The sequence below is a fragment of the Xenopus laevis genome, chromosome 4S (genome assembly GCF_017654675.1).
Source record: "Xenopus laevis strain J_2021 chromosome 4S, Xenopus_laevis_v10.1, whole genome shotgun sequence".
Classification (NCBI taxonomy): Eukaryota; Metazoa; Chordata; class Amphibia; order Anura; family Pipidae; genus Xenopus; species Xenopus laevis.
In genome coordinates, this window is record NC_054378.1 from 101,546,791 (window position 1) to 101,605,812 (window position 59,022).

Sequence of the window (59,022 nt, forward strand, 5' to 3'; positions counted from 1 at the left end):
GATATTGCCCACCTCAAGGTGGGCATATCGGGGAGAGATCCGCTCCTTTGGCGACATCGCCAAACGAGCGGATCTCTCCGTGTATGGCCACCTTTAACTGTTGTCCAAAAAGTCCTTTTAGCCATGAACAGCACAAATCGCTCTGTTACCTGCTCAAGACCCAAGGGTGGAAGGACAACACATATTTTCTGTTACTTCTAAACAGAGTGGTTATGTATTAAGAAGGAAATCGAGAGTGGTTTGAGAGCACTCATAGTATTTTCTGAAAGCAACGCACACAGTTCCTAGTGACCATGCAAGGCACATGGGTTTAGAGCAATGTTTGCTGAATCCTGCAATAAGCAATTCTTAGGGCTATGTATTGTATAAGCAAGTTATGCACAATACTATAATATTCCCTGAGAACAAAACGGGAAGCAAACATACTAAAGCAGTTGGTATTTGTATTATACTTATGTATACACACTCTCAAGTGCAACCATTAGTTTGATAGCAGAGGCCAAGCCATGACCAGTGTGAGAGGCTCTGAAACACAAACCTCAAATAACTCGGGTCATTATTTCAAACTTAGTGTGGAAAAAAAACCAGCAGGATAGCAGAATTTAATGTCAAAGAATTCAGACAATGCCACTGAGACAGTGATCTTCAACATGTACCTCCTCCATTTTCAGCATTGTTGGAAAGTGCAGTGCAGCAGTAGATGGGGTACAATAGACGGTTGATCATTCCCTTAAAGGAAAAGAAAGCCTATAAAAGGTAGTATTTCCTGAGAGCCCGTCCTCTCCTCACCCATTGGCCACTCCAACTCTACCCAGTTGTATTTACCTGTTGAGTAGTGCAGTTGGGTTGGAGGGTACCTTATCATGCTACATGTGTTGGACCTGTTATCCAGAATGCTCAGGACCTTGGGGTTTCCAGATAAAGGATCTTTCTGTGATTTCGATCTTCATACCTTAAGTCTACTAGAAAATCGTGTAAACATTAAATAAACCCAATAAGATGATTTCGCAACCAATAAGGATTAATTAAATCTTAGTTGGGATCAAGTACACGGTACGGTTTTATTATTACAAAGAAAAAGGAAATAATTTTTGACAATATGGGTTATAATGGAGTCTATGGAAGGTGGCCTTTCTGTAATTCTGAGCTTTCCGGATAACTGTTTTCCAGATCCAGATCCCATACCTCTAAGGAATTTTCACTTGCAATGTGCCCCTCAAACCTGTTGCGTTACTTTTACTTTTAGCAGCAGGTAAGAAAAATGATGCAGATTTGTAGAAGACTCCACCCTGCAAATACTACCTTTTATGTGCGGTTCTCCTTTAAACCTATCATGGTTTTCTGTTGCAGCTGACATGCTTTGATGTGTACTAAAGAACAAGCAATGACTGCAGAAACTGTCCTAAGAAGGCTGCACAGATCAGTAATGGAGGATACCAGACTAAAAGCTATACTGGTATTATTTCCCATGATCCCTTGCACTGTAAGAGGGAGATGTAACAACTAATCCCTGGCAAGAAATGGTTCTGAACCACAAAACAACATGACCTTGCAGCATCTGTGGGGCATCTCCTCATAACTGTAGCACACAACACAGAACACATTACCCAGCATACAGTATATAGCTCATAAAGCAAAACAATCTAACTGTTGTGGTTGTACCTTGTAAGTTTGGTTTTTAGGATCATATTAATTTTTAGTCTGTGTTCAGACTATTAACATAGTTATGACATAGTCACAATATCTACATAGAGTATTCAAGGCTCTATTCTAATATTAGCCCACGTTCCTTTTGGCCTGTTTTAATACAAGTCCATATTCGTGTTGGCCTGACAACATAGCAGAGATGTTTAGCCTTTTTACACAAACATCAACCTGTTATCTGGCATATCCTACTGGACTGAATAAATTCCGGGTTTTTGGGGCACAGATTTGAAGGTAGAAAGATTAAAAGAACACAAATAATAAGATTCGCCACTGCTGGGAACAGAACAGAACAGAAACTCTCTGCAACCAACCTAAATAGCCAAAGATTCATAGAACTTCTGTTATTAACAGTTACTGGAAGTCCATCCAGGAAGGATAAAGGAAAAGGGACAACAATTCCTTGCAGAGCTACAGATTGTTGGTTGGCTGTTCTTTCTTTCTCTTTCAGTCGGGAGTCAGTCTGTTTCATCTTCCCCATCAGAACTCATCGTCAGAACTCAGAAGCAAAGTCTTCTCTGTGTCCCGAGCTCCTGATACACTCTGTGATCTAGAAATTATCTGTCCATTGCGCCAGCTCGTGCCTTGTTCTAGAGTAGATTGCTGGGTGTACTGCTGGTATGCTGGAGAGAAGTTGTGGATGGCATCTTGGACAATGTCATGGGGATTCATGGTCTCTTTCAAGCTGCTCGAGATGCTCTTCATTGGGGCACAGCGGCCTGTGTGAGAATACAGGAGTTACATACAAGTTAATGTATATTGTTGTCTACTACAAATACTACTAATACTACTTCTATAAAAGGCCCATCTAATTATATTCTAGCCTCTGAACAGAACATATATGTACTTGGATATAGAGCCTTTTCATTTCCTGGCATTACTGCTACTTTAAATCCAAACAACACATCATTAAAAATTTTAAATTAATTTATAGTATGCTCTAGAATATTCAAAGCAACTTTTCAATAGGTCTATGGTTTTCATTATTTATTTTTTAGGGTTAAAAGTAAACAAAAAGTCTTAGACTATGAATGTCTACATCATACTAAACGTTAATTTAACTAAAACAGGGCTTGGCTTTACCAGTGTCTGTAAGCATTGCCCAGGTAGGACATGTTACATACAGTTGGGTCCATAATATTTGGACAGACAATTTTTTTTTCTAATTTTGGTTCTGTACATTACCACAATGAATTTTAAATGAAACAAATCAGATGCAGTTGAACTGCAGACTTTCAGCTTTAATTCAGTGGGTTGAACAAAGAGATTGCATAAAAATGTGAGGAACTAAAGCCTTTTTTTTTTTTAACACAATCACTTCATTTCAGGGGCTCAATAGTAATTGGACAAATTAATAAACTGAAAATAAAATACATTTCTAATACTTTACTGGCAATGACAGCATGAGGTCTTGAACTCATAGACATCACCAGATTCTGGGTTTCCTCCTTTTTAATGCTCTGCCAGGCCTTTACTGCAGCGGCTTTCAGTTGCCGTTTGTTTGTGGGCCTTTCTGTCCACAGTTCAGCCTTCAACAAGTGAAATGCAGCTCAATTGGGTTCAGAGCAGGTGACTGATTGACTTTTTTTAAGATATTTTTTTTTTTACCAAAGTCCAATCTAGCCTTTCTATTCTTGATGCTTATGAGTGGCTTGCACCTTGCAGTGCACCCTCTGTATTTACTTTCATGCAGTCTTCTCTTTATGGTAGACTTGAATATCGATACGGTTACCTCCTGGAGAGTGTTGTTCACTTGTTTGGCTGTTGTGATGATTCTGTGATCATCTACTACTGTTGTCTCCGTGGAAGTCTAGGTCTTTTTGCATTGTTGTGTTCACCAGTGCTTTTTTCTTTCTCCAGATGTACCAAACTGTAGATTTTGCCACTCATAATATTGTAGCAAATTCTTGGATAGGTTTTTTCTGTTTTTCTGTTTTTGCAGCATAAGGATGGCTTGTTTCACCTGCATGGAGAGCTCCTTTGACCCCCCCCCCCCAGGGCTTTTATCTGCTTCATTGATGACATAACGAAGGAATTGCCCACACCTGCCCATGAAATAGCCTTTGAGTCAATTGTCCAATTACTTTTGAGCCCCTGAAATGAAGTGATTGTGTGAAAAAAAGTCTTTAGTTCCTCACATTTTTATGCAATCTTTTCGTTCAACCCACTGAATTAAAGCTGAAAGTCTGCAGTTCAACTGCATCTGAGTTGTTTCATTTAAAATTCATTGTGGTAATGTACAGAACCAAAATTAGAAAATAAAAAGTTGTCTGTCCAAATATTTATGGACCTGTATACACACACACACACACACACACACACACACATTTGTTTGAAAAGCGAATACCTGGTCATTGTAATGTCCCACTAAAAATGATAGAAGCACCCTTATATTACTTTATTGATGTACTTTTCATGCCCAAGAAAATTATTTCCAGAGAGTGATTATGGTGTAAGGCTAGTTTTCTATCTGCCAGACGGCCAAGCAGGGATATAGGGGGAAAAAAAAAAAAATCAGAAAACGCATCTGTTGCAAGCACAGATACTGACACTAATAGATTTCACTAGATTTTGTGGTCATGGAAAATTTAGACGTGCCATTTCTATTTTTACCTCTATGTGGGAAAGTTTAAACAATACAAATACTGTCAAGTATGCAGGCCAAACATGCAACAAAAATGCAAACAAAGCCACTCCCTGCCAGAGTCACAGTGTGCAGCCTTCCAGGTAATGTTAAACTCCAGAAACGGAACTAGAGGGGGCGGGCCCTGGCGCAGGACGCGCAGCCGGGCCCCCGCCCCCTCCGTACACCCAGAACTGGCCCGGGAATATGCGCCGCAAAGTGGCACGCGGACTGCCGGGGGGCCCTGAGGGGGTGCGGGCCCTGGCCCGCTCGCACCCCCTGCTCCCCCAGTAGTTCTGCCCCTGTTGAACTCCATCTCCCAGAACCAACACACTCTCAGTCTTTAGTTAGGAGTTGCAATTTCACATGAACTGGAGGCCTGCAGGAAGCCCTTACTTTATATGGGGGAGGGGAATCACGGTGTCGGTTTTAAAGGAACAGTAACACCAAAAACAAAGTGTTTTTGGGTAAGGCCAGACGAGGAGATTTTGTCGCCTGGCGACTTATCGCCACGTCTTTTGCGCGACTATCTCCCCGAACTGCCTCAGCGTCTTTTCCCCATAGGCTACAGCGCAAAATCGCCTGCGCTAATGCACACGCGGCGATGCGTTTTCAATAGTCGCCCAAAGTTACCTCAGTGAGGCAAAACAAGGAAGTAAAAATGTTTTCCCCTTCCCACCCCTAATTTGCATATGCAAATTAGGATTTGGTTCGGTATTCTGCAGAATCTTTCTCCAAGGATTCAGGGGTTCGGCCGAATCCAAAAAAGTGGATTCGGTGCATCCCTATAATATATATATCTCAAGTAAGTGACAGCAGCCCAGAGTATGTGCAGTCAATCAGCAGAATTGGGCATAGATTATTAATGTTAAATGTTTTAAATTGCCTTGGGCCACATAAAAAAAAAAACCAAAACATAATGAGAAGCATTTCTAGCCCCCTTCTTTATTAAGCTTTATGTCTCAGTTAAAGTGTTATTATTAGAACTAATAATAATTAATAATTGTTATTACAGGGCTTTCCATGCTACTACTACACACAAATGCTGCAACACATCAGTTACATTTAAAAACATGTAGATCTTAGGATATTTGAGGGCAGTTTGGCCTTTGAATGAGAGATGCAGTAAGGATGTCCCTAACTGATGTTGGGGTACAATTATCTTCTCCAATTTGCCTGTCCTAACAAGGATTATCCTTTTGCATCATATATGGTTTCAAACATTTCTAAAAAAAAAAAAAAAAAAATGAAGTCAAGTACTCTCACCTATATAAAGGTTTGAATCCCTGCTTGTGTGTTCTTGTGCATAAAATGACTGCACAGTGGCATACCTACCAGCTTTTCACACAGTAAAAGGAAAGCAAAGTAGCTTGTAACATTATCTGAAAAGCATAAGCAGAGACAGAGCCATACCTACCATATGGGCCATAGGTTGGAACAGCTTCCGAGCAGAACCAGGGCAAAAGCAAGAAAAAGGGGGAAAAAAGAAAGAAAGGACAGGTAAAGAAACAGAAAGATTACACAGTGGCATGTAACAGGGATAATCCCTCACTCATCATCTGAGGATCGCAAGCTCATGCATGGAAATAAGATCCACATGATCCCTCAATTCCTTGTCATGAGCCAGCACAGAGTCATCCCTATCAACACATTGTCAGACTGCAAACAGGAAAATACCCATAAATAGCCTGAGTCAAACTCAGATCTCCACTGCACTTCCACCACATGCCTGCTGAGCAGGAATGGCTGAGAGCAGCCATTGCCAAATTACATTTTGTAGCTTCTTCCTTTGTGTGTATTGGGGGGGGGGGTGTGTGTGCGTGTGTGTGTGTGCGTGTGTGTGCATGTGTGTGTGTAGGTAGGTATGTATGTATTGTTAAGCTGGCAGTGAGGTCATTAATACTTATGTGTTTGTAGTATTGCTTGCTTCCTCCCCATAGCTGCTAGCCATATAAGGAATCAAAGCATATTCAGTATCCTTTTCTGCAGAACAGTTGAACTACAGCTGAAGGAATGATGGACTTGTGTAGTTCACAAACGTAAATGATTACACATCATGGAGCAGATTCCTCAATATCTTTTTGTAATTGATCATGATAATTATACATCAATTAGGCAAACTTTGCATTTGCTGGAAAGGGTGGCACTGGCATTACTGAAATAGGTTGCACTCTTGTTATGTCACACTTGAGGGCACTCTGGGGCTTGAAACATGTTGTGTGATAAATAATTGCTCCTCTCTGATTTTATATTAGTCACTACATAATAGGTGGAACATGGAGGGGGTTGATGTGCTGAACAACAATGCGACTTGATTACCAAATTGTGGGGTTGGCCCCTTCACGGGGAGCTCAGGGGTTGAATATACTGGATATTCTTGGAACTTTAATAGGAGGACCTAAAGGTGCCCTGCCAGGTGATGGAAGGCAACAAAGTGTGCACCTGACTGTAAACCTTTTACTTAAAGGAGAAGGAAAGTCTTCTTGCACTTGGGGGTGCCGAATGTTAAGACACCCCAAAGTGATTGTATTGACTTACCTGAAACCCCGGGCAGGTGCTCCTATCAGCAGAAAACTGCACCAGCCCAGGATTATTCTAGTGAGCACCACGGAGTGATCCTCTTCCGTCTTCCTCTTCCTTCGTGCGGCTGCACATGCACAGTAGAGCGAAAAGCCGAACTTTAACTAAAAAGTTGTTCTACTGCGCATGCGTCTGCCCCGGGAAATTTGAAGAAAGAAGAAGCCTAACGTTTGGCAACCCCAAGTGCAAGACGACTTTCCTTCTCCTTTAAGTCTTATACAAAGCCAAGTTTTGCCCAAGTCTTATGACCCATGAGAAAGCCTGGTGTTACATTTGACAGAGGGATGAAAAGTTTATTAGCATAAAAAAAAAAACATATTTGCATAAGCTGTCCCCACAGGAGTAGCTGGGAGGGGCATTTTTTTTTTTTTAAAGCAAAGTCAGTTGTTTTCAACTAACTTTCAATTTCTTTTAAATAAGTGGTACATTACATAATGCAAATGTTTTAGGTGGGTTGTAGTTAATATGTACTTAGGGGTAGATTTATCAAAAGTCAGATTAGATGTTTTTCACGATTCAAATTTGTATTGCACCCAAACTCACATATTCGAGATATATTTTTGAAAACTTGAATGACTGGTATTTATTAAGCAAAAAAAAAAAAAATTCAAATGTAAACATTTGCCATCTAAATGCTGGCAAGCCATGTAGCAGTTGAAGTTTTTGGATGATTTGTGTTTTTTTTATCCGAAAACGTTATCAATTTGAGTTTTTAGGACATAAACCCGATCAATTCAATCGATATGAGTTGACATGAACTCGATCATTAGAGATTTTTCCCCTGTCGTTTTTCATTCGAGTTTTTGACACTCAGATTTTTTCATGAATACCAAAACATTCGAAATTCAAGTTTATCCAAGGTAGACAAACCCTCACACAACTCACAAATTTGATTCTTGAAAAATATGCCCCTTAATATACTACATAAATCAAATCTAGCATTATATAACCAATACACCTGCTTCTTTAGTAAGTCTTAAAATCATAGTTAGGGTGTTTGAAGAGGCGATTTCACAACATATTCCCAATATGCCTGAGGGAAGTGTAAGGGCTATATTAAGCAACAGAAATGCAGTTAGTGCGATACCAACTAGTCATATGTCACGTTACTGTGTTTGCATAGATCTGCCATAGTTCAATAACCTGCTGGTAGGATAATGACATTCTGGTGAAATTCCCTAGTGTGCAAGTGCGTAAGAGTGCAAGTCAGAGACTGAGGTGAATGATGAATCATTTCCGGTGTTTCATTTCCCTTGTAAAGCAGAAGGAAACAATGTAACTTTGTAAATTTCCCACTAGGTGTCAGTAATGCAGTAACATTTAGAAATAATCTGGATTGCCTGTACCTGACATAAATCTCTAAAGAGCCATGCACCATGATAGAATCAGGGAGTTTTGACTGTAGGTAATCATGTAGGTAATCATGTATAGATACTTTACTGAACCATGTAAATGCATTGCTATATATATTTGAAGGCACTTTAGAGTTCCATGGCATATATAAAAGCCCTTGCCCTGAGCATTTATATGGTCATGGAAATCTTTTAGATTTCACCATAGGCAGGTAGATTATTCCCTATACTTTTTTAACATCACTTTCTTTTAGTCTAATGGAAGCATCTTGAAATATGGAATAAAGAGCTAACAATTTCCCTCCTCTATAACTACGAAATGCTTTCCACAACCATTCTACAATTATCAGAAGCTAGCAAGTTATTGACATTACTACAAAGGAGTCTTGGAATGGTTTTAATAAGACCATGGCTAGTCAGAAGCAGCAGGAGCAACCGCTTAAGGCTGCACATGCCTGTAACAAGAGATACCATAAAATGTTGATGGCATAAGCATTCCCCCTGTAATGGCCACAATTTAGCAGTAAAGATTTTACAGCAATCCTTTATGGGAACTTACATGGCACGGGGTAGCAGGTTAGGGACTTTTATATGAGCCTAGAGTTCTGAGGCATACTTGCAAGATTTACTAGATGCTACTTGTAAAGCTGTACAGGTGAGAACACTATACTTACCCTGGGCATCCAGACGCTTGTCTAAGTAAACCTTGTAAGTAAAAGCATAGCGTAAAGCAATAGCCGCAAAAAACATTTCCACACAGATGATAAAGTTCTGGTATCCAGCAGCCACTGTTCCCTCTCCCACAGACACCTCTGCAGAGTCAATTTTGGGGATGGCTCCACACTTCTCCATTATGGCTAGTAGCATTCCTAAAGTAGAAGAGAGAGGCAAACACAGCAACATTCATTATCACTTGTCCAAATGATATGTCCACTGTAATAAGCCAGGTTCTGTTCATTGTGATCCTCCCAATCCATCTGACCCCTTTACAACAAATTCTCTGATATTCACATGCATGAAAGTAAGGTTCTCCCTATTATATTTTATGGAATGCCTAGGTCTCATGGTACTAATATGCAATTACCTTCCAAAACCTACACCTATATAGGGAACATACAGTATACATTTTAAAGACTAATTTACAGCACTTTCAGCAACCAACAGATAATATAAGATTGAGTGGCCCAATGTCAATATGAAAGCTTTTATTGATTCTGGAAGGTCTTGTTCGGTTTTTATGTGCACCAGGGTCACTAATGTGAAAAGTGCTCTAAAGAGACACCCAGCCATTTTCCCCGATACAATTCAATATTACAAATGATATATTTGCATAGAGGCATCTCCTAGTGGGTGTTGGGGCTTACAATTAAGTGGCTGCAGGAAAGCTAAAGGGCTCATGTTTTCAGTGACATTTTTCTCAATATTTCAGATAACTGCGTAACATCATATAATGGCAGTATTTCCAGGGTCTTTATGCTGCAGGCTTTCCACGGAACAAAAGTAGTATGTACATTATTTCTGCTAGGCTTTTGCTATTGTTAAACCAATCAAAGCTGCTCTTTTAGTAACTTCTCTGCAATAACTAAAGAACAAAGTGTCAAAACAATATATCCGCTCCCCATTGGTTTACTCCACTCATTATTCTCTTCAGAAAGTAAAATAATTCTTTATTTATTAGAGCCAAATAATTAAGGGAAGATAATATTAGACTGCTTGCATAAGCTCAGGCCAAGAAGCAATAAAGGAAGGCTCTTCACTTTAAAGTAGGCTGTGGGTTTTTGTGCGACTCACCTTGCCAGAAGGACAGAAAGATGACGGATTTCACCATAAAAAACTTGAGAACTGGGCTGTATGGGTTGAGCAGCTCCCTTGTGGCGAAGTAGAAGAGAAAGAGAGCATAGAGTGCCAAACTGACGGAGATGTTGTAGATAATGGTCACATAGAGGTAACCACTTGCCACACTGAAAATATAAAGTTCAGCATAAATCCTCTCTTACAGGAATTATAGGAATGAGTCCTGAAGCATTTGACAGTATATCTGTTGACAGCACAGAAGTAAGGTCTAATGTTTATTGTTGACTGGTATATTCTTCAAAGACAAAGACAGGAACTTTGTTGTGGTATTTGGAGAATGCAACAGAAGAACATGGCTGCTAGAGGCACTGTTATATCTCTACCATGGCTCCCGGGAGAGTGACAATAGGCTGCACACAGTTTCCTGCAAATCACGGTTTAAGCTTATAAGGGTTAATAGTAAAGTAACATACTATATGGTATCTTAAAGGTGAACGAACCTTTTAAACACAAACAGTTGCAACTTTTTACCAGTACGAGTGCTATAGCTTTATGCTGTCTAAATAGCGCAGCAGTTTCTTCTCTGTTATTAGGATATTATCTAGCACTACAAGCAACAGTATACAAACAAGTAACTTACTTAAAATCGCCATCCCTGTACTTCCCAAAGGCCTGCAGAATCACGGTTATAGCTGCCATTAGTGGTTTCACTACACAGAACTGCAGAGTAGCCTGCCAGAGAACAAAAAAAGAATGTGTAAGACCCAGATGGACTGTTTTTCAAATAGCGCAAGACTTCAATTCCGAAACCAATCTACAAGGGAAATCTAGCAAATGCAAAAAGGCTGTGCCGGCATGGAAAAAAACAAGAAAGCTTGTGCACTATCCCTGCTATCGAATATATACTTTATATGACCTCAGAGTAAGGGCATTGTAACACAAAGCATTGAAATTATTTTATATTGAACTCTTTATATTGCTATTAGATAAACACAAAAGAAAAAGGGAAACAAAAGACAATCCAGGGGCCCTTGTTAGAGACTTGATCAATTTACTTACCTGTTTACAGAAACGCAGGAAGCCAATAGAATAAGTCTTTCCCCAGAGGCAGCACGTACCATACATACAGCTGGACCTAAAATTACAAAAACAGGGCATATAATATTACTACATGTGTATAGTAATAAAGGCGTTTGTACCTGAACTATGTGAAATGTTCAGTAATAGGTATTAAAAAAAATGATTTATAGGATTTGTAAAAGAGACTTTTTAAAAGTTATATAAGAGAATATATTTCAGCCACAAGACTCCTTATAGCTGTAAGCACGAGTGGTTTTTATCTAAATGTGAGAACTGCTGTACAGGCCGAGGGTATGATAACCATAAAGTGTTATTAAATCATACACTTTTATTTATTTATCATCTTGACTTTAGGTCAGTGAGAATCGTGTACAATTTGCCAGCATTGGCACATTCAGGGTAGACATGGCAGAAAAAACACCAGAGATTTGCCAAGTGAGTGATAGGCTTGTAATCCTTTATTAAAAAAAAAATTAAATATAAAATTGCTTGAGGTACTTTCCTAAGAGTACAGCCACACAGGACTGTTTCTCGGACTGTGGGTAAACGCAAACCTAAAATCAGCCCCTACGCTCCAATCAGCTTTCTGATGCGTCTGTATCCAGAGCCACTCTGTCTGGCTTGTAGTGCATTTCAGGTAAACTATACTCGAGAGAGAATCAGCATTGTGTGGACATACCCTAAGCATTTTCGCAATCTACAATTTTCTTTTTTTAACTGCCAATATAATAAAGTTTGTAACAGTGCCACACGTCTGTTAGTTCCTTTGACTAGAATGGAGAGATAAACCTTCAGAAGGAAAACAGAGAAGTGCTCTGTTGTTGTTCTGCTCAGGAAAGAGATCAGAAATCTCAGATGGCATTTCACATCTCTTTCTTGAGAACTGCAACATCAGAACAGTTCTTGGTTTCCTTCTGAAATTTTTCTCAAATAGTAGTCAGAGAAGGTTGCAAGGTTACATTACAGCAGTAGTTAAACAGCTTACCGTAATAGCTTTGAAACTGGAAAAAAAGCTAATTGCAAAAGTACTTATGAGAGCACCCTGGGTCATTTTTTAAGGTTTACATATTCTTCAAGTAAGAGTTGAAAATCACATGACTTGGAGAGTGTAGAAAGGTCCATAAATATCAGGAAATATGCAAACATTGGGGATAGACTACACTAGAAACATTGCAGTTTGGCATCAGACAGACTCCATCCTACAAGTTGGATGTAGCTGCGTGGGTTAAAAAACTAAGGGGACGGATAAAAAAATCAAATGTGTAAAAAACATGAAAGCTTTGCCATCTGACACGACTATCAGAAGGAAATGCTGCATTTGCATATGATGAAATAAAATCTGAGGTCTGCCTTTCTTCTCCTTGAAATACATTGACTGTTGGATGTAGATGCAAGAACACAACACACCATCCCACTTTATCAGATCGGTTTTACATTATTGCGGTAGGATGCCACAAAATCTTGCGCTGTCACAATACAAGATTTGAGGATCAGATAAAGTCTGACCCACAAAATCTGATCAAAAGCCCTTCTGTAGTTTTGCCCTTTAAAGGAACAACTTAAAAATTCTACAGTACTAAAGTACTGTAAAACCCAACGGGTGAACTTTTTGCCTATTGAATAACAAATGTAAATGGAATATGCTTGAAATTAACCTAGGAGTATACTTTGCTTCCAAGGTTCTGAAAAAATTACTTCGTTTTAAAAATAAGGATTTTCACACAGTGCCTGCATGAGAAAACATATGGTTAGCTCTCAGTCTTTACCTTATAAAAGCAGCAGATCCTTTATGTTTTTATAGATTTCATATAAGCTTCCTTACATTGGAGTAAGAAACTTTCTAAATACAATCAATTAAAAATTCAGCATTGTTTCTGAAATAATCAAGTTGATGTTCACTATTCCTCTGTCAGCATCTGTTTCTCTTCATTCTGTCTTCATGCAGCAGTTGGGTGTCTGATTAATGATCCAATATATCTTATAGGGGGACTCCCTTTCCTAGCAGATGTATTAGAGCTCACTCAAATAACGGATTCCAGTACAAACTGCCTTTTACACAAATTCTGCATGTAGAGAGACATGATATCTAGTGATTTAAATAGATTGAGCTCTAATACATCTTCTAGTCAAAAGGAGCCCCCCCCTATAAGATATATAGGACATAACGGACAATAAATATCGGACACCCAACTCCTGAATGAAGACAGAAAAAGGAGAAACAGATGCTGAGAGAGGAATAGAGAAGATAAACTTGATTATTTCAGAAACGGTACTGAATTATTAATTGATTGTATATATAAAGTTCCTTATTTCAGTTTTCTCAAGCGGATATCACACATTCATTATCGTGATAGTTCCCCTTTAAGGGGAAATCTGCTAAACCCTAATTAGACAAACGTAGCCAGTTCCCTGGAGTGCTCTCTGATCTTGCTTTCCCATGTGTTGCACAGATAAAAGAAGAACCTGTAAATATAAATTATATGGTGGGACAGAGGACACCATTAAACAAGTGATCCCTGCAAGGAATGTAGCTCTAAATGAAATGGGATTATTTGACAAATAGAAACTGTAGGGTGGTCATGCCCCTTACATGTGTGATTTTCTTGTTGCCTGAATGAAAAATGTGGATTTTTCAGACAAACTAAAAAGGATACGGAACTCTGATTTCAGTGTGTAATCACCTATTAATGACTAAGGCTGAGGGGACAATGCTCTCAGACTGTTTTTTTTTTGCTGGCTGAAAGAAGCGAGTTAGCTCCCTTCCCCAGCTCCATTCAATAGCACTGAAAAGAGCCATCTCTGCTTGCATGCAGGCAGAGAGAGTGAAGTGGGGGTCAGCCAGAGAACGCAAAAACAGGCATTTTTGGGCCGACCTCTGCTACGTGTGCCTGCACGCCAGCAGAAGCTGCACTTTTTAGTACAGATTAACGGAGCTGGAGGAGATTGCTTCTCTCAAGATGCAAAATAATACAGGCTCAGAGCAGCAGATACAACTCTCTGTATGCCCTCAGCCTAAGAGATTTACTACCCATATGATGCAAACATTCTTTATGCATTTAACGATGGAAATCAATGTACAGTAGATCCTACATTCAAGATGGGCATACACAGAGACCTGCTCGTTTGCGGATTATGCCAAACTAGCGGATCTCGCCCCCATATGCCCACCCTAGGGCCCAACGATTGGATCATAATGTAAGGAATACAGGAAGGCATCAATGAACAGATATCAGGGAAGCCTGTCGGAGGGCCCCACACGCGGCCAATAAGCTGCCGACTAGGTCTTTCTACATCAAAATCTAGTCTATATATAATGATTAATGAAGCAAAAAGGTGTTTTCCTATAGACTCTCTCAGCTGATTTTGGCTGTGAACAAAGCAAGTCAGGGAGACAAAGATCAGCAGCAGGTAAGACACTGAATACTCACTCAATAGGCTTCCCGCGGATCTCTGTCATGATGTTGCTTTCACCCCCAAGGTATTCATAACAAAGGCTCAGGAAGTTGTAGATGACAAATGCTGCAGAGGACATGTAGCACAGTAGTGAGAAAGCATGCGATGTCCACAAGAACTTTTATAGCAAGGTATTTGTTTTCACGATGATACACTGCATGCAGAGATCACTTCAAAGATACACCCATACTAATCCCTCTTCCAATCTTGTATGTGTAAAGGTAGCCATTTGAAGGCACCCAAACATTGGCAAAGACAAGTAGGACAAGATTTCACCGTTTTACACTCAGTGCATTCTAAAGAAATCGGTGTTTTAACATTGTATACATACAAAATGCTGCACACCATTGGCAAAATTGATGTTTTCTTTTACTGTATAATGCTATAAAATAAATGATACATGGGAACATTTAATTCAAGTCACTTTTGAATATATTGTATGTGTTTACTCTACACCCCACAGAAGAGGTGTGTGTTCACTGCCAGCCAAAGTAGTTCATTTGTATTTAACAAACAAAACAAACTGGTCAATTTGCCTGCTACCAGCACTATCTACTCCGTTTCTGTCTGCAGCCATGTAACCTGCCACAGACAGGGCAATGGAAAGTTAATTTAAAGCTAATGGCACATACGAGTTTTCTGCCTATACGTCTGGTAACATGGCACAAACATTTAGGCCATCCTTTAATAAGAATGCGGTTATACAACTCTCAGTTATTGGGAATTAAAGTGAAGACTGATTTATGAATTCCCTGGGCTGGTGCCATATGAGGGAAAATAATTGGAGAGACAAATAACATATTTATAGTTTTCCCTGTCCTTTAAGGGGCTATTTACATAATAAAACAAAACTGAATTCTAAGCAACTTTAGAGATTTTGAAGTTACTTGTAAATGTTTTTAAAAGCTGTATCTATATGTTCTTTCTAATTCCTGATGGGAAGTAGTCTAAATGTACTTGCACACCCTGGCCTTCACAGGAAACGATACCCTGGTGCACAGCAATGGAGGAATCAGCCACCTCACTTTCAAATAGATGCAAGAAAATCACTGGCACACAGGTAATGCCTGCAGGGTGAATGAAACCTTGCTTAAAATTTATTGCAGCATGCAACGTTTCGCAACCCCCTTTATCAAGAATGCTTGATAAAGAGGGTTACCCCTGAAACGTTGCATGTTGCAATACATTTTAAGCAAGGTTTCCCCCTGCCAGCATTACCTGTGTGCCAGTGATTTTCTTGCATCTTTCTAATTCCTGCACTGCTGGCTCAGACTACATCCACAAAACTGAACGAATGTTGCAATAGTCAGCTGCCACTAGTCAAGACTCTAACGCCCTTATGTAATAAAAAGCACTACGTTTGCCAAGGAGCAGTAACTCAAAGCAACCAATAAGAGATTTGCTTTTAAACAGGTGACCAGCAAATGCTACCCGCTGATTGGTTGCTATGAATTACTGCTCCTGGCCAAATTTAGTGTAGTTTATTACATTACCCACTAAGGCTACTGCCACACGGGGGACAAAAACAGTCTTCTGAAATAGGAAGTCCAAAATCATCCTGTTGAAATGTGCAGGTCGATTTCTATGGCCAGCAGCCTTGTCTTCTTTTTGCATTCGGAACTATCTTGTTGGCTCTGGCGTGAACCGTGTGGCACTAGCCCAAATCCCACAAAGACTTGCATGTCCTGTGAATAACATACTTGTAAAGGATGCAAGGAATTTTGGGAACTGAAGTCTTGACAGAATATAAAAGATCAGCATCAGTTCAAAGCTTACAATGAAGGATTTCATAAAACTATCATAACATGGGGGAAAACTACCCGTTATATAACTATAGGCAGACAGTGTGAGCGAACCTCTATGGGACGGATAGGGTATCTCACAGTATTAGAGAGAATTTTTAAGAAAAAAAAAAAGCAGAGCAGTTCGTATTCCTGTGTCCTAGCTATGGAACGCTGTAACTAGCTGTATGCGCTTAATTTTAATAGCACATGATGCAGTTTCACATTTGCTTATCTCTGCTGACAGTGACTGGTGGGAAAGGTGAGGTGGGCAGATAGGAATACAGTATCAAACTAGGGGGAAAACAGTGTTTACTAATATGGTTTACAATAAATCATCAGGAAGCCTGCTTTATCTGCACATCTTGTTTATGCATACTAATAGGAGCTGTACTTTTCCTTGTGAAATTACGGAGCAAAAAAAAAAAAAAAAAAATGCTCTGTTCTACAGTTTCTCAGCCGTTCCCTTAGATGACCCTGCTTAAGTCTGGGACTCAGCTTCACATAAAAAAGAAGTGGTTTAAAACTAAATATGCACCTTATTGGAATCCCTATTGTTTATTGTTGGAACACATTTTTTTACTGTATAGATACTGGCTATGGTTTCTGACACAGGTTCAGAAGACCTTTAGCAGCTAGCAGTCATTAATGAAGGTAAAACGGTTCAGGCTAAACTGTTAGGGGCCAATATAAATGGGCATATAATGGAGTGTCAGGGCTGAGTGATCAGAGTAAAGCTGGCCATAGATGAGCAGATTTTAGCTTCATATCCAACAAGTGATCATTCGTCGCAATCTTCCGACCTGCCACTACCGATTCAGATTATATAAAGCAGTACAAGAAAAAAATCAGATGATTTTCTGGCTGTGACAGCAATTGTATGAATGTTATGTCTGACAAATTGTAGTGACAGTCACCCATTGATATTGTCAAAAAAGGCATTACATGCAGAGATATTATAGTTGGCCGACAGCAATCTTCTAACCTGTCCGACAGACTAAACAACTGATTGCCATTGCACAAAAATGGTCAGGATGGTCCAAACAAGGTCTGAATCATACAAAACTAATTTTCCTATAACTGTACCTTTGCATCTATGGCCAGCTTAAAGGAGAAGTCAACCTGGACGGGGAAAAAACCCTCCCCTGTGTAGGCCTCCTCCCTCCCTACCTGCCTCCCCCGGGCAAATACCCCTAACTTGTTACTCACCCCTCGACGCAGGTCCTCTGCTGCTGAGTTAACGGGCGCCATCTTCTCCCGAGCGCTCTTCTTCCTGCTTTGACCAGCATTTTTTGGTGCATGCGCAGTACGAGGGATTTACCGGTAAGGATCTTCTGCACTTGCGCCGAAAGTCACGAAATTTTCGAAAAAAAGATCGTAAACGTCATGACTTTCGGCCTCATGCGTGATTGGAGCCATTTGCCGGTACGGAGCTACTGCGCATGCGCAAAAAAAGCAAGAAGAAGAGGGCTCGGGAGAAGATGGCGCCCGTGAACTGCGCAGAGGACCTCCACTGGAGGGTTGAGTAACAAGTATGGGGCATTTGCCCGTGGGGGCAGGTAGGCCGGGAGGGAGGAAGGCCTACACAGGGGAGGGGGGTTGGAGGGTTTTCCCCATACAGTTTGACTTCTCCTTTTGGTTCACCTTTGGGCTAACTTATGTCATAGAATGGCCAACTCTAAGCAACTTTTCAATTGAGTTTTATTATTTCTTTTTTAAAGAATGATTTGCCGCCTTCTTCAGATTCTTTCCAGCTTTCAAATGGGGGTCACTGATCCATCTAAAAACAAATGCTCTATTAGGCTACACATTTATTGTTATTGCTATTTCTATTAGTCATCTTTCTATTCAGGCCTCTCCTATTCATATTCCAGTCCCATGTTCAAATCAGTGCATGGTTACTAGGGTAATTTGGACCCTAGCAACCCGATTCTGAAATTGCAAACTGGAGAGCTGCTGAATAAAAAGCTAAATAAGTCAAAAATAATAAAAAATGGAAACCGATTGCAAATTGCAAACTATGTCAAACTAAAAGTTAATTTTAAGGTGAACAACCCCTTTAAGAGTAAAGTGAGCGAGTAAAGGATGGGTATAGGTTTGGGGCAGGCGACTGTGAAACAGGAAGAATATGAATAATGAAGCAAAGGGTTTGGCATGACTGTTGGCTCAAGTAGTACAGCCGGCAGCAGATTATCAGCCATATGTATGAAAGGCACGCCTGTTTACAAAGAAGACCTTTTGCACATATCCTCGGCTTCTGATAACTCCCTGGGGACCGAGGATACAGAATGGCTGCTAGGCAACAGAATGATGACATATATTCTATATATTTACTGGTGTTCCCATGGCAGCATGACCACTAGATGACACCTGCCCTGTGCAGTCTCAAATCCCTTATCTATTATCATCTCTTGAAACAGTGAATATTCATTGGGTGATACATGATGATCAGGGATACAGGCGCTGTGGTAATAATCCAATATCACATCTCATGAAAATGTCAGTGATAAATAACTCTATCCTGATGCTGACCGCTACATTTCCATCTGCTGAAATCTCTTGAATCGTGTTAATAAGATGCACCCGTTATTGTTTTCCCTGGGCTGCCATCTTTGATTTCCTCACTACCATCTCTGAGGAGTTAAGTTTGCCCTTATCTGTGATTGACCAGTGCACAGCCGTCTTTATCTCTTTTGAAATGAACCAGGCCCGGATTTGTAGGAAGAATGTGAAGGCCTGAGCCTAAGGCGGCAAATGTGTGAATGAACGCCCACATGGTGGGGGAGGAGGGTCCAGGTATGTAATTTCTGGCCTAAGGGCACATAACTTTGAAATTTGGCTCTGAATGCAATAATCATTTTCAGGACAAACGGAAGTTCATTCTGATCGGCAAACACTGGCTAGACATAGGAGCGAGATATTACACAGTCCCACTCTTGGGACTCAACACAGAGTTTAAAGGAGCAAATGAAAGCCTTTTAAAAAGGTATATGTGCAAACTGGCAATACTATGCATGGCCAACACAGTCATGGAGGGGCTTACTCAGGGGTTTAGTTTTCCTTTAACTCTGATCTTGGAGACAATTTGTATTTTCTGCAATAAATAGATGTTGAATATGCTTTCTGCAATACAATGGCCAATAAGCCACGACACTTAGAATTTACTTCAGAACTGATAATGAAGTTTTGTCACAGATTTTCAATTGGTTTTCACTGGGGCATGTGAGGCCATCAGCTTTATTGCTGCTAGGGAACTAGTGTAGCCTGTGCTTTGTCCTACTGAAATCAGAGCTCATGCCACACCGAATACATGGACGGCAGCAGCTTCTGCTTTTACTTCATCCAATTTATTTTGTCTTAAGGAAAGTGACTGTGTATCACATGCTTCTCCTGTGCTCGCTAACAACAATAACCGCTCTGACTTCTGCCAGCACAGAATCCAAACAGATTATCTTTCCACTGACCTAAAAACAAAACTGAGCCAGAAAAGGAAAATTGTGTAGGATTTCCCCCGGTATTTGAAATTTGTTTTTGTCACTTTTGCTTCCAAAACTCAGGGAGGGGCAGAAGCGACAGACTGAGATGCTCTTGATTGAATGTGAAACTTGGCCAAATGAGCAGATGTATGGCCAGCAACATGGTTAAGCGAAACAACTTACTTATTAAACAGCATAAGTCACTGAATCAAGGCCTCAAGTTACCCTATGGCCCACCCTGGCCCACAGCAACCAATAGACTTGCTTTTGTTATTCTTCCTGCAGTAGTTTAAAACTAGTTGCTGATTGGCTGCTATGAGTTACTGCAAAGTCCAAACACTGGTGCACACAGAACAAACGCTTCTGCCTAGGTGCTGTTTATGGTAAATCATAGATAGAGCAAAAAACCGCACTCACAGGACTTTTTAAAGGTGCAAAATCAAAAAATTATGTTTATTTCAACGTTTCGGCTGTTCACTTAAGCCGTCATCAGGAAGTGAAAAACACACAAACTAACACTCCATTTAAAGATCCCCACTGGCGCCAAAACCTGCTGTATGACGTCACAAGTGGGTGTGTATGATGACGCATATGTGTTTTGAGTCATCATACACACCCACTTGTGACGTCATACAGCATGTTTTGGCGCCAGTGGGGATCTTTAAATGGAGTGTTTGTGTGTGTGTTTTTCACTTCCTGATGACGGCTTAAGTGAATAGTCGAAACGTTGAAATAAACATTTTTTGATTCTGCACCTTTAAAAAGTCCTGTGAGTGCGTTTTTTTTTGCTCTATATATATACAATAAATGATACAGTTAATTATAACTGCCTTGTATAAATATGTTCCCTTTTCGAACAGTTAATTGAATTAATAAAATACACACAGAGATGGTAACTAGCATGCAGACTGATCAATATGATACAAAACACAACTTTGCCTATGATTAAATAATGACTGTAGCGGTTGCTGCACTAATAAACTTTGCATACTACTTTACTTGGAGTATGGGATTGCAGGTTACAATAAAACTCTTAAAATAAAGTAACCACAGAATGTAGAATAAATGAAATAAAATTTCTCCTGCATTTTACGCTGTCCCCTGGGAAATGTAAAATCAGGGTTCTACTTTCTACTGTATCTATGTTCATTTAGAAGAGTAGGAGTTGTCATAATAGTTGTTCTAGAAACTACTCCCCAGTTCTCCAGTGCAGCGGTTAAACTGCCATGACTAAAATAGAATGCTTGCATTGTGAGGAACTGAGGGAATGTATTTAGAAATTTTTAAAGAAAAACAAAACCCCTCTTTTTCCATAAACTGATTCCATGGTGTCGGTGTAAAAATAAAATTAAATAAATATGTATTATTGGCAGTTTAATTCAGTCTTATACATTTTTTTTAAAAAAAGCCAAATTGAATGAGCCAGTCAAGAAGGGGGTATTTTTTGACTAATTTAGCTGTGAAACACCAATTACAATGTGGTCTTGGTCTCTAAAACTGAAATATCAGATTTTTTCTTTTTTGCTTTCTATACAATTAGTATTTAACACTTCCTCCAGGTACATATTTCTCAGATGCTACACTATATGGTAGGTATCAACAGTCTTCCGTGTACCTAAATATATTACTGCTCTGTAGGTTTGTGCTTGAGAGCCAGGGCAGGCGAAAGCAAACACTTACCTTCATAGCAATCCCTTACTGTGTCAAAGTAAACATAGTATTGATCATTAGTGAAGAAGAGGAGGCTAAGCCAAGAGTCAAAGGCATATATTGGGACAATGAAGAGGATCCGCACAATGTGGCGCTGTTCATTGGGACAACTGTAAGAGCGCAGGTGCATATAGATCTAGGGGAAATAATGAAGAAAAAGACATATCATTATAGAGCATTTTACATCATTCTACATAAAATCAAAATTGGTCTATAGAAAAGAAACGGAATCAAAACAATAAAAGAAACCCCATTTCCAAATGATTCTATTTGTATGGGCCTTCGATAAACTGGAGTACAAAGGTAAACAGTATTTTTATCAACGATTATAGGCATTTGCATTAACAAAGTACACAAAGGTGTCTCTACACATGCAAAATTACACCAGTGTATAATGAGTTCTAATACAGTACTATCAAATCAGTGAAAAGTAAAACACTTTGGCACAGCAACTACTTGACTTTATGAAAAAAAAAAAAAGGACCATTTTGATGTATTTGAACACATGGTAGTGTCCCGTAACAGTTGAGGCAATTGAGAAGGTCTCTCTCATAGCAAGCAGTGTGGATCTTGTAGCTTTACAGGATTCTAAAGCACTGCGTATCTTGACAGCGCTATATAAATAAATGATGATGAGATTATAAGTGAGTGAACTGGATTCCCATCTGGCAGGAACACATGCCACATGGTTTAATCTCACACTGGATGTATTCTGTTTTAAGTATTAGCATTTGAACCTCCTTAAAGGAAAACTATACCCCCAACAATGTAGGTCTCTATAAAAAGATATTGCATAAAACAGCTCATTATGTAAAACCCTGCTTCATGTAAATAATCAATTTTCATAATAATACATTGTTTTAATAGTATGTGCCATTGGGTAATCATAAATAGAAAATTGCCATTTTAAAAAATAAGGGCCATCTCCTGGGATACTAGGATTCATGGTGCACACAAACAAAGCAAGAGCACACTCATGCTAGGTCACATGAGCCAATTAACAGACAGGATTCTTTCTTTTGCTTCCACGCTTCTTCCTGTTACAGTTAGAGTTGTAGTATTTCTGGTCAGGTGAAATGATGAATTGGTGGTTCACGGCAAGTGATGTAAAAGGGCAATATTTATACCAGTTTGGCAAGATTCTTTAATTTGATATAAACGAGCTGTTGCTTAAGTATTTATTTTGGGGGTATAGTTTTCCTTTAAAGTTACCTTTTTAATATGGCCTTTGTCCCTTTCTGAACAGCAGTGTTAATGTTAGTTCTTGCTTATATTTCTTTTACTACTAAAGAAATTCCCTTATGATTTGTAATAATCTTCTCTGCTAGAATTATATATAGGTGATGAGTCAAAGTAGGCTTTCATGGAACCGATTCAAATTTTACTTGCACAAATATTTATTCCTATAAATAGGATGGGTTACCCATAAACTTTAATGTAAAGGTTTTGAAGTGGCCAAATAACTCAGAAACAAGGGTAAAATGCTTGCTTATTTGTACTTGTGTTTATAAAGGAATGTGCAGGAATACTGCCATTGCAAAATGAACCTCTTCTATTAACAATGCAAAAGAGTTCTGATTTCATATACAGGCAAATGATCTATTATTTAAAAACCGTTGCTCAGAAAAATGTAAAATCAATAAATTAAACTATAAACTTAATTTTTTTTTACCAATTTACTTCTTTACCCTTGATAAGACAGTGCCTTTTATGGGATATAAAGCAAGTTCCATAAATTCATGTTGATGGCAAAGCAATTCCGAGACAAGCCTTATTGACGAAAAAAAAAAAAAAAAAGGTTGCAAGCATTTTGGATAATAGATCACATGGTTGTGCTTCTATACTTTTCTAGTTCAGTGCCTTGATCTGCCTCGCCAACCTTACTTATCTTCTCACTGTTAAATCGCACATAGGCATTTCCACAACATAAGGCCTATTGTGCACATTGGCTGTCATATTAATGTTCCTAAGAACCTTCCCAGCCTTCTGCAAGTCACCATGCATTTTATTAAAAGGTACTGGCAAACAAGATACTTAGGCTGTAAAGCTCTATGGGGCAGGGACCTCATTCCCACTTACCACTTAAGCTCTTTGTCCGGATATGAATTCTGTGTATATTTATTAGGGATGCACCGAATCCAGGATTCGGTTCGGGATTCGGCCTTTTTAAGCAGGATTCGGATTCGGCTGAATCCTTCTGCCTGGCCGAACCATATCCAAATCCTAAATCTCCACCCCTAATTTGCATATGCAAATGAGGATTCGGTCCAGTATTTTCTTTCGCGAAGGATTCGAGGGATATATATATATATATATATATATATATATATATATATATATATATATATATATAGAGATATATATATATATATATATATATATATATATATATATATATATATATATATATATATATATATATATATATATATATATATATATATATATATATATATATATAGAGATATATATATATATATATATATATATATATATATAGAGATATATATATATATATATATAGAGATATATATAGATATATATATATATATATATAGAGATATATATATAGAGATATATATATATATATATATATATATATATATATATATATATATAGAGATATATATATATATATATATAGAGATATATATATATATATATATATATATATATATATATATATAGAGATATATATATATATATATATATATATATAGAGATATATATATATATATATATATATATATATAGATATATATATATATATATATATATATATATATATATATATATAGAGATATATATATATATATATATATATATATAGAGATATATATATATATATATATATATATATAGAGATATATATATATATATATATAGAGATATATATATATATATATATATATATATATATAGATATATATATATATAGAGATATATATATATATATATATATAGAGATATATATAGAGATATATTATATATATATATAGAGATATATATATATATATATATATATATATATAGAGATAGAGATATATATAGAGATATATTATATATATATATATATATATATATATATATATATATATATATATATATATATATATATATATATATATATATATATATATATATATAGAGCTTTACAAATAATGTTATACATACATATATACATACATACATACATATACAGTATTTGGGATCATGTGTGGTGCAGTTTAGGAGGGAATCCCACCGAAGGAGTTTCCGTTTATCCTAATAACAATAGATGTAAGCGGTCATATTAATGTTTTTAAACAATCGACCATTTTCATTAAAAAAAAAACAAATTATTCTAAATCTTTTCCTACCTCAAGTAAAAGGTAAAAATAGGAGTTAAGTCTAATTCTCTGCTCCTATTCCTGTCAGTGGGAAGCATTAAATGGCAAGCAGCTGGTGTTTTGATAACTGCTACGAGTACTAGTACTGATCCTAACACCCCCTCGTGTGCCACAGCCCTCTGACATGGCAAGCATACCATACAAAAACAGTTCTTCATTTTCTGCTACATTTTATCTCATGGCATAGATCACTGGTTTTCCAAGTATGGTTAAAACAAATCTTAATTTTTACAGTTAGGAAAACAGAGCAAAGAGCAGGCTGCACTGCTTCAAAACACGGCATTAGGGGCAGCAGACAATTTATGCAACATGGAAATAACTGAATGAAGTGGAGAGATCCACTATGGCAGGTCATGCTGTTTAATACTAAAATAAATAGAACAGATTTCAGCAGTGAATGTGGTATAACACAAGAACACCTGTTGCTGAAGACCTATTGTGTTGCTAAAGTGACAGACATGGGTTACATGATACTGGGATGCACCTGTCTGAAATTCATTATACAGAGGTAAATTCAGCAAAGGCAACACAATAAACAACATTTGAATGAAGATGTGATCAGATAAACGGTTTATTGCAAAAAAAAAAATCCACTGGATAAAAACGATGATTCCCTTTCTTTTTCCCTTTTAGTCCAAGCAAAAAAATAAATAAACAACAAGAATCCTAGGTCACAACTGTTATAATGAATCACTAGTCCCATTATGCCTGCTTGGCCTTGCCCCAACTTGCCTGATGTGCCAAACCTTACCCTCAAGCCAACCAAACCCTGCACATTTTATTGGTAGAGTCAAACCTTTCCCAACCATCTTTCTTTGACCAAACACTTGATAGCATTGCCTCTCTCCCCTAATGGTGACCCTGCCCCTGGTTAAAGGGGTTGTTCACCTTCCAAACACTTTTTTTCCGTTCGGTTGTTTTTAGATTGTTCACAAGAAACAAAGACCTTTTTAATTGCTTTCCATATTTCATTGTTTTCTCAAAATTTAAGTTTAAGGGTCTGGCCACACGGCAGATTCGGGGAGATTAGTCACCAGGCGACAAATCTCCTCTTCTTCGCGGCGACTAGTCGCCTATAATTGCCTCACGAGGAAACTTCGGGCGACTTTGGAAAACAAAACGCTCCGAGTGCCTGCCCACAGGTGATTTTCAGATCGGGGAGATTGGTCGCCGCGAAAAAGAGATTTGTCACCTGGCGACTAATCTCCCCGAATCTGCCCGTGTGGCCAGACCCCTAAAGTTTAATGTTATTGTCTCTAGTGTTTCATTCTGGCAGCTCAGTGATCCAGGAGCATCTGAACTGTTACAATTTCCTACATTTAGTTGATACATTTCTCAGCAGTATCTGTGGAATATTGGCAACTATTGTATCGTCTAACAGCTGTGTTTAATAAAACACAGATATCACGGATAAAGATAACAAATGTATCAACTAAATGTATCAATTTAAAACAGTTCAGAGTCAGCGACCCCCCCTCCCAGAGCGGATTTAAAAAGTGAAAAATTCAACTTTACACTTCAATATTAGAAAAACGGTAGGAAAAAGTTTTTATTCTGGTGAACAATCTGAAACCAAAAGAACTGTAAAAAGTGTTTGAAGGTGAACAACTCCCTTAAGAAGATTTATTAATACTTTTCCTCAACCCAAAATGTATCTTCTGCAAGCAACCCAAGCATGCTGCTTGTACATTCCAAATTGCTGACTGATGGAGAGAGCAGGTGGAATTCACAAACTGCCTGAGAGTTGATACATATGATAGGTGATTAACCACTTAGTACAGTGAGCTACAAGCCATATAATCCTGTTCCTATAAAAAGAAGTATTATGTTATGATTATTAGCACTACTAAAGGGTTCCTTACATGTGATAAAAGTGCCATTTGTAGCCTCTGCCCTGTTTTCACTGCACGGTTAGAGATCACACACCGTATCGGGAGAAGGCATTCTTACCTGGTGGCAGGTGATAAGCAGGGCAGTCCAGACAAAGAAACCTGAGATGGCTTGAGCAGTAGTTGTCATAAGGAACGTGGGTTGTTCTAAGGTGAAAGGTTGTTCCTCCAGGGCTTTTGAGAAGTTTGGACCGGAAGTAGTTACTGTGCCAGTAATGGTGGCAGATGGATCCCTGGAGTCCATGCTTGCCTCCTGTTGTGATAGTTCACCCAAGTTGGACACTGCCATGGCAGCCTGTAAAGAAAAATATTAGAAAGGAAAATTAAAAGGAATTTTAAGTGCAGTATTCAAATATTATTATTAGCCAGGGTACAGTAGCCTTAGGATACAGACAAAAAAGGAGATTGGTTTCCCGCAATAAATCTTCACTACCATGGGCGACTAATCTTGACACATAACTGACACTACAGTATACACACAATTTAGTAATGATCCGAATCCAGGTTTCATTTTGGAATTCATCCAAATCTTTATGAATTTTGGAGGAAGTTTGAATCTAGTTTAGTAAACATATTAAAATTGAATATTGCATTTTACCTACAATTCTAAAAGAAGTAAATAAATCACAGCCAAAAACAAAAATTAGATCTGTAATTCGAATTTTCCCAAACTGGAACTTTCCATAATCAATTAAAAAAAATTTTTTGGTAACTAAATCCTGGTGAGCTTCAAGAGAAAAGGTGTATTCAAGTGAAAGGTGTATTTTCAACATTCATGCCAACATTAATTATAGAATTATTTTTAAAGCTTTAATAATCAGATTTTAGTTATTTTCCCCTTGATATAACACAAAGGAGTTTTAAAGGAATTGTTCAGTATAAAAATAAAGCTGGGTAAATAGATAGGCTGTGCAAAATAAAAAATGTTTCTAATATAGTTAGTTAGCCAAAAATGTAATGTATAAAGGCTGGAGTGACTGAATGTCTAACATAATGGCCAGAACACTACTTCCTGCTTTTCAGCTCTCTTGGTTTCCACTGATTGGTTACCATGCAGTAACCAATCAGTGACTTGAGGGGGGGGGGCATATGGGCCATAACACTTGCTTTTTAATCTGAGCTGAATGCTGAGAATTAATTGCAAACTCACTGAACAGTTATGTCCCATTCCCCCATTTGGGAGTCGGAGTGCTGAAAAGCAAGAAATTTTGTTCTGTTATAGATTACATTTTTGGCTAACTATATTAACAAAAATTTTTTTTATTTTGCACAACCTATCTACTTACCCATTTTTTTACATTTTTACAATGAACGGTTCATTTAAAGGGATACTGTCATGGGAAAAAAATTTTTTTAGCAAAATGAATCAGTTAATAGTGATGCTCCAGCAGAATTTGCACTGAAATCCCTTTCTCAAAAGAGCAAACAGATTTTTTTATATTCAATTTTGAAATCTGACATGGGGCTAGACATTTTGTCAATTTCCCAGCTTCCCCAAGTCATGTGACTTGTGCTCTGATAAACTTCAATCACTCTTTACTGCTGTACTGCAAGTTAGAGTGATATCACCCCCTCGCTTTTTCCCCCCAGCAGCCAAACAAAAGAACAATGGGAAGGTAACCAGATAGCAGCTCCCTAACACAAGATAACAGCTGCCTGGTAGATCTAAGAACAACACTCAATAGTAAAAACCCATGTCCCACTGAGATACATTCAGTTACATTGAGAAGGAAAAACAGCAGCCTGCCAGAAAGCATTTCTCTCCTAAAGTGCAGGCACAAGTCACATGACTGGGGGCAGCTGGGAAATTGACAAAATATCTAGCCCCATGTCAGATTTCAAAATTGAATATAAAAAAATCTGTTTGCTCTTTTGAGAAATGGATTTCAGTGTAGAATTCTGCTGGAGCAGCACTATTAACTGATGCATTTTGAAAAAAAAAAAAAAAAACATGTTTTCCGATTACAGGATCCCTTTAAGATGCTAGTATTTCATATATAAGAAAAATAACAATTTAATGAGATGGTGCAATTTTTTTTATCTTAAAAAAACAAATAAGGGTTTGCCTTCAGTTCTGCATATGGCCACATTTTTTGTGGAGCACTCAGTATGGTGCATATTCATTACAAATTTTAAATTTATAATTCAATAATTCAAAGCTTATTAAAGATTCTGTCACATTATACTGCAGCTCAGAGAGCAGGGTATTATGCAACAAATAAGCCATGTCAGAAGCAGCAGCTTCTATGACAGGTGTAACCACATTTTCTGCATGATGATATTGGATGACCCCTAAACCTAGCTTATCAAATGCTGCATACAGAGCATGTGCAGTGCCACTGGCAGGGGAAGGATGGCCTAACAATGGCCTAACAAGGGCAGCTGCTGTGGACAACTTTGAAGGCCCAGTTCATCACACATTAGTTCAGTTCATAAAAAAAAAAAAAAGTTTTTAACCATATACAGTTACCATATATAGTTAGCATTATAACAACTTTATTTTATTAAGCTTCCCTGGGCTTGTGTAGTGTAATGTATTTGCTGCAACATAAATGTCCATTCAACTTTAACTTACAGTCGTATGCAAATGAGCCAACGCAACTTCGCTCTGCATTCCTAATTAACGCTACTGAAACTTCGCCAGCGTTCAGCGCCCTGGACGCAACTTTGCATGTTAGTAAATTAGCGTTGTCTGAGCGCAATTTCGCCTGGCGAAGCGTTGCGCTGCCTGCAAAGCCGCCGCTGACACACCCTTCTGTGTAATGATTAACATTAAACTAGTATTACAGAGGGAAAATTACTAGAGCAGCATTTCTGAAATAATCAATGATCTAGAAAGGTCATTTACTCTTCAGCGATTACGGGAGGGATTCTCAGAGGAGTCTTTCTACATTCTATTAATTAATCCTTCTGAGATATATCTGAGGCTTTTAATGTGCTGGAGAACAGGATTGCAGGATTTGTATAATGGCAAGGACGTTCATTACAATAACAGTATTTTAATTCCAAGACCGAATATGCAGGGGATTACATTCAGCAAATGGCAGATTATCATACTTTCAGGATGAGATGTGCAACACTAAGAAATGGCAATGATAATGTCAAAAACTGCCCATGGATAGGCCCTTGGAAGGAAAGTGATTTGGTGTGGTTCCCAAATAAATTTTCATATTTATTGAGACAGGATTGCATGGATGCCTCTAAAGCAAACGGTTGGGGCATGCAAAGAAAGCATGCTAAGACTCATTTCATTTTTTTGAGGTGCATTAAAGGAACAGTTCAGTGTAAAAATAAAAAAAAACTGGGTAAATAGATGGGCTGTGCAAAATAAAAAAATGTTTTCAATATAGTTAGCCAAAAATGGCCCATGTGCCCCCCCCAAAGTCACTGATTGGTTACTGTCTGGAAACCAAAAGAGCTGAAAACCAAGAAGTAGTGTTCTGACTATTATGTTAGACATCCAGTCACTCCAGCCTTTATACATTACATTTTTGCCTAACTAAAGGTGACCATAGAAGCAAAGATTCGATCGTGGGAATCCTCGATTCGCACATCTGTCGTGCCCTGCCAATTGGTCATTCAGACGATCGGACAGGTTAGAAAATTTCTGTCGGCTGCCGATAATATCCCTGTGTGTATTGCCGATCTGACGATCTTCAGTGGGAGACTGTCACTAGCCTTTGTCAGACAGAACTTTCGTACGATTCCTGTAGGGGCAGAACATCGGCTGATCTGTTCTTTTACTACTTTATTTGATCTGAATGGTTAGTGGCAGGTCGGGAGATGGGGGAAGTCCGATGAGTACGAACGTTCGAACGATCAGATCTTTGCATCTATGGCCAGCTTAACTATATTGGAATTTTTTTTATTTTGTACAGCCTATTTATCCAGTTTTTATGTTTATAATTTAAACATTTTAATTTTTTCCCTTTTGTATCTGTCCAGAAGATATGTTAAATAAAGATGCCCACTTCAATATAGAAACACTATTAGTGCTTTTTAATTCAGTATTGGGAGATACTGTGTGTTATTATATGTGGTTATAATGTTATTGCCTGCTATGCTAGTCGATCACCCTGCACTAATCTGCCACTGGGAATCATTTATAATTATTTTGTGTACCTTTTTCCTCATCTTATTCCTTATTTCCAATGCATTTTGTGATTGACATCAATTAAATTATTGTTTGGCCCATGGTCATTGGTACTGCAAGTTATAAGCATGGTGGACCATGTTGCACTTCTTTATAACAGTGGTATTGTTCCTATTGTGATGTATATGTAATAAAGTAAAATAAAACTGTAAAAGGGTCATTTTATTGTACAGGTATGGGATCCATTATCTGGAAACCAGTTATGCAGAAAGTTCGGAATTACGGAAAGGCCGTCTCCCATACACTCTATTTTATTCAAATAATTTACATTTTTAAAAATAATTTCCCTTTTCTCTGTAATAATAAAACAGCACCTTGGACTTGATTCAAACCAAGATATAATTAATCCTTATCGGAAGCAGAACCAGCCTATTGGGTTTATCTGCGTTTTGTGTTGTTGTTGCTGGGTTTTTTTTCCAATTTCTGCTCTAAGTGCTTGCGTCTAAACTAAAATTCCAAAATCCCTTTTATATTACAATTATCTAATGACATCAAAAAGGAAAAGGACTGCAAGTTACTTGAAAAAACCATGTCTTGGTCTATTATATTTAATAAAATGCAAGCTTTAAGGCGAAGATATTATTAGACCGCATATTAACATGACGGCAGTTAGACCATGTCTCTTTTTAGATTTTATTTATAGAGTAGAAAAAGAAGATAGTGACAGGCGAGTGGCCACACAAACAAGGGAGACATGCTGCAGATGGCGGCTAAAGAAGAAAACAAAGAAAACAGACATTCGATTAGACTGGGGGAAGATCTGTGTAAGGTTTGCCAATGCAGCGGTAATGCACTGTTAATCCAGTAAATATCTAGGTTGCTTTAAAATGCAAATTATTTATAAAGAACACAGTTTTGAGGCACCTTTTATTTTTTCTTAGGTTGTTTTGTGCTAGATTTGTTAAGCTATATTTGCCAGTGCAAAGGAAGAAAAGAATAAAGTGTATTTTGCAGAATGCATTAAAGGAAGGTTTGGACACAAACACATGCATAAGCATTCAATTGCGCCACAGAAATGAGGCCACGCTTTCTCGCAGCATCCCCCTATAAACAGGCAGCTGTGACAGATTTTAGACGTTTCAATGGAACACAGCATGCGGAATTAAAGAAAAAGCCACCGGTCTTTGTCAGACTGATCTGGGATTGTCGGGTGAAACAATTGTGGGTCAAAACAAGAAAATACAAACAATTACTCGAGCAGAAACACACATTCTCTTTTGGTATCTGCAGTCTGCATTATGTATTACTCCATTCACTTGTTTATTTACAAATAAACACCAATTTACACTTTAATCGACTGAAGCAGGTTCCCACCCTACAAACATCTTTTTACGAGAAGGAGATTTGGTATTTATAACCATTGCTAAGTTGTTAGATGTTGTGTTAGCAAAACTATAGCTAAACAAAAGTTACTGTAATGAGAAAAGCCCATATAAATACAGATAGACAAGCAAACCCCGCCAAACTAGGACTATTCCCACATTAAGACAAAGTTGCCAACCTCCACTGATGAATGGGAACTGATGAATTATGGGCAATACGGGCTACTCAAGTCTTCCTGTTTAAAGGTGTACAATGGCATAAATAGCCCATCGTTCCAAACAGCACACCTTATTCAAAGCAAAAAAATTAATCAAACAGTATTTACATAAAATAAAAACACTGTATTCAGTTCCGCAGGGTCAGCAATAAGGAATTGTTCTTGGAAACCAACAAGCAATTGTTCTTGGAAACCAACCACAGGTACAGTGTAATATCAGCCAATTACAATGGCCGCCCACACTCACAAATCCATTTCCTGATCGAATCTCACACAACAGAATAATGGATCAGAAAAGGCAGGGGAGGAATATCACATTCCCAGCGTAGAAGAGACGAGGGGCACATTTATAATGTAAACAAGAGTCACAGATCACACTGTTCTTCACTACAGGACATCCAGCCTAAAAGCCAGTTAGGGTGATAATTTGAGAGAATACCAAGATATTACTTGTTTGCTGGCCTTAAAATTAGTGGAACTATGTCTGAATAGCTGATAAAGCAGAATATTTGTATCTTTCTAATTTTATTATAAGTTAACATGACCTCTGCAATGGCAATTGCTTCTATGTATAACTGGCTTTACATGGAAAAGATGAGACAGGATTGAGAATAAGAGAAGGGGCTAAATCACAGCCTGTACCTGATACAAGACACAACAAGTTACAGTAGGGTCATGTAGACATAAATCCCATTCAGTGCCTGTTTAAAGTGTGGCTGCCCCTCTAGAATGAACTACACCTAAAGAGTATGTCCCTGTGTTCAAAGTCTTCTAACAGAGTTCAATATTGTATATCAACATTTCATTATCTGATATGGAGCAGAATTAAGAGAATTTAAACCACAGAAGCATTTGTATGTTTACTAATAACATATAACTGCTAACTGTTTTTTTTCCCTTTTGTCTAGGCCTGCATGGTTTCATTTTAGCCCTAGTTTTCATCCTTTATTTATATAGAAGGCACATTACCCATTGCAGTCCTGGATTGTTACTGCACTGAATAGCCAGTTTCTAAAACTTAAATTGACTTTTGGCGGAGAGCCCAGAATGTCAGGTACACTTAGATACATTTGTTACAATTTAAGATAAGCAAAGAAACTATTGTAACTATTTAAGATAAGCAGGTCTCTTTGGGAAACTGTGATTTGCAGCTTAAGGGTCTGGCCTCACGGCCAGATTCTGGGAGATTAGTCGCCAGGCGACAAATCTCCTCTTCTTCGCGGAGACTAATCTCCCTGATCTGCCTTCCGCTGGCTAAAATGTAAATCGCCTGGGGCAGGCACACGGAACGCATCGTTTTCCGAAGTCAGCCGTAATTGCCTCACGAGGAAACTCTGGGCGACTTCGAAAAACAAAGTGCTCCGTGTGCCTGCCCCCAGGCAATTTATATTTTAGCTGGGGGAAGCAGATCGGGGAGATTAATCGCTGCAAAGATTTGTCGCCTGGCGACTAATCTCGCCAAATCTGCCAGTGAGGCCAGACCCTAAAGGGCAATTCACCTTCATTTGCAAAATTGTAAAACCTGACCCTTAAACCCCAGAAATGTGTTCATTTTACAAAATTAGGGGGCGTGGTCATAAAATTTACGTGGTCAAAATGTTGCTGCGCTGCTCGCGCCAAATCTTTTTGTCCCTCTTTCGATTTTCAAAATGTTGGGAGGTATGCAAACTTAAAGGGATACTGTCATGGGAAAACATGTTTTTTTCAAAAGGCATCAGTTAATAGTGCTACTCCAGCAGAATTCTGCACTGAAATCCATTTTTCAGAAGAGCAAACTGATTTTGTTATATTCAGTTTTGAAATCTGACATGGGGCTAGACATATTGTTAATTTCCCAGCTGCCCCCAGTCATGTGAGTTGTGCTCTGATAAACTTCAATCACTCTTTACTGCTGTACTGCAAGTTGGAGTGATATCACCCCTCCCCCCCCAGCAGTCTAACAACAGAACAATGGGAAGGTAATGAGATAGCAGCTCCCTGACACAAGATAATAGCTGCCTGGTAGCTCTTAGGGCTAGTCCACACGGGGAGATAGCCACGCGTTTGCGGTCGCGGCGACAAAGCGCCGCGCCAGTCGCCGCGACCGGCGCAGGCGACAGTTTTGTATGGGCGCCTATGTAAAAACGCCTGTGCTAACCACACGAGGCGATGCGCTTTTCAACAGTCGCCTGAAAATGCCTCGCCAGGCTTTTTCAGGCGACTGTTGAAAAGCGCATCGCCTCGTGTGGTTAGCACAGGCGTTTTTACATAGGCGCCCATACAAAACTGTCGCCTGCGCCGGTCGCGGCGCTTTGTCGCCGCGAACGCAAACGCGTGGCTATCTCCCCGTGTGGAATAGCCCTTAAAGAACAAGCCAAGTCCCACCGAGACTGATTCAGTTACATTAAGTAGGAGAAATAACAGCCTGCCAGAAAGTAGTTCCATCCTAAAGTGCAGGCACAAGTCACATGACTGGGCCAGCTGGGAAACTGACAATATGTCTAGCCCCATGTCAGAGATCAATAGTCATGGGAAAAAATTATAATTGTAGCATGTATGGCAACCTTAACATAGCATAACATAAGGTTTGTAGCATAAGTTTACAAAAATATATGGAGAATTTATTTCAGTAGCAATAAAATATACTGATTGACCCCAGTCTAACTTTATGCATTGCCTAGGGCAGCGTGTGTCTTCTGTATTCATGTGTGATATTAACTATATCCAACTGATACATCGGAATTGAAACAACTGGCAATCCCTAGAACCTATATCTTAAGCTGGCCACAGATGCAAACATAAAGTCACGCAAAAATATGTTTTGTATGAATTTTTTTTTCGTACGATCGTTCCGACATTTTTCATACCACAACGATCAGTCGATCGGACAGGTTAAAAAATTTCTGTCGGCTAACTATAATATCTCTGCATGTATTGCCTGATGATAAGAATGGGTGACTGTCACTATTTGTACAATTGTTGTCAAGGCCAGAACATTGTCTGATTTGTTTTTTTACTACAAGTATGGGACCTGGTATCCAGAATGCTCGGGACCTGGGGTTTACTAGAAAATCATGTAAACGTTAAATAAACCCAAGAGAGAGGTTTTGTTTCCAATAAGGCTTAATTATATCTTATTAGTTTATATCAAATACAAGCTACTGTTTTATTATTAGAGAGAAAAGGGAAATCATTTTTAAAAATTTGGATTACCGGTATTTCATTATAATGGAGTTTATGTGAGATGGTCAATCCGTAATTCGGAGCTTTCTGGATAATGGGTTTCCAGATAACGGATGCCATACCTGTACTTTATTTAATCTGAAGTTGCGGGTTGAAAGATTGCGACGTGCGATCGTTTGTCGGATATGAGGCAAAAATCTGGCCAGCTGTAGGCATGGGAGAGCACTCCTATTTTACAGTTCCCACAGATAAACATACACAGAATGAATGCAACGGCTAATCAGTATGAGATCTTCATAGAACAGTTTTTTTTAACAACAATATTTTTATTGACTGTTAAAATATTTTTTAGTACAATGTATATATCTGGTTCATAGAACAGCTTTACAAACATCAATGAAACTAAACACGGACACAGACATATAAGTCTGACAAAACAGCACCTCTCTTTGTATCACGTGCTAGCAATGCACAAGTTTGAGAAAAAAAAACCCCACAGCAAAACATACACCCTCCCCCAACTTTGACTTTTACCTGGGACCTGACCACACTGATGACACTTCATAGGGGCAAGTGCCTAATCACGATGGGTGGGGTTGGCAGGGTGAGGGGTGTCTGGGTTAAGTCAACAGGTCCACCAGTACTGGCATGACCCACCCAAACCAACGGTCTGCTTTTACATAGTATCATAGTAAGTTAGGTTGAAAAAGGACACACGTCCATCAAGTTCAACCTTTTAACTTTTTTGCCTAACTGCCAGTTTTGTGACCCTTTTGAGTCTCCTTGCGTCTGAAACCATGTCTCTCTACCACATACATCAAAGACACTACAGTCACTTTGCAAATATCTGCAGTGCAAGCCATGACAGCCAAAATGCTGCCCACCAAATATAAACCTGTAAAAGCACTTTTGGACAGTTAAAAATGTATATAAGAACACCAAGACTTGATTCATTCTGACCCCACATGATGCACGAAAGCGGAATGGTATGTAGCCCAACATGGACTCCCAGTGTGGTGTATAATTATGGTGGAAGTACGCTTCTACTGATAAAAACATGTTTGACACCTTTCGAAGAGTCGCATAGAGACATTTTTTTTGTTAAAGCTACCTATACTATACAGACAATACACAAAGAGATGTCTACTAGAGGAACTATATTCCAGGCTGGTCAGTCAAGTGCCTAATGACTCCTTCACATTCCATTAACTCTCTTTCTAATATCACACCGAATTCCTGAGGTGCCTGCCATTCTACATCTCGGAGAATCTGAAACATCAAACACTCTTCTCTCACTCACCATATATAAGTGGGAGACGCCATTAGGTAACCAAAACAAAGAGGCCAATTGATTCATTCACATAGTTAGAAATGCATGGCAGAAGTTCACAAGTTAATCATCCACCTTTTTATACCAGAAAAGAGACTGCTTGGTTACATTTCATAGATCCAAGACACACAACAGTTGAGGTTCAGGAAGTTGTAATTCATAATACCGTACACCTATATTTCCCTCCACTGGAAACAAAGGGAATGAATGTACTTGAATTGGTGGCTTGAGTCTACTCCAGTTTAAGAGAGAGACAGCACTAGGTAAAAAGATGATCCTTCAGGAAGCATTTTTTTTTTAATACAGAAGCTGCTGGATGGACAAAATTCATGAGATTACACCCTGATTTCAATAACTGAAAAGCCTACCTTTCTGGGTTCCTCTGTTGAAGGGCAAGTACGCCACATTAGTACCCTCTAAAAGTTGCACTGGGTGCCAGAACCTTTTTAAAAGCTTGTTTTGCTGATTTGATATTACAATAATCTTTATAACTCTATGCATCATAACCATTTGTATTTTTCTATGCTGCTGTTTATAGTCTAACATTAACTGAGTTGCTTATTCTGTATCGGTTGCATTATTACTGTACCCCACAGAAGAACATGCCCATATAATTGTACAGTTTAATCACACATTGACCAAACTGCACAAGATTTTACCCATATCTATACAATATAAACAGAAGAACATGTCTGGGGCTAACCATGCCTGGTAATGAATGACCTTAGGATAAAGTGAATCCATGCCTTTATCCATACTTTTTACAAGAGTCAATTTGACAAGTTGCAGACCTTCTCTTGTAAATGAGAAGTTCTAATGGTACTGCCATGGCCAAATTCTCACCGACTAGTTCATAGAGTACTGGTACTAAAAACAATTCGTCAATTCAGCGCTTCTAATAAGATTTATGCAGTCAATCAATTACAAGGCGCAGGGATTTTAACTCTTTCAGGGAACTTATACCACCCTTGGCGTCGCTCACCGTTTAAGGCTAGTGGCCCGGGTGCTGATAGCCCCGGACCCTGCACTGAAGTTCTACACAAACGTACGTCCCATCGGGCTCCCCATCGAAAAACATCAAGTTATTAGTAGGTAAATATATTTGCAGAGTCTTACCCTGTCCACGTGGTGACCTGGGTGCAGCCGCCCCGAGTCCGTCACAGAGGAGACGTTTTCACAGCACAACAGGTTTTGTAGTAGCGCACACCGGCACCCGAAGGAATCGCCCACACGAGGTTATGGTTAAAAAGGTATAACTTTATTTTCTCATCCGATCAAACATCTAGCGTCTGAGGTCTGACGCGTTACGTGGCTACGCACTTCCTCACCTTCGGGTGCCGGTGCGCTGCTACAAAACCTGTTGTACTGGTACTAAAAGACAAGTATTTACTAAGTCGCTTTAAAGGACAGTTGCATGTTTCAGGGTTAGCTCAGACATGGCTAAGACAATTTAAGCGGTCATAGCACTAGGAAGACTTAAGGTGGCCATACATGCACAGAAAATATCTTACAAAACTAATTTTCATACGATATTCAGTGCGTGTATTGCGGGTGATGAGCCGACCGATAATGGCAGAAGACTTGGATATTGGTCGGCTCTTCGGTCGGCCCAGGCGGAAAAGTTTGATCGGGCTCCTCTGAAAGCACCTGAACATTGGCCAGTTAGTGCTGAATCGGCAGATACAGGTAGAATTCTACTGTTTCTACCTGTATTTCTGATGTATAACTATATATCGTTTCAATTAGACAAACTCTGTTGTAGTCTACAAGTTACCAGAGTGAGAGCCAACCTTCCTTGGCACCACAGCTCTTTCAACATGTCAGTACATAATTAAGTATCAGTGTTAAAAAGTGTAACCGGCACACACTTGGGTGTACAAACATTTCTGTAACAAACATAGCTGCGTTTTTGTACTGAACAAGGGAAATTACAGAACTGGGGATGAAGGTTTTGCTTTCCAGATAGAAAGTTGAGGAATATTTATAGAACGGTGGAATACACATTTTATTGTAAGGATTATATAAAAAGAAAATTCCAGTCTAATGGTTCCCTGCATAAAAAAAAAAGTCACATTTAGCCTTCCATCGCAGTTGTGTGTTATTAATGTCAGTCAGTTCTGACTGCGTCAATCGATCCAGTATTCACACTTACAGACTCCTATTAAAGTTGGATGAGTACAAAATATGTGATCCAACACATCCTGAAGGGAGCAACGTGACACTGTGCCAATCCAGGATGGCAAATCCAATTTACAGTACTGAAACTCAGTTACACTGCAAATGGTAAAGCAATGCAGGTCTGAACAAGTCCCAAGGCTTCCACAATGGGAGGCTTTCCAGTAACGATTAAGAATTAAACCAGATGAAGAAAAATCTTCGCCAGTGGAGCAATGCACAGAAGAATGATGCCAACAGTGGTGCCCATTTATAAACAGTACCAGCAGGTTCTTCTTACCAACTCTTGAGTATCTTGCAGAAGCAGTCGACCTCTGCGAGATGAAACTAGTGACAGCCTTGGGGCTCTTGTCTCTTGGTGACCTGGTAAAGGCAATACTTTCTGCACTCACACATAAATGGGACATCAAAACAAGACAAAATCCATGATGCACTGTGAGAACTCTCACAGTGATATGGGGAGGATGTAGGTTGCCACCTTTTCTGGAAAAAAATACCAGCTTTACTATATTCTTGCCATTTTTTCTTATTAATAACATTTGCATCAAGCATCATTTTTACTGGCCAGGCCATGTGGCAACCGTAGGAGGAATCAGTAAGGCTTAAAAAGATGACATTGGTATCAAAGTTAAAAAATGAATAATATCTAAATATACTTCTATTAATTAAGGAATAATACAGACTAGAATGAGGATTTTAGAATTCAGCAACCATAAGACTTAAGTTTTTATTATACAGGTCTAAAGGTGACCATACATGGGCCAATAAAAGTTTAACCCTAACCGGAGCGAAAATTGGGCAGGCTTAAAATTCTCATCGGATCGAGGACCAGTTGGTTGATGTGGTCCTCGATCTCGCCGCCTGCATTCCTGGCCTTCTGATCCGATCTTTGGGCCCCAGGGCTCACGATCAGATCAGTCCAATATCGCTCACTCAAGGTGGGCAAATCTCTGTAAGATCCGCTTGTTTGGCAACCTCGCTAAACGAGCAGATCTACCCGTGAATGGCCAATTTAAGAATTCATTTAGGGAGATTCTTTGTTGAAAAAGGCTATTGAGGGAGAGGATTATTTATTTGTGAGACAACAGTTGGGGGTGACAAATGTCTAGATATAACATTGTTGGGGCAAAGCACTATTCAGGTAGAACATCTCTTTATTCAACAGGAATAATTGAGAATTTGCATCATATATAATATGTATGTAACGGTTATAAATTATAAACATAATTATATAATAATATATAATTATATGAAATTATATATAAATGTACTGTATTGACAGGATATGAGTAACTATATTGTTTCCAAAGTCAATTAGTTGCTGAGAAAGGAAGAGCTGCTGATTATTACTTTACAACTACGGTATTTAAAGCTATTAACAAGACATTTCAACAACTTGCTGTGAATTGTTTATCAATCACTAGCTTCATAGGGATAAAGGTATACAATAAACTTCCGTTATTTTTTTTTTTGTCTTCCTCAGTTCAAAGCAACACACAGCTGGCCTCTCAAATATGTTTCGTTTGAATATCTTTTCACCTATAAAAACAACAAAGCTGGTTTAAAGCATCCTGCCTAGTTCAATTGTGATACCATTAACCTCCCAGAAAGCAGGGATGTGAGACAAATTGCAGCCAAACTCAGACTGAATTGTTGTAACTAAACAAAGACTTTGTTTCCAGCCTGGTCACAGCCGATTGCCTTGTGCTTACACAAACGTGTGTAACTTATCCAGACTTGCTCCATATTACCTCCGAAGCAGCCAGGTAATAAAAAACCACTGAAAGGCCTTTTCAAGAATCTGCTGACAGGTGTGATCAAGTAATAGCAAATAAACAGCCAACTTGTCACTAGCAGTCCTGGAAGTGGTACAAAGAATAAACCAAATAACTGCAAAATGTAAACACTGTCTTATCCGAAGATCTCAGAGACAATTTGGTACAATGTAAAGTTCTTTCTGGGATTTCTCAAAAAAAAAGAAAAAAAAAAAAAAAAGAGAGAAAATAATGTATTTTTTTTACTGAATGTACTATACCAACCCAGCAGTTTAGAAGTTCTATACCTTTAAACTTGCCAAAGAATCAAGCTGCTGTTTGCCATACATTGGCCAATAAAAGCTACTGAGAGACAAGGTCACCAGCTTTTTGGCCCAGATATGGGGTCCATCTAAAGCTGGCCATAGACGCAAAGAGCTGATCGTACGAATCTCCATTTCGTACGATTTTAGGACCGTGTGTGAAGTGTCCCGAAAATTTCCGTGCCATGGTGATTGTAGAAAATTTCTGACGGTTAACGATAATATCTCTGCATGTATTGTATCAGTGGGACACTGTCATCAGCTTTTGTCAGACACAACTTTCGTACAATTGCTGTCAGGGGCAGAACATCATCTGATCTGTTCTTTTACTACTTTAATTGATCTGAATGGTTAGTGGCAGGTCGGGAGAACGTCCAATGTGAAGGTATATTTGCATGTTTATGTCCAGCTTTAGGGGCCCCCAACTGAAATCTGGCCAAAAATCATCCAGATGTCGATCGGCCAGTTTTAAAAATCCTGTTGGGCCAAGGAACACATTGGCTCTTAGATGTGGTCCTTGCCCACAGCCCGATATTGCCTACCTCGAGGGGGGTATAAAAGTTCCAAAAAAGATCTTTACATGTATGACCAGCTTTAGGGGGCATCAGAAATTATTAAAACAAGTGGGTTACATCTGTCATAGTAGCTGATGCTACAGGGCTGATTAGCATTTCATTCAGATTCACATTACATGGAAGCATAGAAACCAATGCAAGTATCATTAAGTGGTATAACTCTGCAAAATCAACAAGAATGCCTAAGTAGTTATTTCAATTCCAGAAAATACTTTTATTGCCCCATCTGCCTGGCAGCAGACCTGAAGGACACCTTTAGGCTGTCGGCGGCAGCACGAGTGGGTATGCATTTCTGTGTTGAAAGCTGCCCCATGTACCTGCACCTGGGCCAATGCAGTTACAAAGTTAAATCAGGTTGAAGACCAAAGTCCATCAAGTTCAACCACTGCAAATGAAGACCAATGTGCATACACTAACACCGACTCTTCCATACACTCACATAAACTACGGTATATATACCAATAGCTATACTTAATAGTTCTGGGTGCAGGCAGAGAAAAAGAAGGTGGCAGCACAGGGGGTGATTCTTGGCCTATATTTATCAGCAGGCTGAGAAATCTTACATTAGCCACTTCTGGCTTTGTATTAGGAGATTATAAAGCTAAAAAAATGATAAGGAAAGTTGTGACCTGCCTGAATAACAATGGCAGCATCAGAGAGACTAAAGCTAGCGCTACACGGGAGCCTGAAATCAGCCTCCTCCTACGCTGCCAGTAGCCTCCTCTCATTTTCGCATCCGGAACCATTGTGTTGGCTCCAGTGGAAACACTCACCTGATTTCAACAAAGAAACAGAAGACTACGAGTTTAGTGCAAAAATCCACTGTGTTTGTGCCGAAGCCAACACAATGGTTCAGGATGCAACATGGAGAGGAGGTTACTGCCCATGTAGGGCTGAAATTAATCTGTGTATTTCAGCAGGCTGATTTTGGCCCCTGTGTGGCACTAGCCTTAAACAGCAAGCTAAGCCGGTAGCACCTTTTTGAAAGTTTGTGGAAAAAGCAAAAGAAAATATAATTGTATATAAAGAGTGAAAAAAAATTAGCCAATAAACTTCCAACCCCCTGGTTAAACGGCTATAGGAACAGCACACAGAGCACAGGAACACAATGTACACAAACATTAACACTCAGGGCCATTCCCTGCCATGAGGTAAGGTGAGCCAGTTACAAGGGGCGGCAAAAAGCCACCACCTGTAACTAAGAGCCGAATTTCCGGTTTTTAAACTGGAACTTTGGCTCTGCTAGTGCAGAAAGCGCAGTACGCGATCTTGCGCTAGCGATGCAGCCCCTTTTGACCCGTTCCGACGCTAAACTTTTAAGCATGGAGCGGGAGAGGGGGCGGCATCAGTGTTGCAGCCTCAGGCAGCAGCAGCCCATGGATCGCCCCTGTTACATAGTTACATAGTTAAATTGGGTTGAAAAAAGACAAAGTCCATCAAGTTCAACCCCTCCAAATGAAAACCCAGCATCCATACACACACCCCTCCCTACTTTTAATTAAAATTCTATATACCCATATCTATACTAACTATAGAGTTTAGTATCACAATAGCCTTTGATACTATGTCTGTCCAAAAAATCATCCAAGCCATTCTTAAAGGCATTAACTGAATCAGCCATCACAACATCACCCGGCAGTGCATTCCACAACCTCACTGTCCTGACTGTGAAGAACCCTCTACGTTGCTTCAAATGAAAGTTCTTTTCTTCTAGTCTAAAGGGGAGGCCTCTGGTACGGTGATCCTCTTTATGGGTAAAAAGGTCCCCTGCCATTTGTCTATAATGTCCTCTGTTAACACTCACAAGGAAATATGAAAGGGAGTTAATATCACTTTAAATGTAAGATTCCCGGCACCTCAGAGGTGTAATGTTTCCCTCCAACTACTTACTGACAGAAGAGTCACACCTCTGGTTCTAAAAATGGAGGTTGTCTGTCTGTGCAGTGCCACAAAAAAAAAAACAAGCATTTGCAGCAATCAGGGACATTGTATCCTTCAATGACAACAGCCTAATTGAGAATCTTCCACACTTCAACAGAAGGCAAACCAACTGTACTTAAGGGACTAGCCAAGAAAGCACACTGGCATACACATATAATGGGAAACAAAATGTGCATAGGCAATGTATGCTTATGAATCTTCTTATGAAAGACAGAGTATACATATCAGAAGAAAAGCTTAAGTTTGTGGTAGGTTTCCAATCACTGCGTTTTTAGAAATATGTCCAAAAGAAAAATTAATAGCACAGGTTATTCTTCATGGGAAGCATCATTTGTGTATATATCTGTAACTTATGCATATAAATGTGTTTATACACGGGCAGATTTAAGCTAACAATTTGGCCCCTTTAGACCGATTTGGCAGCTTTTCTGCTCGTGTGTGGTGTCCTCTGACAGACCTACCCAGATGTCGATCGTACAGGTTTGATTTTCACATTGGATCGAGAGCAACATATGCATGTTATTGCAAACTTCATGGGTGGTTGTCCTGAGGGGGCAAATAATCAGACCAGCCTGATACTGCCCACCAAATCAGTAAAAGATAGCCAGCTGAAGAGGTAGCAGTCATGACCAGATCAGGAAAATTTAAAGCATAAATAAAATGCATGACAGCATTAAAGGAACAGTAACATCAAAAAATGAAAGTGTTTTAACGTAATAAAATATAATGCAGTGTTGCCCTGCACTGGTACAACTGCTGTGTTTGCTTCAGAAACACTACTATTGTTTATATAAATAAGCTGCTGTGTAGCAATGGGGGAAGCCATTCAAAGAAGAAAAGGCTCAGGTTACACAGCAGTTAGCAGATAAGCTCTGTAGAACATAATGATGTGATCAGTTATCCACTATTTAACATGTGCCATATAGCCAATTTTCAATTTCCGCCATTGCTACACAGCAGCTTGTTTATATGAACTACTAGTGTTTCTGAAGCAAACACATTATGACATGATATTTTCATTACTTTAAAACACTTTGATTGTTTGGTGTTACTGTTCCTTGAAGCCTTTGTTGGATCACCAGTATGACCCCCCCAAAAAAAAACAGATTCATGCAGCTATAAGCACAGAATCATAATGGCAAGTGTGCACTGATAAATATGCAGAATGGCTTCTCTTTTGGGAAACAATAAACAAATTAAAAACAGAAACATTTCTGAATATTTCTCTAAGGTTACACATGTGAAAATATGTAGCCGATAATTGTAGCTGGCTAAGGCTTTAAGCACACGGCAGATTCGGGGAGAATTAGTCGCCTGGCGATTAATCGCCTCTTCTTCAGGTGGCAATCCCGCCTTCCCCTGCTAAAATGAAAAAACGCCTGAGGCAATGCACTTGTGGGGCAACTTCAGGTGACTTCAGAAATCTAAGCGCCGCAAGTGCTTTGCCGCAGGCGTTTCTTCATTTTAGTAGGCGGAAGGCAAGGCAGTTCAGGGAGATTGTCTTCCCGAAGAAGAGGTGTTTAGTCACCAGGTGACCAAGTCTCCCCGAATCTGCCCGTGTGCTTAAAACCTAAAAACCCTTTTGACCCTTTCTCAAACAGAAACAGTTTCTGAATCAAAGCACTGCAATATAAATTAACTACATTAACTCTGACCAAAGTGTGTTTGTGTGAGAATGAGATAGGACCTTAGATTGTAAGCTCCACTGGGATAGGGACTGATGTATGATGCACAAGTCTGTATATAGTTTAGCAGATGTGTTGTACAAAACTAGAGTAGCCTAGCTTTGTCTAATTTGCCAAACACACTTCTCTCATTAGCCAGAATTACCTATCAAAGTGACAGTTCACATAATACCTTCACTGATAACGGTGTAACTTGTCAGAGACACTATAATTTAAGGCATATGATTTTGCAAAATACTAGTTGCACTTTTGCAGGCTAACAGCTCATTGCTTACCTATGGCACCTAATTGTTCCTGAAAATTGTTCCAGAACTTCCACAAACTCTGAAAAGCCATCAGCAAATTAAAACAAGACACACACACATATACTATATTATATACAGTATATACCGTATATATATATATACAAAAGGTAAAACTGGCACAATCAGGATTTGAAGATTATGCAAAAAAATAGATTCTATTTATTCTATTTTATTTATATATTATTCTATTTTTTGCATAACAAACAAACCCTGAGTGTGCCAGTTTTTACCTTTTACTTTACATATTTGTCACTTGGAAGACACTTGGGGAGTGCACCTATACAAATATATATATATATATATATATATATATATATATATATATATATATATATATATATATATATATATATATATATAAAATACAATTTGCGCCAATCTCAAAGACTTTCTGCAGTATCACTTTACATAAAATAAACAAGGGACTTGTGCACACAGTCACATATACATAAGATTAGGGTGGAAAAAAAAGAAAAACATGTGTAATGTGCACTGATCTAAACACTTGAAAAAGAGCCACCGCTCGAAACATGTTGTGTTAAATAAACTTGCAACACAGTATTTGCAGTTGTTTGAGCCTGATTGTCCACAACCTGAAAGAATTTGCAGCTACATAAGATTAGGGGGTGCCCAAAAGGTCAATTGTTATCTACCAGTTGATGTTAAATTGGTGACTAGTAGATGACAGCAGCCTATTACAGCCTACAAACATCAGCATTAGACCACCCTGTGTGGTTCTCCCCATTCAGATCTGTAAAACAATGGCTTTATATACTGGTGCTAATTTAAATAAACACGATCTTAGTTTGTTCCAAGTGCTACACAATGAAGTTATATTATCTAAGACACAGCAATGCTTGAGCTGGCATTCCTAGATGTGCCAACATGACCCCCCACATGGGCGGCTCTTGACTTGGTAAAGATATGCTCCATAGCTACTATGCTGCTTTATGATTAGCACATGTCCCTTTTCCAATTGCCATGCCCAGGTTAGTTTTCCCTTAGGAATCACTCCGTTTCTGCATCTCTGGAGGACTTACCTCTGTGAGTTAACAGCCAGTTACGATTACAAGATGATCACCATTGAAATCATCTCCCTGGTCTTCTGAACCCATGAAAGAATGAAAATGTATCTGCTCCTCAAATGCGGAATGTGTCCAGCTCTGAAGGGGACAAACATAACAGAAATGTCGGATGTATGAACTTTCTTATACATAAATATACACATATAATACACAAAAGCCATGAATATCTTGTAAAGTCTATCCTTATAAACAGTGACTAGTGATGTCATCTGTTATAAACGGTGAGTAGTGATGTCATTTTTGTCACATGACTCACTAAAACTTGTGTATTGTAATAAATAAAGTACCCCTTGTTGGAAAATAAGAGGATATCAGAAGTAACCTTGGAGTTCCATACCCTGTATAAAAGCACTTGGCCTTGTTGCTTTTATATGGTCAAGGAACTCATCTGTGACTTATATTTTACAAAAGGGGCTACTTTATTCACTATGTATTAGCTACTTCCAGATGATGCTTGACCAGTTAGACCCTTTTCTTGGGCTCCTGTACAATCCAATGATAGTGGGCCACCCTATAATTGGATTGTACAGGGGGCCCAAGAAAAGGCAGAGGTACTCTCATAGTTTTGAGGGGGTGTGGGGGAGGGGTGTAAGGCCATACCAAGGGTATGTTTGGAGGGGGGGGGCAATGGCACTTTGCAGAATTCAATGTAAATCACGTGAGAAGTACCAAGACATTTGTTGTCCATATAAAGGTAGAAGGCCACGGGATCATCCAGATATAGTAGGGGTTAGAGCATTGTTAAAAGCTGGAGAGCCACAGGTTGATTTCCCCAATACAGAATACCTACACAAGCCAGGGCTTCTAGGGCAACACACAGCAGATGACGTCACACAGACCCCAGCCTATCACCAGACAATGCGGGTACTTAAGCTCCCCGAACCCCCACATAAGGCAAGGAAGAGGTTGGTGCCAAAAACAGCCAATGGGTACGCAGCTCAGTGGCTTTTCCTATGATCACAAATGAGAGAAAGAGCAAAGCCGCCGTCGGCGGAATAGAAGGCTCCCGTGAAATCCCTACCTTATCCAGCACGACCCCGATGACAACTGTGAAAGTACTCCTACAGGTACAGCAGGGCGGGGTGCTGCGCCGAATGAGTCGCGGAGGTGCGGCGTATTGGTGCTATGAGGAGAAGTCTCCGGATCCGCTAACCCGCGCATGCGTTTTAGCCTTCTATCCTAACTCCTGCCTGGCTCTTGTTTGCATGGAGACGTCAGTGGGAGAGCCGAAGCCAGAAACGTCACCGAATGCCTGAAGTCTCCGCCCACAAATGCAAAGTGGGCGTGAAAAAGCAGTGACGTCAGCCACTTTTAAGCCGAAAAGGCACGTGGCCGGGTAGGCGGTGTAGTAGTATCGCATAGCAACGAGCTGAGTCTGGAGTGGGCGTGTGTACAGCTCAGGGTTGCCAGGTTGGTGGGTTTCAAGGCAAATTGGCCTACTAATTTATAGCCCAGGCGGGTTTTTAATGTACAAAGTAGCCAATGTACTGGTTGGGGCTACTTTCGAGGCCTGATTTGTATTTTTGAAACCAGCCAAAGTTTTTTCTTGTCCTAATGTGCCAAGCCTGTGCCTCCCAATGCATGTTGGCTAATGTCGTTTTTGTTTAACAATTTGCCAAGTTTAATGTGAGACTACAATACCCAGCATGCAATGGGACTGACTTGTGTAGAAGTCTCGAGTTCCCAGATTTTGGGCTCTGTACCCCCAGCCTCCTGTCACTCTCAAGCATTCTCACGGTTTCCGGTGACTTTCTTCAATTTTAGACAATTTTGGGGCAAAAATGTGCTGGCCACCATGTATAGATGTTGACCTGTTTTACCAATATTTATTGTAATTGTATAAGTATTAGGCCTTATGGGGCCCCTATACCTCCTGGGCCCCCTCTGTAGCTACCCCCCTGGTGATGGGTCGAATCTGCCCCATTTTACTTCATGGAAAAACTTGCGAAAGTCAAAACTTGAAAAAAGGCGTATTTTCCCATATATTAATTTATTTTTAGACTTTTGTTGCACCCCACATATTGTGCTATTTTGGGGCTACGTTTGAAGTGCCTCTTGGCTAGTTTTGGGCTGGTTTTGTAGGTGACTTTGGCTGCTTTGGAAAATTAGACCTGGCAACCCTGGTACGACTCAGATGCTTCGAGCGAGACTATGTAACACTTGTAGCTCAGTAAATTAGTTGCGAGTAGATATGGCGAGTATGGTAATCCTCAAACTCCTCCTTCCTTAGGCAAGAGGGCATTTGGGGTCTGTTCTCATTCAGGGCTCCCCAGCAGCCACTGGGTCTGCTACTCCCATAGTTTTACTCACCACTGGTATGTCTGCTCTCCTGAATACTTTATCCTCCTTCCTGTAATTTGCACACAAATTAATGTTAATCTTGTCATTGAAAAGGCAATAAAACCCTCCCAAAATTATCTCCTGTATCTATAGAGTAGGTGCGTTTTCAGACCACAGTGAGGCTGAAACAAACCTGAGTGACTGGAGCCGTGTGTGTGTTTCAGATTACTGTCCTACCAAAAGCTTGCAATCTAAAACAAAGGCTGTCATTCTTATTTCACCTCTTACTCCTACACTCACATCTTGCTTGAACTTGATGGATGTTTAAGGAGCCTCAGTAACTGTAAGGGTAAGGTCACACTGGGCATTTTTCGGGGGGGGGGGGGGTTTAGTCGCTAAGCACACACGGCGATTCGTTTTCCGAAGTCGTCCGAAACAGGCGACTTAGGAAAACGAATCGCCGCGTGTGCTTAGCGCCTGTGATTTTTCATTTTCAGCTCAAGAGTGAGGGAAGGCGCTTGGGGAGAGTGGTCGTCGCAAAGACGAGGCGATTAAATCTCCGCCGAAACGCCCAGTGTGACCTTACCCTAATATTGTGTGGTAAAAGCCCAAACAACGGTAGTAGGTTTTGTTATTCAAAATACTTAGGAACTGGGGTTTTCTGGATAACAGATTTCTAAAATTTTTTTATTTTGATCATTAATACCTTGTCTGCTAAAAAAAAATCACGTTCACATTAAATAAAGTCAATATAATTGGTTGGCACCAATATGAATTTATGCAGCTTAGTTACCATTTTAAAAGTTTGTTAATTGTATAAAGTGGACTTTTGGGGAGAGTGCCGTACTGTAATTCAGAGTTTTCTGGATAAGGAATCCCATAACTGTGTTTTAACACCATGCTTAGCCATAAATCACTTTTTTTCATGTCTTTAGAAAGATTTCAGGATTTTCTAAGGGCTCTTACTGATGAGCGGTTGAAGCTGCGCTCCCCTGCGTTCCGTTTTTCTGCGTTCAGCCGCAGGGGAGCGAAGGAATAGACGCATTAGGTTTTTTTCAATGGGGCTGTACTCACACAGGCGCGTGTAGGCGCCGAACACGAGTTGAGACGCAACATGTTGCATTTTTCCTGCGTTCGGCGCCTACACGCGCCTGTGTGAGCTCATGTATAAGGGCAGGACTCCACAGAGGATTCCGGTGCGATCCGACGCGATGTGCAAAAACGCAGGCGTCACATCGGATGCAACGTAAATAAGGTAAGTGATCAACGCTGTGACACGATCCAACAATATAATTACTTACCTTATTTCCGTCGCACCCGATGTGACGCCTGCGTTTTGGCGCAGCGCGTTGGATCATGCCGGAATCATCCGTTGAGTCCTGCCAATGAGAGGTCCAGTCACCATTTTATGCTATTAGTATCCATCACGTCATCCCATTTGAATTTTGAGTTTTAAAAAACTCACATGAATTCGAAATTACATTTTTAATAAATGTGCCTCTAGGTGTTGCATACAATCTGGTATTTCTAAAAAGCAATTCAGGCATAACGCACCATTCTGCAGTAGTGTCTGTCCCTGGGCATGAACCCCAGAAATATTCTTTCCATCTGCATCTCTAGCACAGTTTGGAGAGGAAGATTGAGGAGAATGAGCTGTTGCTGGACAATTTACATGTAAAATGTTGCTCATATATAGGGGGAACTTTTGTGTAAATGCAATATGAGTGTCAATAGAAGAAATGTACCATTTCTGTTCATAAAATACATTTGTTAACTGTTCATAAAAAATGATCTGACTTCTGCTTGAAGAGAGACAGATGGCTGAGAGGGGCATAACAATGAGGAACTTGATTGATTTCCAAACATGAAAGAATATTCAGCTGGTTATATTTATAAAGTTTCATATTTCCACGATAGTTCCCCGCTAATAAACATGAACATTTGGTAGTTTTTCCCTTGCTTTGGTGTTTGTGTCTTCAGATTTTAATCACTAACACATGTCGTAGTAGAAAACATTTTGTGACATCCTCTATCCTCTCTCTTCTCTCTTGGTGGATTGATACACATGTCCAGTTAGGGCAACAGTACATTATTGGTGTTACTGTTTCTTTAATCATTTACAGCCCTAATGCTAGGGGCAAACGGGGCTGAAATCATTCTGCTGAAACTCACAGGCCAATTTCGGTCCCCGACCTCTAGCTGAATCCTCTTCTGTGTTCGCATCTGGTAGCCTTGTGTCCACTCCAGTGTGAACATACTAGGTGGATTTTAGCGCAAAATGCAAATTCTCACGTTTCTTTGCCGAAATCCGCAGAGTGCTGGAGCTGACACAAGGCTTCTGAATGAGAGCACAGAAAAGGATTCGGCTATCAGTCGGGGGGTGGAAATCAGCCTGCTGATTTTGGCCCCGTCTGGCCCTAGCAATATAATTTCTAGAAAGTCACAGACAAGCAGTTTGTGTTTCATGACTAATGGTGGCCATAGACGTTACAATTACTATCTTTCCTGGAAAAGATTGTTTCAACATACATGTGTAGAGCTGAATCGTCATATACAAGCAGAAACAATAGAATTCTACCAGGATCCAACGATTGAGAACTAACAATGGCTGATGCTCGGGTGCCTTCAAAGGCACTGGATCGGAATTTTCCGACCAGCCGTATCAACAAGCCGACTGATATCCAAGTCTTCTATCGATATTGGTTGTCTTGTCTTTCACCATACACGCACTGAATATCATAAGAAAATTAGTTTTGTACGATATTATCAGTGCGTTTATGGCCACCTTTAATGGCAAAGGTTAATAGCAGATAAGAGATAAATGGCTGCCCCTAGGCTACACAGCAGCTTCTTTATATACTACTAAATAACTATATTATTGTTTCTGAAGCACTCAAACCAGTTTTACCAGTGCAGGACAGTACATTATATTTGAATTATTTTAAATACTTCAAATATTTTATTTATATATATATATATATATATATATATATATATATATATATATATATTATTAATGGCTCAAAAGAAGCTAGCACACACAGGACTTATGGAGAAAAAAAGGTTTTTATTTTAACAGAAAAAAACTAACGTTTCGGCCCTTCAGTATATTTTATACGTATTGATACACTTTACCGCTTCTCTGTTTCCTTAGCGGTTATTATATTTAACGATCTAACACCTTTCTTGCTATATACCATTAATATCTTTACACGCTGCTGCATATCAGCTCTATTTAGCGGCCGCACATTTTTGGAACTGTTTATGTACTAAGATTGATACATTGCACTACTAATCAGTACTTCTAGAAAGAGTTCACTTGATCAGGAAGTTCTAACTTTTACTCTATATACATTGTTACATGTCACTATGAATGTTTTGGCAACATTGTACATTATTGCAGCTTTACTGACTACTCCTCAGTTTCTGTACATGCAATGTTGTTTTCTGTCACCTTTTGTGTTTGCAAACAGTTTTTTGTATATTTCACACACTTTATTGTTGTTTTTACATTTGTGTATTGCCCCACCCACATTCATGACACTTTATGATGTCACCCATTCCCTTTTCCTGCCTTTGATGCTTTAAAATGGTTGTGATTGTTTGTTTCATTCACTTTGTTAAAGGCTAGGGACCTAGCCGAAACGTTAGTTTTTTTTTCTGTTAAAATTAAAACCTTTTTTTCTCCATAGGTCCTGTGTGTGCTAGCTTCTTTTGAGCCATTGTAAATACTTATACATAGCTCTGCACCCAGGCACCTTATACCAGTATACGTGCTGTGCCGGCATTTCCAGTTCTATATATATTATTATTATATAATATATATATATATATATATATTATTATTATATAATATATATATATATATATATATATATATATATATATATATATATATATATATATATATATATATATATATATATATATATATATATATATATATATTCAGTATCCGCACTCCAATCAAGCAATCTCAGGGGTGCAAGGCCAATTCTCAATCATATAATCAAAGTTTGGAATAAAGCATTCCTGGGCCAGCACTTCCCTTAGTGAAACAAGTGTCTTTTTATTTTACACACATCACTGTGCTACACAGCAGCTTATTTATATAAACAATAGTAGTGTTTCTGAAGCAAACACAGCAGTGTTTTTACCAGTCCAGGGCAACACTGCATTATATTTTTATTACTTTAAAACACTTTTATTTTTTTACTTTACTGTTACTTTAAAGGGATACTGTCATGGGAAAACATGTTTTTTTCAAAACGCATCAGTTAGTAGTGCTGCGCCAGCAGAATTCTGCACTGAAATCCATCTTTCAAAAGTCACATGACTGGGGCAGCTGGGAAACTGACAATATGTCTAGCCCAGGGGTCCCCAACCTTTTTCAAGCGTGAGCAACATTCAGATCTAAAAAGAGTTGGGGAGCAACACAAGCATGTACAATAATGGCTGTAATTGGCTATTGGTAGCCCCTAAATGGACTGACAGCCTACAGGAGGCTCCATTTGGCACTTCTGTTTTTTATGCAACCAAAACTTGCCTCAAACCTGGAATTAAAAAATAAGCACCTGCTTTGAGGCCAATGAGAGCAACATTCAAGGGGTTGGGGAGCAACATGTTGCTCACTAGCTACTGGTTGGGGATCACTGGTCTAGCCCCATGTCCGATTTCAAAATTGAATATAAAAAAATCTGTTTGCTCTTTTGAGAAATGGATTTCAGTGCAGAAGTCTGCTGGAGTAGCACTATTAACTGATGCGTTTTCCCATGACAGTATCCCTTTGCCTTCCCATTAGGGATGTAGCGAACGGCAGAAAAAATGTTCGCGAACATATTCGCGAACTTGCGTCAAAAATGCGAACGGTTCGCGAACGTCGCGAACCCCATAGACTTCAATGGGAAGGCGAATTTTAAAAGCTAGAAAAGACATTTCTGGCCAGAAAAATGATTTTAAAGTTGTTTAAAGGGTGCAACGACCTGGACAGTGGCATGCCAGAGGGGGATCTATGGCAAAAATTTATCTGAAAAATACATTGTTGACACAGCGCTGCGTTTTGTGCTGTAAAGGGCAGAAATCACACTACGTCACTCAGGTGATGTTTCTGGACACGGAATGTGAAAAAGCTCACACAGCTAGGTGGCACTTGGTTAAAGACTGGGCAAACAATGCCTGCAAGGGCAACGTATACAGTAGTGGATACGGAATATATTATTGCTGCTGTAAAAACATCACTCAGGTGATGTTTACGGACACGGAATTATTATTGTTATTTAGACAGAATGTGAAAAAGCTCACACAGCTAGGTGGCACTTGCATACCTCCCAACTGTCCCTCTTTTGACCACTCAACCCCCTGTCCCTCTTTTGTACTGGAAAGTCCCTCTTTTCTCTGCACTGAACAGCCAGAAAAAAAAACAGTTTCTAACTTAATTAGCTTTTGGCAGAGAGCTCAGAACAGCTAACAGGTGCAAATAAGATACTTTGTAACAATTTTGACTCTGGTTGGTGCTGGTAGTGGTGAACTACTAGGAGGAGCAGCACACCAGTCCCTCTTTTCTCTGAACTGAACAGCCAGAAAAAAAACAGTTTCTAACTTAATTAGCTTTTGGCAGAGAGCTCAGAACAGCTAACAGGTGCAAATAAGATACTTTGTAACAATTTTGACTCTGGTTGGTGCTGGTAGTGGTGAACTACTAGGAGGAGCAGCACACCAGTCCCTCTTTTCTCTGAACTGATCAGCCAGAAAAAAAACAGTTTCTAACTTAATTAGCTTTTGGCAGAGAGCTCAGAACAGCTAACAGGTGCAAATAAGATACTTTGTAACAATTTTGACTCTGGTTGGTGCTGGTGGTGGTGAACTACTAGGAGGAGCAGCACACCAGTCCCACTCCCCAACACAGCTAGACTAATAGCACTGGGCTCTTATAGTAGCAAAGTAAAAAAAACAAAAAAGAAAATAAAAGCAGTCCTTACAAGGACTATTGGGTTACAGGCAGCAGTCAGCAGATGAGAGATCAGCAGCAGGACAGCTGCCCACAGCAGCTACATACAGAGCACTGCAGTAGAAGGTAGATTACTAGCCAGCAAAGCTACCTAACCTAAAATGTCCCTCAAATCCCTGCAGAGTTCTGTCCCTACAATACAGAGCAGTATCAAGTAGATTACTAGCCAGCAAAGTTACTATCAACTGTCCCTCAAATCACTAAACAGCTCTCTCCCTACACTAGCTCTTCCAAGCACACACAGGCAGAATGAAAAAACGCTGCAGGGCTTCAGTTTATATATGGAAGGGGAGTGGTCCAGGGGGTGTGGGGGTGGTCCAGGAGGGAGAGCTTCCTGATTGGCTGCCATGTATCTGCTGGTCTGGGGTGAGAGGTCAAAAATAAGCGCCAGCTAAGGCGAACCCAAATTGACGAACGTCGCGCGACGTTCGCGAACATTCGGCGGACGCGAACAACCGATGTTCGCGCAAATTAGTTCGCGGGCGAACAGTCCGCGACATCCCTACTTCCCATTTCTCCCTGTAATGTATCAGATGGCCACAGGGTGGTGCTCTGTGCCCTATTGAGTATAAGATCCCTACAAAGCCAATGTGTTTTTTTTGTTAAAGCTTAATTTAAAGAACCAAAATAAGTGATTTTGCTGCCAGTTAATTGTGCAATTTATATGGGTGGGGTGTAGGAATTAATTAAAGAATATTTTAGGATACAATCCAGTAGCATATATAATACAAATCAAATTCTCTGTGGCCATAGCATGATATGTTTGCTGCTTGTGGCACATGTGCTGCATCTAGTTTTTGAGTCACCAGTTTGCCATGCAGCCAGGCTAAAGCATCATTATCATCCTGTGTGTATATAGTGCCAAATTATTGCACTGCACTTTACATTACTTCCACGTGCATACACATACACACACACACAAGGGTTAATTGCAATGGATCCATACAGGCATGGGAATATATATAAATGTGCAGATACTGCCTTGCCACAGGTTGCAGACAAAATGCACAGAATGAACGATGGAAACTTCTGTCCCTCTGTACAAAGTAGTTCCAGTAACTACTGGAATGGGATAGTCTGGGATCCCCAATGGTTATGTACTGTCCACAGCAGCTAATAGCTGCCCAGCTAAACCACTGAAATGCTGCTTAATATTACTGCCCTGTTATGAGTATACTTCTCACTTTGAATTCACTAAGAAATTACACCAACCCTTTCCATGACTGTTTAAACTTTGATATTTACTCACGCAGTTTAACCAATCCTGCCTTTAGCAATCAAACTATGGCATGAACAAAGCTGAAAAGTCAAAAGTCAACAACTACTACTTGACCTTTCAGCAGCTTTTGACACTGTGGGACAATATTTACTCTTACTACGCATTCTCCTTTCATGGCATCTGGGACTTTTCCCGCTCCTGGATCTGTCACTTTACTAATTGTAGTTTTGATCACTCTTATTTATGTACAGAACGAACACAGTGTACTGTAAAGGTGGCCATACACAGAGAGATCCACTCATAAGGCGATGTTGGCAAATGAGTGGATCTCTCCCCGATAGGCCCATCTTGAGGTGGAGGATATCGGGCTGATAATAATGAAACAGGTCCAGAACTAGGGGTAGGCAGAGTAGGCGCCGTCTAGGGCACAATCATTGGGGGGGGTGCATTTTTAAGGGGAATCTTTTTTTTTTTTTTTTTTTTCTACAATCCTGTTTTGCTTGGACTTAAATAGTTTTTCAAGTTTATAAACAGACAGTTTCAACCCCCTCTTGCCGTGATTCATACTGTGGGCAGATTGGGGGCAAAATAAGGGATTGGCTGCTGCTGGCTCAGGTACATGTGGCAATATGTGGCTGCTGGCACAGGTACACAGAAGTTTAGGGCAATATTATGGATTTTTTTGGCTGCCGCTGGCATAGGTACAAATTGTGGGTAACAATATGATGTATGTTTTAGCTTAAGCTGGCACAGATACAGATTGGGGGCAATCGAAGGGATTGACTGCTGTTGGCACAGGTACAGATGGGGCAATGATAGGTGCTGGCACAGGTACAGGGGGCAATATGAATGGTAAGGTGGGAAATGGTAATGCATGACTGGTTGGGGGTGGGTGTACTGATTGAAGCTCTTGCCTAGGGTGCCAAAATACCTAGGCCCGGCCCTGAATGAAAGGAATACGGGTGGTTGGATCACGGGACCGCATCAACTAACAGATGCAGTCCACAATCCGACAGGATTTTTAGCCGTGCCCGATAGACATCTGTCCGACTTTCGGGCAGATATCGATCGGGGAAGCCCGTAGGAGGGCCCCATACACGGGCCAATAAGCTGCCAACTCTGTCTGGCGGCAGCTTTTATCGGCCCATGTATGGCCACCTTAAGCTTCTGTACAGTATAAAACTATTCTTGTAATATGCTTTGTGCCTTGGTACCCTTCTCTCCCCCTGGGTTTTAGGGCAGTGTTGCATTTGGTATTTTCTCTGCTGGCAAAGATCTTATCCCGTCTCGAGTATGCAAGCATTAGCTTAGTCTGTCAGAGCTCACATTGGTAGAAGTAAAACTGCATTCTTTCCCATGGCTGTCAGTGTATACCTAAGATGGGGTGGATGAGATTACACTTTGCATTTTCTTTGCTGGCCTACATATATTAGTGGAGAAATACCTTGACACTTTTACTGCAAATTACACATTTGCTCCTCAGCCTTTAGCCTTGTGTATAAATGAATTCTATATCACTGTACTCTCAGTAAAGGTGGCCATAGCTGTTAAGGTTTTTTTAAAAGATCTTTTAGTTATTGTAAGACCAAGCTTATCTTGAAACGATCGTTTAATTGTACAATTTGTCCATCCACTAAAAAGACCATTTCAAGACATATAGGGGTATATTTATTAAAGAGTAAAGTTAGAGATCGCCACAGTCTGCTAGAGTGAAATACAGCCTCTCTCCATTCATTTCTATGGGATTTTTAAAGGTTTAATTATGAAAGGGTGAAAGTTCACCATTTGATAAATACGCCTTTCAAAAATCCCATAGCAATGAATGGAGAGAGGCTGTATTTCACTCTAGCGGACTGTGGCGATCTCTAACTTCACTCTTTGATAAATATACCCCATAGTCTAGTTGAATCCAGGGAAACTGTGGGTAGCTGCCTGCTAGGCCCAGCAAACAATGGATACATTTCACTGTGACCGATGAAAATTTTCTAACTTTCCCGATCAATTTTCTGACTGATGTCAGAAGAAAAATCGTTAGATGCGCGATTGTTTGGTGCCCACTAACCTCACGATCATTTGCCGGTTTTGTTGGGTCGCAGTAAAATTTTTGTTAATGATAGAAAAATCTTAATGTCTATTGTGAGCTTTTCTGGAAATACCTGTTCCTCCAGACCTTCAGGCAGAATAAATACCCATGGGTTTATTTCCCTCCCATCTCTAAATTCATAAGACACCTCCTGTGTTCCCCATTGTATTTTCATACCATTAGGCACAGCAGGAACATTTATTGGGAGCGAGTTTTGCTGCAGCTCTGCTAACAGATCTTCGTTTTCTCTACAACCCTCTTGAAGGCCACATAAATACAGCTGGAAATTTGCATGCAAGGCTAATGGGTTACATTGAGAAACATACAAAGGGAAAGCCTCTTCTGCTTCCTGTATTTTCAGAAGATATTGGCATATCATGCTTCCATGTAGATCCTTTACATATCCACAGAGGAATAACATCTCAGCTGTCTAAAAGGGATACCACCTTAGTGGAGTCCTCAACAACTTTCCCTGCTCTGTACACGGTTATTTCTATGCCTATGACTTTTGGCAGCTGCTCCTACTAATCCTGAATGGTATCAAGTTTCTCCTGAGCACACACTTCCGGGGTGG

General features: G+C 39.5%; 1 protein-coding gene across 4 annotated transcripts; it reads right to left on the reverse strand.

Annotated features, from left to right (window-relative positions):
- Positions 1-423: 423 nt before the first annotated feature.
- Positions 424-48,139, reverse strand: tmem184b.S (transmembrane protein 184B S homeolog). 4 transcript variants are annotated; one of them, XM_041561653.1, is made up of 12 exons: positions 47,881-48,139; positions 46,815-46,937; positions 39,472-39,554; positions 26,893-27,126; positions 21,524-21,689; positions 14,562-14,652; positions 11,113-11,188; positions 10,694-10,785; positions 10,051-10,220; positions 8,934-9,128; positions 5,745-5,768; positions 424-2,423 (listed from the first exon to the last, which is right to left on the reverse strand). In XM_041561653.1, exons 4-12 carry the CDS (start codon positions 27,118-27,120, stop codon positions 2,185-2,187), a joined length of 1,281 nt encoding a protein of 426 aa, XP_041417587.1. In that variant the 5' UTR covers positions 27,121-27,126; positions 39,472-39,554; positions 46,815-46,937; positions 47,881-48,139; the 3' UTR covers positions 424-2,184. The 4 variants fall into 4 exon arrangements, with proteins under 4 accessions (XP_041417587.1, XP_018116742.1, XP_018116743.1 ...); XM_018261253.2 differs by lacking the exon at positions 39,472-39,554; XM_018261254.2 differs by lacking the exons at positions 39,472-39,554; positions 47,881-48,139 and adding an exon at positions 47,650-47,671.
- Between the last annotated feature and the right edge of the window lie 10,883 nt (positions 48,140-59,022).

What these genes read in the sequence shown, in the direction of transcription:
- tmem184b.S (XM_018261253.2), bottom strand. Translation starts at nt 27,120, where the DNA reads ATGGCAGTGTCCAACTTGGGTGAACTATCACAACAGGAGGCAAGCATG. An exon ending in AGTAAGGGATTGCTATGAAG is followed by an intron (nt 14,653 to 21,523) that starts GTAAGTGTTTGC and finishes TGTCCTCTGCAG; the next exon opens with CATTTGTCATCTACAACTTC. An exon ending in ATCCGCGGGAAGCCTATTGA is followed by an intron (nt 11,189 to 14,561) that starts GTGAGTATTCAG and finishes TTGTAATTTTAG; the next exon opens with GTCCAGCTGTATGTATGGTA.